We start from the raw sequence: 72,089 nt of genomic DNA, 5'->3' as shown, positions 1-72,089 counted from the left end.
CCCTCTACACTATCCCTACTCTACCTCTACTCTACACCTACTCTATATCCACGCTACCTCTACTCTCCCTTTTCTCCACCCTGTCTTTACACTAACCCTACCATCCCTACTCAACCTCTATTCTATACCTACTCTACCCCTACTCTACCCCATAATCTATCTCCATGCAACCTCTACTCTACCTCTACTCAACTCTACCTCTACTTTCCCTTTACTCCACTCTGTCTTTACACTATCCCTGCCATCCCTACTCAACCTCTATTCTATACCTACTCTACCCCTACTCTACCCCTACTCTACCGCTACTCTACCCCTACACTACCTCTAATCTACCCTTACTCTATCTCCTCACTACTTCTACTTCTACCTCTACTCAACTCTCCCCCTACAATATCGCTACTCTACCTCTACTTTCCCTTTACTCCACTCTGTCTTTACACTATCCCTGCCATCCCTACTCAACCTCTATTCTATACCTACTCTACCCCTACTCTACCCCTACTCTACCGCAACTCTACCCCTACACTACCTCTAATCTACCCCTACTCTATCTCCTCACTACTTCTACTTCTACCTCTACTCAACTCTCCCCCTACAATATCCCTACTCTACCTCTACTTTCCCTTTACTCCACTCTGTCTTTACACTATCCCTGCCATCCCTACTCAACCTCTATCCTATAACTACTCTACCCCTACTCTACCTCTACTCTACCCCTACTCTACCGCTACTCTACCCCTACACTACCTCTAATCTACCCCTACTCTACCTCTACTCTATCTCCTCACTACTTCTACTTCTCCCTCTACACTACCTCTACTCGATGATCCTTTGTCCTTGTTGAGGTCTGAGGCCTGCACACTGTGGATCGTACCAATGTGGAGTTAACTTTCTGGGTTGCGCCAAAGTGGCTTGTACACTGGAACACTTCCCTTTCCAGACCAAACAGACGAAACACAAATGTTTACACAACCCGCTGGACATTTTCCTACAGGCCTTATCCTATCTGTCGTAACATGCCACACATGTTGACATTATCACCATGCACCTTGCACGGCATTGCAGTACTGTCTGTGAGATCACAATGCAAACGGCACATTGTACGTGTGTGCTGAATATGAAGTTTGTACATCCTATGAAATGAAGGAAAAGTTATTGAATTATTATATTTGCTACATAAAATGAAGGTCAAGGATAATGTCATAGATGTTTTGGACAAACAATTAAAATTCGAATTGAGTTTATAACAGTAAGTATTGTATAACAGAATGATCGGAATGAAGTTTGAGTTTCTTACTGAAATCCTTTCCACAGTAGCTTATCAGCCAGTGGTACTGATAAAAATATGATATTTGATTTGAATAAAAACAGAACATTCCTTTCAAAGATATTTGAGAGATTAAACTAAAAAGTTACAATTACGACGCTGTGAGTGACAATATGTGAGAACGTGGAGGTATTCGCCAGATTTCCTGTTTCCTGCTTCCTTCTTAACAAGTACTGTGTGTGATTGGGTGTGTGTGTGTGTGTGTGTGTGTGTGTGTGTGTGTGTGTGTGTGTGTGTGTGTGTGCGTGTGTGTGCGCGTGTGTGCGCACGTGTGTGCGAGATGATTTTAGCCGAGGCAATTAAAATCATAGACTGCTCTGGAATGACCTGCCAGAGGCGATAAGGCAAGCCAACTCACTGTTCGAATCTCTTTAAAATGCAATTATTATTATCATAATTAAAACAAAAAATGTATTGCATATTATTTTTTGTGTCATAATAATAATAATAAAAATGATGATGATGATGATTATTATTGTTATTATTATTGTTGCTGTTATTGTTGTTGTTGTCATTACTCTTCAACGACAACAAAACAGCATGAGGAAAAACATGGGAACAATCGACCCCAGAACTTCATATGTGATCTCAAAGAAATGATATCCCCTCATAACACAGAGTCACATCTGAGGCATGTGGCATCGCAGGTGAAATTCATACTGTGCGGGTCAATTCAGACCAGAGAAAGGAAGAGAGAGAGAGAGAGAGAGAGAGAGAGAGAGAGAGAGAGAGAGAGAGAGAGAGGGTGAAAGAATAGATAACAAGTGAGAAGAAAGATGGGGGGGGGTAGAACAATGACATCTAGGGAATGGGACTGAGAGAGAGAGAGAGAGAGAGAGAGAGAGAGAGAGAGAGAGAGAGAGAGAGTGTGTGTGTGTGTGTGTGTGTGTGTGTGTGTGTGTGTGTGAGAGAGAGAGGGCAGCTTTAATAAAAGAGGCCTCCTTGCAGGAGCCTGATTAGAAATGCAATTTCCTGACGCCTGTTCCTCTCCCTCCCAACCCACATTAAATTGGCCAGCGCCGAGGAGGGATAGACTGGACATAATAACCTTCTGGGGGAGACGGGGCTAAAGTAACTGGGGTGATAGACAGGTAACACACACACACACACACACACACACACACAAACAGAGGCACGCACACCTGTATCCTGCGTGGTGGATTTAATCAAATTCTGCGTGCGTTTAATCTCCTGCCTCTTCAGTTTGTCCCACAAATAAATAAAAACATTGGCATTAATACACCAGCAGCTTTCAGTTAGAAGGCACGCAAGCACACACACACACATACACACACACACACACACACACACACACACACACGCAGAAACACACACACAAAGCTTTAAAAAAAAAAACCTTTAAAACCAAGATTAGTCAGGATGTCGCTATTATTATGATTATGTGCACGATAAAATGTTTGGAAAATATTTAAACTTTTTTAAAACAGCATTAAAAGCCTTTTTATGTGGACGCTAAATTATAGGGATGAAATTATGAGATTATGAGGATATTAAATTTGTCCTGACGATACACACACACACACACACACACACACACACACACGTGCGCCGCCTCCCCAGGTGACCTACTTGACGTCTTCGTCCTTTATGGAGCATTTCTATTCATTTAGAAAATAACAAAATGGAAACATGCTGCCGTTGTTTTTATTTATTCACTTTGCAACAGATATCCAGATAATCGTCGTCCAAATTCGGCTGGAAATTCCCTCTCATTTCATTTCCACCCTGGAAAAAGTCGCCGCTGATTAACATAATTATAATTATGCATGAGCCTATAATTACCATGTCACATTTCACGTCTATATATTCGCGTCCGTGCCGCAACAAATGGGCGCCCGGTGCCGGTGCTGCGTCTGCGGCCACGTGCGCGCCTCTGCTCGACCGCCTCAGCGCCACGCGGAGAAGCGGCCGCTTCCAAACGGAGCAGTCAGCCATTCCGAGCCGGCGAGCAAGATGGCCTGATAAATGGGGAAGTAATAAATAGCCTGATCCTGCCGTGAACAGCATGCAGGCAGGCCCCGGCTCTCTCTCTCTCTCTCTCTCTCTCTCTCTCTCTCTCTCTCTCTCTCTCTCTCTCTCTCTCTCTCTCTCTCTCTCTCAGCCCCTGTGGCCAAAAAGGCATCTGCTGCTCATGCTGATGTCATCTGGAGATAATAACCAGGCCCAGCGTGGCACTACGCCACCGCCGGTGCCCCAGATCCCCCCCCCCACCCCCCCACCCACGCTGCAGCGGGCTTTACTGCGATCTGGCACCCCCGCATCTGTGGAGGGCGGGGGCTGGGTGGGGTTGGGGTTGGGGTTGGGGGGGGGGGACCCGGCAACCCACAGCTGGAGGAGGGTCTGGGATGGACACACAGCCGTAGCACAGCCTTTGGGCTGGGGGGGGGTGCACCAACTGCGAACAGTAAAGTGTTGCCATGGGATACAGCGATGGTGGTGGCGGTGGGGGCGACGGAGGCGGAGGCTGCATATAGCCACTTCCTCCCGCTGTTTAGCCCCAAAGCTAAGCAGATCACAGGGAGCACCATTAACTTCTGATGGGGGGGGGGGGGTGTCTCAAACTGCAGAGAACGGTCTCTCTCTCACACAACCACAACTCCTATTTGCCCGTTACCGTGTGAACATACATGGTGGGCAGATACCAGTGACAACACGGCAGCACAGCCATGAAAATAGAGCCGGCAACCAGGGGATTTAGCGGTAAAAAAATATATATACTTTTTATTTTTTTCCTCCCCTTGGATCTCGCAAACTCGGCGCCGCGGCGTCACGTTGCTTTCCCCGGCACGTGGAGCGCGGATCGTGGTTTTCATCCCCCATCCCTCTCACTGAACACCTGTTGGAGCGTTTCGGTTAGGGCAAAAGTACCGAACCGCCGAATGACACCGAGCTGGTGAAACCGAGCTGGTGAAAGCTACTCACCACGTGCATGGAACAGGGACGAATGAAAAACAAAAAACAGGATCGACCCTTCATTGATTGACAAACGTTGATTTTTACACCCTTCCACGTACAGACACATGGATACCGAGGCCGACTTGCACATAACCCACAGCTCCACACATACACACACACACACACACACACACGCACGCACACACACACACACACACACACACACGCACGCACACGCTCACGCACACACAAACACACTCGCACACGGGTCTCGAAGGACGCGGTACGCCCCCCACTCAAAGCACAGCCCCGCCCCCTTTTGGCCATAATTCGATTCTGAATTTCAATTTCAAATCCCCCAAGTCGTCGGAGGGATTTGAAATTCACCAGCTTGGTGTCGGCCGCACTGGATGTCCATCCGAAAGGCTCCGGGAACGCTGGGATTCAGTTACAGCGGCCAGGGCGACCCCGCCCGCACCCACGAACCCGAGCTGTCCATTATGGGATGTATTATGGGATGTATTAAAGTATAGCTATCGTCAATCTGCCCAATTTGGACCGGCAGTGAGTGGGCGGCCTATTAAGAGGCTGCTATTGTCTTCCACTTCCGTTCGCCGACAGGCTTTTAGCCTCCCTCCCTCCCTCCCTCCCTCTCGCCCCCCTCTCTCCCTCTCTCCCTCTCCTCTGCGTGGTCTTTTCTTCATAGTTCCATCATCTACCACTACTACTTTGTCTCTTCCCTGCCCGTCACATTTCGTCCAATTCCCACGTCTACTCCCTGTTCTCTAACGACACCTCCACGCCTCTGTGTCTCTCTCGCTGTCTCTCTCTCTCTCTCTCTCTCTCTCTCTCTCTCTCTCTCTCTCGCTCACATCCGTCTGCCTCCCTTTACTGTAACTATTAGACTACGCTCTCTCTCTCTCTCTCTCTCTCTCTCTCTCTCTCTCTTTCCCAGTTCTCTCTCTCCTTTCATCTGTCGCTCTCTCTTTGTGCCGTTGACTGACAGACCGTCGCTCCCTCTACGGCGGAGTGAAAATAGGGAGCTCACTAGACAGAGAAATCAAATTGTGAGCTGCTCCTCTAATTCCCCCTGACGTGCACGCTCCATCCTGGAGGTGAGAGGGAGGGAGGGAGGGAGGGAGGGAGGTGGAGGGGATGTAAGGAGACATGGTGGAGGTAGTAACCTGAGGAGCAGAGGTGTTTGCGAGAGTGTGTGCGTGTGTGTGTGTGGGTGTGTGTGTGTGTGTGTGTGTGTGTGTGTGTGTGTGTGTGTGTGTGTGTGTGTGTGTGTGTGTCCGCATGTGTGTGTGTGTGTGTGTGTCTGTGCATGTGTGTTTGTGCGTGGGTGGTTGTGTGTGTTTGTGCGCGTGTGTGTGTGTGTCTATGCATGTGTTTTTGTGTGTGCGTGTGTGTGTGTGTGTGTGTGCTTGTGCGCGTCTTTGTGTGTGCCTGTGAGTGTGTGTGTGCGGGTGTGTGTGTGTGTGTGTGTGTGTGTGTGTGTGTGAGTGAGTGTTGGCTCCTGGGCAGATCCTCCCTGTGCTTCCTGTCAGATCGACCGTGGATCAACATAAGGCTCGGGCCTCAGCCTCAGGATTCTCCCTATGGATATCGGCGGTTTCTCGTCTCGTCTTTTAAAAAAAAGTTCTAATTTGCATTGAGTGAATCCAAATGAATTCTACGGGCGTGGAGGTTGTAGGTGGAGACACGCACCACCTGGACCTACACCAGGCCTATTCATTGTAGTTACATTCATTACACCAACACCTGGAACGCTTAAAATACAGAAAAACAGCAACCACACGACTCTGCAGAGGCGGTTTTAGAATAAATTTTAGAATCTCGTTGGGATTATTGTCTAGTCTAATAATATCTCATATTATCTATTGTTCAATTGAAGCTTGTTTTGGTGAAATGATGGAAGACATTTTGCAGAATATAAACAGGTGTTTTAGCATTTCCCTTTTTCCTTCATTTCACAAGTCTCGCGACGCTCAACGACAGAAGCAGCTTGTTGAGTTCGTTGAGCACACGCGGCGTGATGGCCAGTTATCGCTCCATAATATCCACGGCAACATAGAGCGCCGTTACAGCGGCTCGGCAACAAAACAATGAGCCTGAAATGAGGTAATAACAGGAAAGCTGCGCTCATGACATCATCATCAGAGGGTATTGATCCCCCGCCGCCGGCTGACAGCAGGTCAGCTAATAGATGGCGACTATTCCAGCCAGGGCTCCGTTTATAGACCAAACAGGGTCGGAGAGCACATTAGCAGCGTCGCTGGGAAACACAGGGCCGTGTCGATATTAACGCGCAAATCCATGAGATCGTCTGCGACGGGTGGGTTCGCATCGCGAGTCCCAGAATTCCACGCGAGATCGCAACGTTACGTTTGTTTTCCTTAAAATAAGCGTTCACCCTCGTCAGATTCCTTTGCGCCCTGGCCGGGACAGGCGGTGGCGGCGGACCCCGCCGCCAACAGTGGACGCAGCGGATAGAGGAGCACAAGCACAACTCACACTGAGCGCCTGTTCCTTATGAAGTGCCAGATAAATAAATATCAGATAAATATGAAATATTGGATTTTCTTTGACAAAATAATCTCACGGATTACCACTTTAAATGAAAACTCATATAAGGACCGTGATGACTCACACACTCAAACACTGAGGCGACAATCATGGTTCAACCAGACGACTGGTCACAAAGTCCCACATGGAAAAATAAAGATTTCCTGCGTTGGATGGAGAAATAAATGAAAAAGGAAGAAACAAACAAACAAACAAACAAACAAACAAACAAACAAACAAACAAACACGCTTCATGTCTGTTTCATTATGTACTTTCATTAGATTTCAAGTGGAATATTTCCCAATTTTCCCACTATGGTCGCAATCCGTCAGTCTGTCTTTGTCTCTCTGATTGTCTGTCTGTCTGTCTGTCTGTCTGTCTCTCAGTCTCTCTCTGTCTGTCCGCCTCTCCCTCTGTCTGTCTGTATGCCTCTCCCTCTCTCTGTCTGTCTGTTTGCCTGTCTGTTTATCTGTTTGTCTGTCTGTCTGTCTGTCTGTCTGTCTGTCTGTCTGTCTGTCTGTCTCTCTGTCTGTCTGCCTCTCTCTCTATGTCTGTCTGTCTGCCTCTCCCTCCCTCTGTCTGTCTGTCTCTGTCTGTCTGCTTGTCTGTCTGTCTGTCTGCCTCTCTCTCTCTCTGTGGGTCTGTCCCTCTCTCTATGTCCGTCTGTCTGTCTGCTTCCCTCTCCATGTCTGTCATGTGTCTGCCTCTCCCTCTGTCTGTCTCTCTGTCTCTCTCTGTCTGTCTGCCACTCCCTGTCTGTCTGTCTGTGTGTCTGTCTCTCTCTCTCTCTCTCTCTCTGTCTGTCTCTCTGTCTCTCTGTCTCTCTCTGTCCGTCTGTCTGTCTGTCTCTCTCTCTGACCCCGTCTCTGTCGCTCTCTGACTCCTGCCGACCTCAGTCACAATGACTCATCTGAAAGTCGTCGTAGCTTCACTGTCGACCCTGAACGTTGATCTGCGTGTCCCATGAGTGATGTTTCCACCAGATGAAAGAACAGTTTTCACAATGTCGCCCTTTGATTTCTCTTTTATGCGCTTGACAAATCAAATGTTTTAATCACGACGTCACATAATATTTGAATGCATTTGACTGTGAACGGGAACGAGCCACAATTCGATTCTTCGGGAAAATAAATACCTAACAAGTTATATCACGTTGATACAAAAAAGTTACTGTCAAACACCTCGAGGGCATTCAAGTTATCATTTTCACAATTTAAAAAATATATATAAATATTATTTTCCTTTGTCACCATAGGAACCAAAGGTAATAATGGTGGCATGGCAATCGAGTGCAATTATTCTGTATTTATTATTTTTCTGCATGTTTTATTTCACTAAAATACATGTTGACTGTCCAGTTGGACTACATCGGCGTTACCATGGAGACACTGGGAGCTGAAATGCATAAAATACCACCGTAACATCGTTATCAGTTTATCCAATAAGGAGTGGTTATTTAATTTGACAAAAATTCCTTCTGATAGTTATAACAATTGCTGTCGTCACATGATGCAAAAAAATGTTCTTCCTTCTGCTGGAGCTTCTCAAAACAACAGCACAGAACTTGCTCAAAGGCACTTCACGAAAACAAAACAAGTAGGAAATACACATTTATCCACTGTTTGAGCTAAATTGACAAAATGAAAAGTTGAATTTATGATTTAAAAAAAAAAAAAAAAAAAGGATTTTGCATTCCCTGGAAGAGACCATTTCACGGTTTTGTGTTTATGTGCATTTCTGCAGAGAGAGGGTGGAAATAAATCTATACAGTGTTCAAATAAAATTTAAAAAGAAGAGATGCACGCTGTGGTTCTCTTCTATAAATGACTGCGTAAAAAAAAACAACCTATTCTGTCAGGAAGGGACTGAAAAAAAATAAAGTTGATTTCTCATTCACTTAAAACGGGACGGCATATTAACGGGATTCTTTGGGGACACGTGCATTGTTCTGCGGCGCTCAACTGATAACAACTCCTGGATTAGTGTCTGATGATGTGTCTGAGGCTCAATACACACTGTGCACATTTTTCCATGTAGACTCAGGTAACTCCATGCAGGGTCTGCAGGTGAGCTCTGTGTGTGGGAGTGTGTGTGTGTGTGTGTGTGTGCGCGTGTGCGTGTGTGTGTGCGTGTGTGTGTGTGTGTGTGTGTGTGTGTGAGACAGACAACCGGCTGGCTTGTGTGGTCGCAGCCACTTCTGTCTCACGTGCTTCACAACATGCTGGGTCACCAGAAGGTCAGAGAGAGAGAGAGAGAGAGAGAGAGAGATTCTGTGTGTGTGTGTGTGTGTGTGTGTGTGTGGGTGGAGTGGGAGAGAGAGAGAGAGAGAGAGAGAGAGAGAGATTGTCTGTGTATGTGTGTGTGCGTGTGTGTGTTTGTGTGTGTGCGTGTGAGTGTGAGTGTGAGTGGGGGAGAGAGAGAGAGAGAGACAGAGAGAGGGAGAGAGAGAGAGAGAGAGAGTATGTACAGTAAATACAATGCGGCCTCTGTGTGTGTGTGTGTGCAGAGGTCAGGACGAGCACAGGGAAGGTCGTATGAAACGAGCGTTTCATTCCCGAGGGAAGGGGAGAATTCAATTCCTGCAACAATAATCTCTACGTCGCTGTTAAATCTTCTACTACCTCGTTCATATAATGACATCATAAACAACGCATCATGCCATAATGCAATAAGTTGTTTAACAAACCCCGATAAAGAAAAGCTTCTAAACACCTACATGTGGCTCAACGTCAGCACAATATGGTGTTATTTGCAATTAGAGACACCGTATCATCAGTTTTAACTGTTTTATCCGTTTTATCAGTTTTAACTGTTTTAACTGTTTTATCTGCTTCAACTGTTTTATCCGTTTTATCCGTTTTATCAGTTTTAACTGTTTTAACTGTTTTATCTGCTTCAACTGTTTTATCCGTTTTATCAGTTTTATCCATTTTATCTGTTTTAACTGTTTTATCTGCTTCAACCGTTTTATCCGTTTTAACTGTTTTAACTGTATTATCTGCTTCAACTGTTTTATCCGTTTTATCCGCTTTAACTGTTTTAACTGTTTTATCTGCTTCAACTGTTTTATCCGTTTTATCCGTTTTAACTGTTTTAAGCCTTTTATATGTTTTTACTGTTTTATCAGTTTTAACTGTTTTATCCATTTTAACCATTTTATCCGTTTGCACTGTTCTATCCGTTTTAACTATTTCATCGGTTTTAACCATTTTATCCATTCAATCCGTTTTATCCATTTTAACTGTTTGACCCGTTTTATCCATTTTATCCGTTTTATCCGTTTAAACCGTTTGTTCCAATCAAGCGGCTTGGTCATAATGTCCACATTAATGACGATCGTTTCTCAGGTATTTCTTGTGTGTGAAAGTGTTATGAAAGGACCGAACAGAGCGGCCCCCACGACAGACAAGACCAGTCCAGAGCGTCCAAAGAGATAAGCTCCTGGAAGCTGAGGACTTCAGCTCCTGGAAGCTGAGGACTTCAGCTCCCGGAAGCTGAGGACTTCAGCTCCCGGAAGCTGAGGACTTCAGCTTCGGGGTCCTCGGGATTCAATGCCGAGTGAGCTCTTGAAAGGCGGCACCGCAGGCACGTTTGAAAGCGCCCCCCCCCCCCCCCCAGAGATCAGGGATGAGTGTGAGGAGGACCCGGTGGCACGGCGGTGCAGACGCAGCCTCCGAGCGCTGCCGTCACTCTAAATGGAGGTTTCTTTAAAGCCTGCCCGAGCTCACTGACACTCACTGGCTCACAAGGATAAGCCGCGGGAAGCTGAGTGCCGAAGGGTTCGATGCCGAGTGAGCGCCCGGAGATCAGGGCCGGGAGGGAAGGCGACCCCGTGGCCTCAGACGCTGCCGCAGGTTCAAGTCCAGATTTTTTTTTTCCCCCCCGCCGTCGTTCCTAAAATCAAATGAACAGGATCGGGATCGCGAACGAGGACTTGGTGGCTCGGGGAGAAAAGCAGCTGCGTGAGGACTTCGAGGAGCGATCGAGGGTTTGATGCCGAGCGAGGCTTTCAAAGGCGGCGGCGCCATCAACGAGGGCGCGTCTCAAAGCGCCCGGAGATCAGGGACGATCGCGTGGCACGGCGTGTGGGTGGCCGGTTCGACTCCTCCCTCCGCCCTGGTGGCTGGACCGCAACAGCAGCAAATCCCTCTCGGGCGGGACTCCGGACCCGGACGCCGCTGCCCGTCCAGAAGGACATCCCCCTCGAGCGCTCGCGGCGCTCAAGGTCGTCGTCTCCCCTCCGGGGGGCTCCAGACTGCAGGACATGGTGTTTCAGGTGTAAATAACAACAATTTCTCCAGCTGGCGGCGAAAAGCCCTTTTTCAGATTTTTCGCCGGTGCCAGCTCTCCCAGTCGGAATGCGTTTCTCCCAGAGTGGCGTAATTAGGGATTCTGACATCATCCACGTTTTCTCAGTTAAGCTGCGCTGCCGCTGTGCCATGTGCCAGATTCTACAGGTCTATTAGTCACACAAACCCTCATTTTAATATTAGATACATTACGGTACAACACTGCGTGTGAATCCACCCTGATTTAGATGATGACTTATAAATACGTGCAGGCTGCACACAATGATGATGATGATGATGATGATGATGATGATCATCATCATCATCATCATCATCATCATCATCATCATGTGCAGACTGCGTGTATTTATAAATACTGGAAGAGTGCAACAAAGGGATTTGCGTGTCGTCCCCTTTGCTTCCCCTGCCAGTGTTTGGACGAGCTTATAACCCTATCCCTCACTCTCTCACACACTCTGTTCCCTCTCTCTCCCTCCCTCCCTCTGTTTTCTCTCTCCCTCTCTCTATCTCTCTCCCCCTCTCCCCCCTTTTCTCAAAGCCAACTCCCTCTGTCTTTCCCTCCCTCCCAATTTTCTCTCTCCCTCCCTCCCTCCCTCTCATACACACACACACATACACTCCATCCCTCCCTCCCGCCCCCCCCCCCCTCTAATGCACACTGACAGGACACAAATCACTGAGTGGTTTCCCAGCAACAGAGGAGGTTGGACTGAGCCGGAGCCAAAAACATCTTCCAGTCAGGAAAGTGGGAGAAAAAATAAAAAATAAAATAAAAAAAATAAATAAAAATAAAAATCCTCCTCCCATCAGTAATAATCACCACCAGGGGGGAGAGGGGGGGACATTTATTTGCTGATACCCTCCACTTGACAGGGGCAGGGGAATAACGAATTGGGTATAACAGCCATTACAGGAAACCGGCCTACTGATGGAAGACAGTTGCATCATGTTGTGCTGCTTCCTCGGTCCGTGCATCTCGTCTGGGTTCCCTCTCTTCTCCTTCCTCCCCCCACGGCTCCATGTTTTCTCCTGCAAACCACTCCCTCACTCTGCCATGCGCTTCTCTCTGCCGCTCCCGTGCGGCCACCCGCGTCATTGCAACGCTTTTTAATAGTCTCGACCGGGGATAAATAACACTGTGAACGTTTATGTTTTGAGACGTACGAATAGTTGAAACGTTGCTTGAAAGAAGCCCATTTGACTTTTTTTTTTGCGGGTGAGATTTTATTGTTTCGTGTTTTTCGAGTTTCCGCGTGCCCATTCAAAGAAAGGAATCATGCCGGGTATATATTCAAAATACAAATTCCAGACATTCGACATCCTACTCCCTCAAATGTTCTCATCACGTCGTGCAAAGTTCTTCGGTCAGCAATGGACTTGGAGTTTTTGAGTCCTCGTGTCAATTACTCTCGCAGACATTAAATCCCAGCTACATGTTGTGTTCAAGCGTCAACAACCACCAGATAGTATGTGTTAAAACTTCATCGCTATTTTACCATCTCCATGTGAAAACAGCTCTCACCCCTCTCTCACTGTGAGAAAATAATTCTCCAAAGTACCGAAGACCTACAACAACGTATGCAAACCTCACATCGCATGCCCTACTTCAAATAGACTTGAAGAACAGCGTTAAAACAGTAAAAACATACATTTCAGCCTGGCATGGAATAACAGCTTAATTATAATTAATTAATAATAACTGCTTTTCAAGGACCTGTCTTTTGTTCAACACGTGTGTGTGTGTGTGTGTGTGTGTGTGTGTGTGTGTGTGTGTGTGTGTGTGTGTGTGTGTGTGTGTGTGTGTGTGTGTGTGCGTGCGTGCGTGCGTGCGTGCGTGTGTGTGTGTGTGTGTGTGTCTCCGCTGGGACTATCGTCCAGTTCCCTCATAGCGTGAAGTTCCTTCATTTTTCCAGTTTTCGGCATCAAGTATCACAGATAAATACACTTGAAAAACTCACCTCTTCTAAAGCTTGCACTTATTTATTCACATCATAGAACTCAAATAGACAAAAAGGTCTATTTTCTGAATCTAACCTTATGCAGTTTCATCTTATCTATTTATGTATCTATTTAAATGCAATAATACACAGGATTAGATTTATAATATCTCACGCTGTTAATAAGGGATAATCCTTAACGACTTAAATCTATTGCACGTAAGGGGTTGGCATTGGGAAGGGACAGTGTTTTGAGGTCATATCAAACTGCAGTATTTTTAATATGATACTACACCAAAAATACTATACTATACTATTGTTGTATGGATTGGGTCAATAACGGATGCGGCATTTCTGTAAACTTTGCTGTGTTGCAGAGCCTGATTTTTCATATCTCTTTATATAAAGTTTGTGAATATAAAAGTCCAATATATTCTTTCTTGGACCGTCCTCTTTCATGGAAGTCAATACATTTGGGCAATAATGTGCATATGCCGTTTCTGCAATTTCCCTGGACAATTCCAGGTTCAGAAAGCATGGAGTCCTTCCTGCCATGTTCTTCCTCCAGCTTCGCACTGATCCATCAGTTGGGGCTCTGGGTTGTTGCTGACCAGCAAATCCACATGGTTGACTCCAAATCCCAGGGTGAAATTTCATTTTACGAACCTGGATTTTCCCCATCTCTGTCCTCCAGGGATGAATAAAGCATCTAATCTAACTGAAGAAAATGCAATGTGCATGAACAGTATAGCTTGATTTGGTTCTACTAACCACCTAAAGTGACCACAGATGCATACTTTTTTTGCTAGATTCCGACTCCACCTCCAGTCCTTCACCAGAGGTCGGGCTCCACCCAGACGATCTTGCACTGCTCCTCCCAGATGATGGAGCGCAGGAGGGAGAGGAGGCCGGCGCTGTCGCACCAGGCGTCGGGCGCCACACTGCGGTACAGGCAAGGGAGCTTGTCCAGCAGCGGCTCCTCGCTGTGGCAGCAGCCCAGCAGCAGTTCCTCCGTCTGGCCGTGGCGGTGCAGCTTTGACCTGCAGCCGAAAGAACAGGTGAGTAATAATAATGAAATTAATTATAATAATGATAATACTAATAATAATAATCATCATCATCATCAACATCATCCCACAACTGGGGTTCAATGTAAGCAGCACCCCACAGCTTAATAATGGTCATAAAAACAACTCAATGTGTGTGTGTGTGTGTGTTTGTGTGTGTGTGTGTGTGTGTGTGTATGTGTGTGTGCGTGCTTGCGTGGTGCGTGTGTGCGCACGTGTGTGTGTGTGTGTGTTGTGCGTGTGTGTGTGTGTGTGTGTTTGTGTGTTTATGTGTGCGTGCGCATGTGTGTGTGTGTGTGTGTGTGTGTGTGTGTGTGTGTGTATGTGTGTGTGTGTGTGTGTGTATGTGTGTGTGTGTGTGTGTGTGTATGTGTGTATGTGTGTGTAGAAGTAATTATAAAGTGCAACTTGAGTAGGTTATTTTGAAACCAAACGGAGGAGGATCAAAAGTGGTTGGATCATGGCAGAAATAAAGCAGATTTATTTGGGGACGCTGCGTCACTTTGCTCCCTCTGGCTATATTTTATTATATAGGGAGGACTTATTTACTGCGTCATTAATCATTATGACCACAACTGAACCACAGAGTGATCAATATGTTTTTACACAACTTTTTTGTGACTTAAGTGCCTGAATGGGAACCAGGCTGAAATTCTATCTCATCTCAGTTCGTCATGGCTTTTTGGGTTATTTTTGGTATTACTGAATTAGATTTCCGCGCTGTAGTTAGGATAACATCCTACAGTATCTTATGTTCAGATAAGGGCGTCAGTTATATAAGCGTCCTTATTTAAGGGTGTCCTAAATGACTCATCTGACTTTGGTATCGAGCACAGAACCAGTCCTAAATAACTGTCAACAATGGGTTGACATGAAGAAAGGGAACACCGAATTTAAATTGAAATTATGAGTGTGCCAACTCCTGATCTCGCTAAGGTGAAGCGTCTCTCGCACAGGCGTTGCCATGGAAAGGGGCCTAAACAATCCAATGCAGATTTGCCATTTCAGAAGGTACAGTCCAAGAGTAGTCAGGATTTCCTAAATGAAGATAAGATAAAAGGTCAAAGATCAGATAGGAACGCAGCATCACGCGTGCGGGGATTTGCTTCTGTAATCGCAAAAATAAGATTTTTCCCCGTCCTTGAAACCTCGGGTAAGTCAGGACACGCTTTCCACGATTTCATTTCGGTGTAGAAGGCGTGAGAAAGCCCCCCCCCCCCCCCCCCGCCTCACCTGAGTTTGCGGGCGCTGCGGGCGGACTGGCCGACGAAGACAATGATGGGGAAGATCTGGGCCCTGTGGAGACGCCGCACGCAGTCCGGGCCGAGCGGCAGCACGCAGTGCGTCCCCTGCGGAGGAGAAGGACGGTGACGCACGACTCGCAAACCATCTGTCCCGGAGCGAACGGGCGAAAGGGGCCGACCTCGCTCGCCGGTCTTTACACCGACTGGGTCAAACGGAACAAATTGTTTCGCTGAGCGGAAGAGGTCAAGAGCCCGACGTCTGCACGAGCCTCAAAATACACAAAAATACTTCAAGACTCCAGACTCCAGACTCCCAAACGAGAAAATAATTTGGATCATGAAAAAGGACAGAACGGAAGAATCCATCATCCCTGCAGCCTTCTTACTGTTGCACCTGCATCCGGAAAACCTCTGAAAGGGGGAAAGACGGACTCCAACTGGTGCTGGAGATGAATCGTGTTATTTATGGACGAACAACACGGTCTCCATCAACCGGCCGGTTTTAAATTACACGAAGCGGAACGGAATCCAGGGGATTTCGGGAACACAATTTCCCTGAAAATGCGCTCATCGCGTGATTTGGAGAGCGGTACCGTAACTTATTGGAGACATTTATGACTACAAGATGAAAAAAGATCATTTGGGATGACGGGAATAGAGCATTCGAGGCTGGTCACGTGTGCTCTGGAGCAGTGGTTCCCAACCTGTGGTTCCCGACTCCCCCACCCCCACCCCCACCCCAGGGGTCCACTAGAAATCATGAGGGGTGTTCGTGAGGCCTTGGATGCCTTGATTTGTGGCGTATTTAAATACTCAAATTGTGGTTCAAAAACCCACGAGTGCAAGTAAAAATATAAACTGCAACAAAATCCACGGCTATAAATCATAATGTGTTGTATCCCGATTCTGAGAAGAACGACTGCAAACCAGAAATAAATACATCAATGTATCTCTCCTCTGTTACACAGGGAGTTCTCAGGCGGAGGAAGGGCCTGATTTAGGGGCCTCTGAGGGGGTGGGAACAAAAAATGGTCGGGACGGCACGGGCGATTATTTTTCTGGGGACGTTTCAACGTTGGGAAGAAGCGCAAAAAACACGTGGGCGGCGGCCGCGGGAGCGCGGGCGGGGCGGGCGGCGCGCACCTTCTTCATGACCTTCTCCACGCTCTGCAGGGTGTAGCACAGGTCCCCTCCCTGCTCGCACTCCTCCAGGACCTCGGACCTCTGCAGCCGGACGGCGCGCTCGCTGGGGCTGAGCTCCTCTGCAGGGAGAACACACAGACGGGGGAATGAGTACGAGCACCAGCCCCCGGAAGTACATGCAGGTTCTGAGACTTTCCACGTTTGGCTCCGATACATTTCCAACCGTCATGTGTCTTTATTTATTATTAGAAGTTTTTTTTACAAAAATCTGCGTCCTCATTTATATTAAATTGTTATATTAAATAATAGTAAATTACCGTGATAGTAAATTACTGTAGAATTTTATTGCAAGACCATGAGCATCATCTGCAGAAAACAGCTACAGCAGATACTTGGCGTATTATGGGCTCTCCTACATCACTGGATCCGAAAATAACTTTTGCTTCTAGTACTTTAAGTACACTTAAGAGCACGTAGCTCATTGACGTTCACTGAAGTGGAAATGTCAGCGTGTGGCGCGGGGCCCTCACCGGGCTCACAGAGCTGGAAGCCCTGCCAGCTCGCCAGCTTCTCCTCCAGCACGCGTCCCAGGACGGAGGGCAGCAGCAGGACGGGCCTGCACACCGGGGGGTGGTGGGGGGTCATCAGGGTGTAGGGCACCAGGGTCACGCACCCCCGGGGGGGCGACACGTCGCCTGGAGGGGGGGGCACAAACACCCAGGTCACATGGGGCGTCGTCAGGTCGTCAAGTCGTTATCGGGTGTCTCTGTGGAATACTCGATTCTGATTGGGCGATCGGCCGGGAGTTATTTCGGAATAATGATCCACTACGCAGTCTCACGTCCCTCGTCTCAGTCCGCCCACGTACGCGCTCTCGCTAACACTGGCTAGTGGCGCCACCTTCTGACACTACATAGAAACTACAATGTAATATTAATAACAGTAAATAGGTTATTATTATTATAGGAAATTATAGTTATTATAATAATAGGTCATATTTAGGGAAATATCCATATTTTCTCTGTATATTTTTGGGTAATTAGCTGTGTAATAAGCTGCATAATAACTTATTTTGCCAAACGCCGCATGTATGACGGAATGAAACAAAAATAAACTTTAATCATCAATAATTCCATGACATTACAGGAAGTGATTCATCATTTTTGAGCCGCGCCCTCCATAAAGCTTAAAACGATTCATTCATTCCAGAAATCAGTTTTGCGAGGAGACGTGTGTATTTGAAAGAGTTTCTATATGCGATGGTGTTTCTCTCTTTTGAGAAGTAAAGCAGAAATGGGAGTGCGTGTCTGTGTGTGTGTGCTTGCAACACAGGGCTGAGTTTCAAAATCAGGTTCCACTTTGGAACCAAGCTCCGAATGTCTGAATCGAGTGGAGTTATTAGGGCTCAGTCCAGCAGTGTTTGCCAGCTGGACTAAGACAGAGATTCTTTGATTTTCCACTTTGCGATGATCCGTCGATCACACGGATTTCATTTGCCGTCCGGGCTCTCGTGTGTTGTGTCCGCTTAAGAAGAATCAGCTTAAATTATTTTCATTCCAATATTGGAACAAACTATAAAAGTGGCACGTCAGCTTGAAAAAATGTAAGTTCCAATAAGTTTGACATGAAAAAGGGAATTAGAAACCATGTTTATTGTATGGAGCTAAAATGTCTTTACTTTCTGTTTGTTCTGATATGTTGGAACACTGTAAATCACCCTGAATAAAGTATCCTTCCATCTGTCTGTCTATCTATCTGTCTGTCCGTCTGTCTGTCCGTCTGTCCGTCTATCTATCTATTTACCTGTCTGTCTGTCTGTCTGTCGATCTATCTGTCTGTCCGCCTGCCTGTCCATCTGTCCGTCTATCTATCTATTTACCTGTCTGTCTGTCTGTCTGTCTGTCTGTCTGTCTATCTGTCTATCAATCTATCTATGTATCTATCTATCTATCAGTCTATCTATCTATCTATCTATCTATCTATCTATCTGTCTGTCTGTCTGTCTGCCTGCCACCCGACTCTGGGTGCTTGCCTGGCTCCGTGCTTCTGGGCTTGCTGTCCTCCACGCTGACCCACAGCGGGTTGCGGCCCTGCAGCCCGGTGCTGACGATCCTGACGGCCTTCTGCTTCTCCTGCTTCGCCTGCTCCGTGCTGCGCTCCACCTGCGGGAGGAGGAAGGAACAAGGCCGGTAAGATAAGACGGTCGATCTTGACCCGATTCAAGGTCAGATATGCATCCAGGAGCCAAAGCCTTGAAAGCCTTGAAAGCCTTGAAGCACAGGTGGAAAATCCAGGTTCCTGAAAGTAAAATTCCACTCCAGGATTTTGAGTCAACCGTGTGGATTTCGCCAATCATCGTCCACCCAGAGGTCAAATAAAGAGCGGTATCATCGTGGCCGGAGCAAAAACACGGCAGGACTAGAACTTCCGGAACCTGGAATTTTCCACGCCTGCCTTGAAGACAATCAGTTTTATGTTGAAGTTATTTCTGAAATGCGACGGTCAGGGCTGAGGGAACGGGGAATATTTTTCCTCAAACACTCCAAACTTTTCGTTCTTACTTTACGGTATTTCTGTGTTTGGAAGCTCATGTCTTCGATGGCGCTGATCAACAGCCGCTGGGCCCTGCAGGGTCGGAAAGAAAAAACAAAGAGAGAAGATGAGGTAATGCTCTGAGCGGCTGATCAATGAAGGATCCATTCAATTTACTCGACTTCAATTTGAATTAAATTTGCAACAAGGGATGCCCACACGGGGAACAGATGCGGCGCGTTTTAATCTAGTGCAACAGGCATTTCAATTTACTCTACAAGCAAACACCACTGCAAACAAACAGGCCGGCTCTCTGGTTTAGAATTGTGGGGCCAATTAGAATTGACAGTTCCAACAGTTTTTGTTTTTGTTTTGTTTTGTTTTGTTTGTCAAATTCATTCACCCACAGAGAAAAAAAAACAACAAAAAAAAAAAACTAGCCTCTACAAACAGTAATGTATGAGGGAAGGTTAATGGAGTTTGCACGCTGCCTGCTCTCTGATAAGGACACTTTTTTTTTAATCTCTCCAATTTGCCCCCCCTCCCCCCCCCGGTCACAAAGGAAACAACAAACAAAGCAAATGACATCAGGGTGAAAGAGCGAAACGTTGCGATGAAAACCCTGCGCCTGGTGAAGTTGAAGTGGGAATGAGATTGAGCAGCAAACGTCACATTAATAATGCTGGTAACAACTGCATTCCACATGGAGCAGCATTTTACTGCAATTCATTAAGCTCATTGTATGCATTCGTTGTGCGTCCGTGTAACATTTTCGTTTTCACTACATTGTTGTCGTCATTAACCTGATAAAAACAGCTGTCCTTAGACCTTTCACTTGCGTAAAAGTACAAATAACCACATGACACAAAATGGCACGAGTAAATGGGAAAGCGCCATATTGACATTTCTGCAAAAATAAAAGTATTAGCACCTGCTCTCACATGTACTAACGATTAAGAGTTAAAGTACTTGTCATCTCCAGTTCCCTGATATGACAGAGCCTATAATTCGCCTTCAATTCCTACTGTCCCTTTTTCTGCATATGAGTGCTCATGCTGATTACAATTTACAAAAAACAGTATAGTAATTTAAAAATATGAATAAATATAAAACTAGATCTTTGTAAAAAAAAAACTAAAAAAAAAACTACTAAAGTAATGTGACGTGTTAAAATTGTAGTAGAGTAAAAGTATTGTTCTGAAATGTAGTGAAGGAAAAGCTGAAAGCTGAAAGAAAATCTGAATATATAAAATTAAGCCGAAAGAAACTGAATATACCTACCTACAGATACTTGAAATATGCCCTTGAGTACAGCATCTGTACAGTATTTGTACTTAGTTACTTTCCACCTGTGGTATCACACTAAAATGACCTGCACTGACCTGTAGTAGTTTGGGACGGTGCCACTCTGGAGGTCCAGCATCTGGCTGGCGTGCACGTGGCTGGCACGCCAGGTGCCCGTGGTGCCCGAGGGCCGCGTGTCCGTCACGTGCAGGATGTCGTTGCAGGACACGGCCAGCGCCCCCCCCGGACCCCCAGGGCCCCCACCGGGACCCCCAGGGAGGGAGATGTTGACCCGGATGTAGAAGGAGTCGCCGGACGAGGCCTCGCCGCTGTGCAGCTGCTGCAGGAGGCTGTCATAGGCTGCACGGGGGAGGACGAGATTTTTATTTTATTTTATTTTATTTTATTTATTTGTTTATTTATTTAATAACTTTTTGATTTGACTGATGAGTTTGATTTGATTTTATGACAATTATGGGTTTTTCCCCCCCGAGCTCTGGAACTGTGCGGTTCAACACCTTCAACAGGAAATTCCCCTGAATCCTCACACGATGCAAAAACACAAAGTAACAAAAAAAAAAAAAACACAAGGGCTCTTTGTTGTTGTTTTTCTGGCTTTAGCGGTAAATCATCATGGATGGAGGCGTCTCGCTTCATTTAGGTCACGTTCACAACAGGTTCAGCAGTATAAATTTCCTTTCACAGGAATTGTGACCTCCAAGACGCAGATGGGTGCAGATGGGTTACATTGATTTGCTGGCTCACTTGAGTGTCAGCATAGTCTCCATTCATATGAAAAAGATATAAACGATAAAAAAAAAATGTAAAAAAAAAGTAGCACCAGAGACACCTCAGAAAGCCGTCGTACCGTCTTGGCTGGGTCTCAGGTAGAGGGTGCAGAGGCCCTGGACCTGTCCCAGAGCCCACAGCGCCTCCTCCAGGGTGGAGTCGTGCAGCACCATCCTCAGGGCCTGCTGCTTCTGCTCGTACTTCACCTGCGGAGGCAGTGAAATAAAACCGACTAAACAAGCGGACCAAACCCAAAAAATGCACGGAAGCGTCGACTCAAACACGCGTGGCGCGCCCTCACCTCCACTATCTGGGCCCCCGCGCTGATGCCGATGGCGTGCGCGGCGCTGCCCTCCGTCACCTCGTGCACGAACACGCCGGTCTTGTTGCCCCCGACGACGGACAGCTGGTCGAGCAGAGCTCCCCCCTGGAAGGAGATGGTGAGGGCGCGGCCGATGGCGCGGACGGCCTGGGGTCGGCTTCGCACCAGGAAGGGAGGGGCCCAGGCTCTGGACAGGCTGGCGGGGCCAGACAAACGAGGGGCGGGAAGGGTTAATGGTGACCGAAATGATGGGAAGTTACTGCACATGGAGTAAGGATGAACTCAATCTAAGATATTGGGGCTAGAATGGGTGTCGGGATTCTTTTCTCTTTTCTTGGAGAGCATTTTTAATGGGGCAAACGCTGGGTTCCATTGAAGCGGGGAACTCGGAAAAACCTGACTTCCCACCTGGAAAAGTACAAAGGAACGGTCATGTAAGTTGGAATTCCAACTGTGGATAACAGCGTGCGTGAGTTATTGTTTGAAAACACGTCTAAATTGTGTCTAAATCACATCTAATTTACTGCAGGCGTCCATGTTTTCCCAAACAGAGGCAATGGAACATCTGTAGCTCGGAGGTGGGAACTGCCAACTCGGAATGACCGACTCCCGGCTTCCAACGGAACGCAGCGTGATAATCACTGGAAGTGCCCATTTCACATTGGGACGTTGGAAACACTTCCACCGTTTCCAGCAGGCGAAAAAAAAACAACAATAACAACAACGACATATTCTCCTCCCTGAGCGCCTCGAGGGAAACTTGGCTGGCAGCAGCTCCAATGATAAGAGGACGTTGTGAATAATTTCATTTTGAGGAGGGTCGGACTGACTGGCGGCCTCACCCTACGCTGCTGGTGCCGCTGGAGGAGTGTCGCCCTTCAGGCTGCTTGGCTTTACATTCTGGAGGAAAATACACAAATGCGCACACACACCCATACACACACACACACACACGCACGCAGACGCAAACACACAGACTGAAAGAGCCACACATGTTTCGCAAAGACACAAATAGACAATTATTAAAATACTACATTCATGCATACCCTTTGGGAGAAAGACAAAGTCGTCCAAGCGGTCTGTTTCAGCCGTTTCCACGCTTCAGGGAAAGAAAGAAAAAAACAACAACACGTCTTTACAAACTCAATCTCACACGCACACACATGTACACACACACACGCACACACACACACACACACACACACACACACACATACACATGCACACGCAGAAAATATATACTACAAATGAGAAGAATCCTGGAAAAAAGGCCATCAAATCGATGAATATAACGTTTGTGCTGCTCACCAATGTTTTTTATCCAAAGGATCCTTAAAAATACATTGATTTATATATTAATTGATTTAGCCTTTTCCCTTTGTTAGTGTCCCTTCTTTAGTGGGAAGCTATGATTATTACAATTCTTTTGTTCATAATAATAATAATAATAATAATTATTATTATTATTATCATTATTATTGTTGTTGTTGTTGTTGTTGTTGTTGTTATTATTATTATTATTATTATTATTTTTATTTGTATTATTATTAGCATTATTATTATTATTATCATATGTGTTACTTATAATTACTATATATTTATAATACCTGTTTTATAGTTACATTCTAGTTGTGCTCCGTGTTCTAAGTGAGTCATATCTTTTTTTAAATGAGAAAGTTTAAACCTCAAGCTCATGTAGTACTTCCAAGGAATTTTCCTGTTGTTGTGACCAGAGCTGTTGACTGACACACATTCTTAACCATGGTGATATAATGGTGATAGTCAGTGGAAGTACAAACACAGACATTTATACACCAACGCACAACACGCACACACCCGCATGCACGCACGCATGCACACGCACACGCACACGTTCCATTAATACATGTGAATGCAACAGTAAGTGCTGATCAAATTAATTTCCTCATGTTTACTAAGCAATCATGTAATGCAGTAAAATGAGCTCTTTACACCTTAATAACACCAACTCCATACAGCATCTTTACCCGCACAACACACACACACACACACACACACACACACACACACACACACACACACACACACACACACACACACACACACACACACACACACACACACACACACACACACACACACACGCACGCACACAAATAACAGACCAACCTGCTTTCTGAACAAAACGCATACTCCCTACGGCGAATGGACTCTGGACAGGGAGGCTCTGCGTTCCGTGACCGGATACTGTTTGATATTTTATCTTCACACTAAACATAAAAACACACCAAGACGCAAATTCAATACAGGGTTAAAAAAATCAGAACTGCATAAAGAATAAATCATACATGAACACACACACACACACACACACACACACACACGCGCGTGCACGCACACACACACACCCACAAGCACACACACACATACACACACACACCTCTAAGTCGCATTGAGTCAGAGAAGCGGGGTTAATTGCCTCCATGCGGCGCAGTCGTGTCCGAGATGGAGGGCTGCTGGAGTCCTCGCTGCCGGAATCGTGGCTCCCCCACCCGGAGTCAACCTGCTGAGATACAAAAGACGTCATGACTGCGGTAGACCGGCAGTGGTGTGTGTGTGTGTTCACACGTGCACAAGTACACACGGATCCGTCCGTACTTCTTGGGATGCGTTCCGGTCCGTTGAACCCACCCTGCCTCGCAGGGTGAAGACCATCTCCTGGAGCTCCACCAGCTGGCCCCTCAGCTGGTCCTTGTCCACCAGGATCCTCCTGATCTGGGCTTGGGTCTCATCCCTGGACAGGTACGCCTGCGGGGGCACCATACAGGTTTATGAGCCTCTACATCGTCCAAGGAAGAGTTGGAAAATTGACTCCAGAACTGAACATTAATGGAAAATCAGATCTGGCATTGCCGAAGACGGGGCATTGCCGAAACATTCCCAGCCATCACCATGAAGCATCACAGATAACTTTTACGCAGAATCATGACAATTCGGGCCTTGCAGTGAGGTTTAAAGTTAATGAAATTGATGGTTGACCAGTTTCACCAGTTCTCGGCCCCTTACTTGGTCTCTCTCGGTCTGCAGCTCTCTCATCTGGTGCTGCATCATGGTGTTTTTCTGCTTGTGCATGTCACAGTCCAGGTTGAGCTTCTGCAGCTGCAGAGCCAGACACTCCTTCTGATCCAGGAGCTGAAAGAAAAATACGGCAAAAGATTTTAGGAGCGTGCCAATAAATGGAGAGCACACAAATCAACACGGTAACTATGCTACGGCATCACTGACTCACTCAATGGACCTGTTGCCATGAGGCTGTGGTTGCTCAGCCACAAAGATGAAGACCCAATATGAGGGAATGCTGCTTTTTTTCCATTGTCAATGGCCTCGGATAATAATGTGACATTTTTACCTCTTTTATATTGGGGTTACTGTGGAAAAAGCTCAAAGTAAATGTCGTGAATCTTGAAGGCGAGCTTTAAAATGCTCCTCGGGTATCTAGAGAGAAAAAAGGTATTTTGCTGATTTGGCTGTTCAGGCCCCTCGTGCCGACCAGGTTTGTACACAGGGAATAAAAAACATAAAAGCCCAAACCTCCTCCTTCTCTCTGAGAAGCTGCCCATTCTCCTCTCCGTAACGTCTGATCTGCTCGGCCAGCTCCAACCGTCCGTCCATGGCCTCAGCCAGGTCCTGCGCCAGTATGTCCTCGCGGGCCTGACGGTTCAGATTACAGTAGATTTGATCAGATTAAATTAGATCGGATTAGATCAGGAGAGGGTTTTATTGGATTAGGATTAGATTAGATTAAACTCCTGATGATCATAGCTGACATAGAAACAGTCCAGCCTGCGGGCTGGACCCGTAATTATAGTGAAAGAATGTGTGAAATAGTGAAAAACTGTAACTGTAACTGTCGTAATTTCATTAGTTTCAGGAGCGGGCCACTTTGTGACAACATCATCCAAAGTTATACAAGTCCAAGCTTCATCACTTGGAAGTTATTCCCCTCTAGCCACAGAGAGCAACATCTAGACAGACAGCTGGAGCCGGGGCTGCGTTTAAGGGAAACTTAGAAAACCGTAACTGGTGCTGCGTATTACAAAACACGTGACACAAACAGCCAATGGTAGAGAGCAGAGAAACAACCACGTGACACGAACAGCCAATGGTACAGAGCAGAGAAACAACCATGTGACACGAACAGCCAATGGTACAGAGCAGAGAAACAACCATGTGACACGAACAGCCAATGGTACAGCGGGAGCACCGGCGCTTCCTTCGCTCCCTCCCCGGCTGTCCGGGCCTCCAGAGCGCACGCGGCGGGTCTTCCTCAAACACCAACATGAACTCAAGCCCGCCCTCCTCCCACCCCGAGCCGGGCGCGGCCCCCGTCCCCGCAAAGGGAACGCGATTAAAGAAAGAATTTGCGATTCTCAGTGATGTCTGGTCACCGAGAATCCCAGAGGGTCCCTCGGTTCGCTCCAAACGTTCCCGCATATAATCATAGAGCGCAGATTCGGGAACCTCGTAAACCTGTCATTTGTAACTGTAACATGACTAAACTGAATCCTGTGTATTGCTGCCTGCAGTTATATTTATTATTATTATTATTATTATTATTATTATTATTATTATTGTTGTTATTATTATTATTGCTTTTATTATTATTATTGCTTTTATTATTATTATTATTATTATTATTATTGTTGTTGTTGTTGTTGTTGTTGTTGTTTTTATTATTATTATTATTGCTTTTATTATTGTTATTATTATTATTATTATTATTATTAATAATAATAATAATAATAATAATAATAATAATAATAATAGTAATAAACCAAATGTTATCTTGGATCTACTATATGTTTGAAGAAAATTTTGAAAAAAGGGAGAAAATGAGAGACATCGGAGTTGGCGTGTGATCAGAGTGAATCATCTCTATCAGACTGCAGTTGTCCAGGGACAATACATCCAAACTAGCAGCTGACTCATTGTAATGGAACATGGGTAGTCATCATGAGATACTGAAACAAACCCTCAATACATCATGACATCATCAACACATCATCATTCATTCATTTGTGCTGTGCGTTCTCACCGGGGTGAACTTTTCGGCCTCCAGCAGCTGCCGGCGCAGACCACTGACCTCGTCCCTCAGCTGCTGCATCTCTGCCGGAGAGGCACAGCGGAGCGAGCGGCGCTTCTGGAAGTTGGTCTCCGTCTGGGCCTTTTTCAGGTCCGTCTGTAGCTGATACAACTGGAAAACACAAAATGAAGTCCTTGTAGGTATTAAAGTCTGTCTTACAGTGTGTGAGGGATGGAGACAGAGAGGGAGAGGGAGAGGGAGAGACTAGTCTATCATAATATGGTGGAAAACAAGTCCAGCATTCAGGATGGAACCTAACGTGAGCGCTTGACTTGAGAGGCTCCTGACTCGTTAAAGCGCCGTCTGATGTTGATCGCAGTCTAAGACGTGACATTTTTTAGGCGTTTATCTGACGTTGTTTTACGTGAAGAACAAGGCGTCTTTGTTCTTGGGAGTCACCGTTCTTTGACAGGGGATCAGCGGGAATCCGGAGAGATAGGCAACGAAGAAAAGAGGCGGCAATTACCACAGAGCCATCGAGAGCTTCACTGCATCCGCGCTGGCAAACGTGGCCATACATTATTTTATGACGGGGTTTTATTGTTTGGAGAGATGTAAGCCGTGACGCAAACATCCCTTGGTGCACATTTAAAAAAAAGGAGAACTGGTTTTTAAGACTCTGTGTGGACATTTTACACAAACACTAAACCCATGCTGGTAGGGGAATGCGGGGGTTTCCTCTAGATCAGTTTTTGGCAACCGCACAAAATAATCCCACAGGACACCACAATCCGCGAAGAAGAGGGAGAAGAGGACGACGACAACAATCCTGTTAACCATTAAAATGTCACAAACATATAAGTGTGCATATTATTATGGCCTACTTATAGTAACTGATTCAAGATGACAAAATGGCTGTAGGGAGTCGCGAGCGAGTTAATCTTCACCTCACAAACTCAACTGAGGACTAGTTTAAAGTCCAAGGCAAAAAAGGCACAAGGCAATTGCCCTAATTCACATCCACTGATTTGATCTTTGCATTAAACCAAAATAAAAAAATGTTGACAGTTTGTGAAATTTGGAAATTTGAAACAATTTACCGCCACCCCCGGCAAGCTGCTCTAGATCCCAAAATGTTTTCCTCAGAGGAAAATGTATATTTCAACTGAAACTCATGTGGATCGCTGACCCAATATTTGACTATTTAGGAAACAAATAACTCAAATCGTCCAAGGCCTTAATTGCAACCCCTCCTGCAGTCTACATGCGACCCCTGTGGAGGTCTGGCCCCCCAGGTTGGGAGCCACTGCTCTTGGATGGCCTACAAGTCCAAGTGTGACTCCCTCGGGCGTCGCCGCTAACCCCTCGGGGTGAGACTCTGACCTGGAGGTTGAGGTCGCGGCAGTGGATGTTCACGGCCGACTTGTCCTCGATGGCGGCTGTGTAGCGCACGTACAGGTTGCACTTCTCATCCTTCAGCTTGGTGACCTCGCGGTGCGCCGCCACCAGCTGCCTCTGCAGCTGCTCATAGTCGGACTGGAGCGATCTGGACTTCTCCTCCTGCTCCATCATCTGGCCGATCTCCGATTCCAGCGAGGTGCAGCGGGCGCCCAGGCGGCCCGCCTCGTTGCGGGCCTCCTGCAGCTCTTTCTGCATCCCCGTCACAGCCCGAACCAGGTACTCCGTCAGCTCGGAGTATTTGATGAGGCCTGGGGGGTAGAGAAGGTGGAACAGCAGACTTAACGTGGGGTGAACATTAACGTGGGACTTCCATCCGACAGGGACCCACTTCCCAGTAAATTGGATTGAGTGCTCTAAAGCCACGGACCGCTGAATCTGGAGGGTTCGGTGCTGGCCCTTTGTCCCGTGACCTGGGTGTAGAGGCTCGGGTAGTGGATCATCAGGCTCTCCAGCAAGGCCACCGCACCGTTCCTGCCCTGGGTCCTCAGCAGGTCCAGCATGTAGCCTGAGTGGGTGAGACACATGAAAGAAACCATGAAGCAAACAAAACTGGTTTCACCTCAAGCCTCTAAGGTTTGTTAGTTGGCAAGAACAAAATGGTCACGAAAACAAAGGGCTGCCGATCCGAGAATTATGACGAGATGGAAAATGTGGCTTGCGACATCATCCCTGCAGCGAGAAGGCATGTTGACAGTGTTCTTTGCTGGCACTCCAGAAAAGTGCCTCGAGCTAAAAAAGGGAAATGGGTGGGGCACTATATACAGTCATGATGAAATAAATAAAAAATACAGTGATTTTATGGAAGAAGCACAGTACTTATACAACATAATCAAATCTGCTGACACAGCATAAGTCCTCCTTTTATAAGAAAAACTGAAACAAAGATCCGCCAAAATATTCCAACTGAGAATTTCATTTCAACAACAACATGATACATGCAAAGAATTAAAAAGAAAAAGCCAAAACAGAGACTCACTTGTCCTCATGGAGCGGTTGGTGAGGTTGTGGCAGGACAGGATCTCGTCCTCGTCGAGCTCGTTCAGCACCCTGGCCTGCCGCAGGTAGGGGATCAGCATGCAGGGCCGGACGCCCAGGGCGATGCGGTGGCGGTTGTCGTTGATGAGCGCCCACAGCTCCTCCTCGTCTCGCTCCTTGAGGTCCGGACCCTCGGCCAGGCACTCCCCCGCCATTACCACCGACCCGTTTGTGAGCGGGTGTGCGTCTGTGTGTGTGTGTGTGTGATGGACGGGGATAGGTGGAATGGCCGCTGTAGATAGAGGAAACTCTCGCATGCAACGCCGAGTAACACACTGACAGCATGAGAGGAAAGGAAAGCTCCAGTCCAGAGAAGAGTCCACACCTCCAGAGTGTTAACGTCACGGTCTTGTGTTTGTGTGTGTGTGTGTGTGTGTACGTATGTGTGTATACGGGTGTGTGGGAGTGTTTGTGTGTGTTGCAAAACCTGAAAGGCGACGTCTCTGCCCATGAAGTGGTGTCGCAGAATCCAAAAGAAAGAACAAACGCGTGTGGACGCCAACTGGTGAAAACAAGTGAAAGAGGAGCTGGATTCAGTGTTTACACTTTTAAGATGTTGTTCCAAAACTCTCCAGGTTGGTTATCAGCCTTCATCTGCAGCTTTTTGCCTTGTGTTTGCTCTCTGGAGCTCATTCAATTTCCGCCCCTCTCCTCCACCTGGTTTTTTTCTTATTCTTTGTGAATGGGGGCAATATTTGAATGTTTGCAGAATGAGGTGGAAGGGTAAAGGTACAAAGGAGGTGGTGCAGTGTTACCGCCGGTGACGCCGGATCATTTCAGAGATAAGCAGACATGAGAACAGCAGCAAACACTGGGCTCAGAAGCTCAGCGTTCTCTGAGGAACTAATGCAGCATAATTACTTACTATGGGCTTTGCCCTTCACACTACCGGCTCAGCGCGGGGTGTGTCACAGTGTGTGGGACCATGTAGGGTATTGCTTCAGGAATATGTCAAGAAAACTATCTCAGTCTATTTCAGAAGTAATTGTTGTTTACTTATCTTTTCAAATACAAACCACAAATTGATTTTGACACATCCTCTACAACATTTACTACAATTTATTCATGCATTATATTATGTCATAAACATATTGGAACACACACCAATAAGCCACAACATGAAAACCACCTGCCTAATATCGTGTAGCTCCCCCTCATGCTGCCAAAACAGCTCTGACCCGTGGAGGCATGGACTCCACGAGACCTCTGAAGGTGTCCTGTGATATCTGGCACCAAGACGTTAGCAGCAGATCCTTTAAGTGCTGGAAGTTCTGAGGTGGGGCCCCCATGGATCGGGTTTGTTTTTCCAGCACATCCCACAGATGCTCCATCAGATTGAGATCTGGGAAATTTTTAGTCCAAGTCAACATCTTGAACTCTTTGTCATGTTCCTCAAACCATTCCTGAACAGTGTTTTCAGTGTGGCAGGGCGCATTATCCTGCTGAAAGAGGCCGCTGCCATCAGGGAATACCGTCACCAGGAAGGGGTGTACTTGGTCTGCAACAATGTTAAGGAAGGTGGTACGTGTCAAATAACATCCACATGAATGCCAGGACCCAAGGTTTCCCAGCAGAACATTCTCCAGATCATCACACTGCCTCTGCCGGCTTGCCTCCTTCCCATAGTGCATCCTGGTGCCATCTCTTCCCCAGGGAAATGATGCACATGCACCTGGCAATCCACATGATGCAGAAGAAAACAAGATTCATCAGACCAGGCCACCTTCTTCCATTGCTGCATGGTCCAGTTCTGATGCTCACATGCCCATTGTAGGTGCTTTTAGCGGTCGACCGGGGTCAGCGTGGACATTCTGACTGACTAGTTCAGCGGTTGTCCTTCCTTGGACCACTTTTGGTAGGTACTACCCACTGCATACCAGGAACACCCCACAAGACCTGTGGTTTTGGAGATGCTCTGACCCAGTCGTCTAGCATCACAATGTGCTCCTTGTCAAAGTGACTCAGATCCTTACGCTGCTTCCAACACATCGACTTCAAGAACTGACTGTTCACTTGTTGCCTAATACATCCCACCACCTGACAGGAGCCATTGGAATGAGATGAGCAATGTAATTCACTTCACCTGTCAGTGGTTTTAATGTTGTGGCTGATCTGTGTATAAATTACGTGAGAAGGTAAGACTTTATTCATACCTAAAACGACTTTAGTAGTAAATATTTACCATTGGAATGGAATCTAATTTCCATTACCCAATTTTAATTAACATTTGAATACAGTTCCAAACATGCCTCCGTAGTTCATCCCCAACCCACATAGCACGATCAAATTAGTGATTAACATAGTGGAATTTTCTTGAAATGTTCAAAAACAATGTTGCTTCATGCATCGCAGTTTAATAGAAAGAAATTAATTCGATAAATAAAAAAATAAAAAAATATAACAGCCCGTAATATCCACCGGTTTCTCCAGTTCTACTCCACACCTTGGAAAGTGACGCAGGTCCCATGTTAGAAATAATAACCTAATAACAAGCTGAGGGGGTGGAAACGGCCAGCAAAAGTGAAAGAGGAAAACAGGCAAATTGGATCATTTGCATTAATCCCAAAAACAACATTCAAAATAATTTTGGTGCAAGTATGGTGCAGTGGAATATTAAAGAGAAGAGGAAAATATAATGGCATTTTCAATAAAAGATATGACCTAATTCAAAAAAAGCAAAAAGAAAAGCAAGAAATATCCATAAACAAAATATATGTAATATGTATGTTCATAAGTCTGTACAGTATCTAATGAAGAAGTGAAAGATACACTTTATTAATCCCCTTAATTATAAATACTTTATTCATTTAAGAGGTCGCGTGTCGCGCCGCCGTTTCAAGGGTTTCGATGTGCCTGTCCGCAGGCGTCAGATCATGCTCTGGGAGATGAAGATCCAGCTGGTGAGGGAGACCCGCCTGGCTGTGGACTCGGACATCGTCCAGGGGGAGATGGACGCCATAGAGGCCGAGATCCACCGCATGGAGGTGAGTACGGCGGCAGCTCCCGCGGCGCTCAATCGTAATCTCAGTCTCAATGTGGCTTAACAATTGAAATGAAGGTTAAATTAAAAATATATAATAAATAATAGGGAATAAGTGTGTAGTGTGCAATGGGGGAATGAATAGTTTGAAGGGGGAAGTTTGCTCAAATGTCACATTGCGTGGCGTTTTGTATTTTATCAGCGTTAAAAGCAGGTTTTACACTTAACAGTCAGACTGGATTCCTGCAGAGCGTCAAGCCATCTTCACATATAAAACCACAAGATCGAACCAGAAGTCCATTCATTCCTACGGAGTCGGATTCCACGCGTGAAAGGCTGTGACGTCCGTTCGAGGCTCCGGGACGCGTTCCCGTTTTACAACAGGTTCTGGCAAAACTACTCGCCGCTGTTCTGGAGAAAATAAAAATAAAGAAGCGGGTTCTCCTCTGTTTTCAGTGACACTATTTTGCGACGCCAAACTCGGGACGTAATTCGACCGACGGCCACCCGAGGATCCCGCGGTCGGGCACGATCACGGACAAAAACCCCCGAGGCCAAAGTGATTCCTATCTAAGAGCTTCGGATGCAGTGAAACGCGAACCTCTCGCCCTGGCTCCGCTTCATGGGGCGCCGGGAGACTTTGGTGCTTTTGAAAGCGTCCTCGGTAATAGTCAGTCAGTCCAGTTCCCTCCTTACTGGAATGATAGTTCCCAAGGAGTCAACAGAATTAAAAAAAAAAAAAACAACCTTTGTCTATCAGGGTTCCATGCGTACTCTTTATTTAGTTTCCCTTATTAATTTTACCCCAAGGCAGGATTAACAAGACGAAGCATAAACGTAAAACAGACGCAGACTTCACGTCCCTCTGTTTCTGTTTGTTCCCCTCAGCTGAGAACTCATTTCACTTTGTATTTACCCTTAATTCTCTCTCGCTCTCTCTCTCTCTCTCTCCTCTCACCCTCAACAAGACAAAACAACATTCAAACAAACTTGCAGGACTCCATGGCTCCAGGACTCCAGGACCCCAGGACTCCAGGACCCCAGGACTCCAGGACCCCAGGGGACCCCAGGAGCCCAGGATTCAGGGCTCCAGCACCAGGGGGCAGGAGGCCATCAGCAGCCTGAGCCTGCGCAGCGCCCCCTGGTGCTGGGGGAGCTCCTCGGAGACGCGGTACACGATGGTGCTGATGGCCTGCGCCCGCTCCGTCTGCCGCTGCAGCGCCACCTCCGCCACCTCCCGGGTCCACGCCGGCGAACAGCGGCCCTCGGAGGCCGCCTGCAGACGCTTGCCGCGGTTCTGCAGCGCGACCAGGCGAAGCTGGTTCTGGAGAAGAGAGGAATGGATATATTTTAGTTTTATTTTGGCAATCTCTCACATTTATAGAAAAAAAAGATAAGATAAGACTAATAAGCCACTGAATTGGAAAAAAAAAACAAAAAAACAAATTGTTATAAGAATTTTATATGTCTATGTTTTGCTGTACTTTTCACATGAACTTTTGTACAAGGTCTGTGTACTTTGCTTTTCTTCTAAAGGCTAAATAGAGTTCATGTCTTAAAAAAGACATGAACTAGTCACTTTCTGTCCCTTAATGTGAAGAGGAGAGAGGCAACATGTCCCAACCATCAGATAAGGGAACTTCAACCAATGATCTGTCTCAACGAAACTGCCCCATCAGCGAAACTGTCTCATCAGCAGGACCCATGCAGAGACGTCGCAACATCTGCTGTGCGACAACCCAACGACTCGTCAACTCCGCCATTCCAAGAAAACTGTATTCAAAAAGTCTGCTCTCCAGGAAGAACTGAGCACTTCCTCTGTGGCACTCTGTTGTGTTGTTACACCGAAACTGCTCCTTTTAATAAATTTTTTAATAATCTTATTAATTTTAAAAAAATTAATAAAGATTAAATACTTTATTAACCTAAAGTATTTGTCTTCCTCTGTTAGTCCGTCCATGAACAAGTTTATAACAATTTAACTTTAACACTAATATTCTTCACTTCTGTAAAGAAAGGTTACCAGGAAGTGCCAGGTCTACAGCTGACTATGCTTATAATAATAATAATAATAATAATAATAATAATAATAATAATAATAATAATAATAGTAACAAATAAAGTAGAGAAAAAAATGTGGCATTATATTGTAGTAATAATATTAGTAACACAAGTAGTGATATAGTAGTATCACTAATAACAATAATAATATGTAAATATAATGTAGTTATAACTGTAATGAAAAATACTTCAACTAAAGGAGGGTGCTAAAAGATGACATTTTCCCAAGCAAATAAAAAATTGAAAACTCTTAATCATATATTGATAAAAAATTATATACAGTATATATAAATAAAATTAAAAAATAAAAGAATAAACACACACACACACACACACACACACACACACACACACACACACACAAATATATAAATATATAAATAAATAAATATATACAATTAGAATTACACAAATAAAAGTTTGACTTTTGCAAACTAAACTGTGGACAAGTTGAACTCCATGTGTAAATGTACCAGCTCCTTGGTGTCCTGGAGGCCAAGCAGCTCGGGCATCATGCCGGCACGGCTCCGTCGCATCTCCGTCACATTGTGCTGCTTCTGCTTCAGAGACTCGCTCAGACTCGACTTGGTGTCCTGTAGCGTCTTGATCATCTGGTCACAATCAGTCCCTTGCTGGAAACACACACACGCACACACGCACACACACGCAAACACACACACACGCAAACGCACACACACGCAAACACACACACAAACACACACACACACACACACACACACACACACACACACACACACACACACACACACACACACACACACACACACACACACACACACACACACACAACTCTGTCACCTGGTACCTGGAAATACAGTTGTGCTGGAAAGTTTGTGAAGCCTTTAGAAGTTTCCGAAGTTCTGCGTAAATTTGACCAAAAATATAAATCACAACTTGATCTAGGTACTGAAAACTCCCAAAAAAGCTTGTACTTTTCTCTTTATTTATTGAGCAAAATTATACAAACTTTCTAGCAGCACTGTACATGTATTCACAGTCACAGACCCAAGTACTGTGGGTGTGCTGTAGTCGGCGATTTGGGATGCAGCAATACACACACGCACGCACGCACGCACGCACGCACGCACGCACGCACACACACACACTACCTTGCGCAGGTCCTGGATGCTGCGTCTCAGGCCCAGCACGGCACGGTTCACGTCGCTGGCCGTGTTCTGGTTCTTCCCGGCCCGGGTCTGGTTCTGGCTCTGCATCACGATGCTCTCCCTGCGAGCCACCGTGGCCTCGCTCTCCCTCAGCAGCCGCTCCTGCTGCTTCAGCAGGTGGCTGTACCGCACCTGCAGGGATACAGGGACACGTAACTTGTCATATACTGTACGTAGAGCGTGAATTACACTTCCAACGGTAAGATAAACACCCAATTCAAATTCAAATGACTGCAATTGATAATTAAAGAGAAATTACAGTGTCACAGCACACATATAAAACGAATAAAAACTGTCATCAACCTACAAATATACAATAAACAATAAGAATTTACTTTAACATGTACAATACACAATAAAAATAATCTTTAAATAAACAAACAAGATCCATTTGGAAATTTACAATATCAGTAGAGGAAAATTAACTGTTCACCCAAATCATTAATAAATGAATAAATAACCGCAATTGCTCGTGCGACAATTAATAGTCAACTAAAATGTCACAGCTGTGACAGTCGTAATATGCACACACAGGAGAAGCAGATTGATGATCTATTCAACAGGTGACCCCCTTTCGTTCAATCATTTCTATTGCTTGAGATGAAAAAGAGACGAGAAGAGATATTTCTTTGGACATTCGGTGCTGGACCTGGTCTTGCCAGAACCAGAACCAGATCCAGAACCCATCAGTGTGTCTACCTCCGCGCCGTGGGAGCTGCCGCCGTACTCACCTCCATGCGGTGGATCTCGGCTTTCATGGCGTGCATCTCCCCCTGGACGATGTCCGAGTCCACAGCCAGGCGGGTCTCCCTCACCAGCTGGATCTTCTTCTCCCAGAGCATGATCTGACGCCTGCGGACGAGCACATCGAGGACCTTGAAACGGCAGCGCGACACGCGACCAAAACACGATCGGCCTTTTCTAAAAACGGTCCGGGGGACGGATTAGGACTGACTCGGCTTCCACCAGGATGTTGACCAGTCTCTCCTTCTCCTCCAGGGCTTTCTCCAGCCTCATCTGCATCGCCACAGAGTCCCGCTCTGCCTCCTGAACACATCACAACATAAACCACAATGCGGACGGATGGTGGCTCTGGGCGACCGCCAGCCGCCGCCCCGATGCGCCGTTACAAAGATGGGCAAGGCGATCCGACCTTGAGCCGGTGCAGGAAGTCCGACTCCATCAGGGTGTTGTCCTGTTCCAGCGCCTGCTGCAGGTGTCCGTTCTTGTTCAGCTGGCATTTCAGCTTCACCAGGTCCCCTCGCAGCGTCTTCATGTGGCTGTCCAGATCCCCCTGCTCACGGTGCTCCGTCTCGATCTCACCTGCAGGGGGCGGCGGTTAACGATGGATAGATAGATAGAGTGACAGACAGACAGACAGACAGACAGACAGACAGATAGAGAGATAGAGATAGATAGATAGACAGACAGACAGACAGACAGACAGACAGACAGACAGACAGACAGACAACCAGACAGATAGATAGATAGATAGGTAGATAGATAGATTATATAAAACATAATAAGAATAAAAAATTTAATATATTATTAAAATATATTCGTAAAGATTTAAAATACATTTCTGAAAAATTGGCAATCTACATTTAACCTAATCAACTAGCAGATAGAACCGTAAATATTCAGTAAAGCAAAAAATAAATACAAATAAAAATAAACCTAACAATAAACCTGAAAATGACCAATGAATAATAAAAAAAAAATGTGGATGTGCAATAATCTTAAAGTAAAAAAACAATAGAAATAATAAATGTATGAGACAATATACATTTAACCAAATAAATTAACAACAAAGAATGAATCTCTGTGAAAACAATTCACATTGGTCGATAAAAAGGTGAAAAGTGCGTGTGGAATGTGCGTGCGTGCAGGTGTGTGTTTTGTAGCCCACCCTCCGTGCGGATCTTGGTCTGCTGCAGCAGCGAGTACTTGGTCTGCAGTTTGAATTTGAACTCCACGTTGGCCTGCCTCTCGTGGCTCTGCGACACCAGGATCTGCTGCTGCTTCATCCAGGCCAGGCGGTCCTTCTTCATGATCTCGTCCAGCTCCTCCAGCTTCTCGCTCAGAGACTCCACCTGGATCTGCAGCGGGCTCTTGTCTTCGCTCTGGAAGGCCAAGGAGACCACGAGCACACACACACACACACACGCACACGCACACACACACACACACACACACACACACACACACACACACAGCTTTTACGCGTTTGACATGAGCGCAATTTTGTTTTTAGTTTTGCCCAGCTCACAAAAGGAAATACGTATGTACATAGGAGAGATCTGTGATACAGATTGGTAGACCCCAGACAAACCAGGCCCCAGGCTCATATTTATCAAGAATCCCTTCTAGGAATCGCTCTAAAAGTTTGACGAGTAAAAAAAAAAAAAAAAAAGTCCTATACAGTAAGTCCGCCTAAAATCCAAACCTAAAGCCACTCTTCGCATTTGCGAGCTTTAAGGACCAATTCCCTCGTCTCAATTTCCTACTCCGAGACGGCCCATGTTTCCAGCAGGCCCATGCTTTCTAATCTCTGCCGAAAATAAGAAGACATATTTTTTGAGAGTATCAATAATCCTTTCCATTCTCAAGCAGTTTGTCAACAATCCAAAATGCCTTTAACTTTTAAAACGACCTGGTCTCCTATAAGAATGGCAGCTCTCCCTGTGAACATCCCCGTTGGGACCCTCGGCTTACCCCGAGGCGGGTGGCCATCTGCTGGATCTTCATGTTGTAGCTGTTGATGGTGGTCTGCTTGCGCTCCATGATGGCGAGCTGGCCGGCGATCTTGGCCTGGTTGGCGCTGATGACCTTGTTGCGCTCCGCGATCTCCCGCTCCAGGACCTCCATGGCCGAGGCCAGGCCGCCCAGATGCTGGGTGGCCTCGCTGTTCTCCACCACCACCGCTGCCAGCTCCGTCTCCAGCTGCCACAGCTGGGCGATCTGAGGGGGGGAGGGGCAAACTGATTCGCAAGGGTCCAGGTTACTGTGACGTACAGATTCGCCCAAGAGGAAATCCCAAAAAAACGGCCAAAAATGACCCAAACTGTATCGGATGCCCAATTTTAAACGTGGCCTTTTTTTCCCCATTTATTGGAAAGTAATGCCAGATTATAGAACCCAGCATCGCAAAACAGTGCCTCCATGGACATGGAGGCACCTTGATAACTCAAGTCCACTGTCCTAAGGTATCAAATACAGGATTTTCTTTAAACAAAATAATAACGACCAAGGGCACATTTGGGACTGTACTTCCCCAGGATGTCCGGTGGCTCTCCCAGGTGTTCCTACCCTCTCCTTCTTGCGGTTGACCACCTTGCTGGTCAGGCGCTGGGAGTACTTGGCGGCCTTGTCGTGTGTCAGCTCGTCCTGTATCTGCATCATGATCCTCTCCTCCAGCTCCAGGCGCATGCTGCTCTCCGCCTCCAGATGCTTCCTCAGGGAGGTCACCCTCGACTGCTGTGAGTTGGACTCCTAGGAAGGGGATGAGGAAGTGTGAGAGGTTACGAGGGAGGGCGGGGGAAAAAAAAGTGAAGAAACGAGGGGGGAACCAGCGACCAGGCCGCCGTGTTTTTGGCTTCCAAACCGGCCCCCAGCGAGTGAATGGAGACGCGCCGTCAATTTAATAGACGGTCGAGACAATCGCCGTTGGTTTACGAGAAAGTTCTCCACCAGCGACAGCTTAGGCCGCTACCTTGTTGAGCCTGATGAGGGCGTTGTCCGTCTCGTGCAGCGTGTGGCCGTAGGTGCTGTAGGTCCCCTGCAGCACCTCCAGCATGGCCTGGCTCTCGGTGATCAGCTTCTTGGAGTTGGCGGCGTCCAGCTGGTTGCGGTTGAGTTGCATGGTCAGCTCCTCGTTGTGTTCCTCCTCGGTGGTGATGCACTTCCGCAGGCCCTCCACCTCGCTGTCCAGCAAGCGCGCCTGCTGCTTCACCGTGCTGGAAGGGAAGGCGGGAAAAAAAGCCAGAACGTGATGAACGCGTCCGGTTCACCGCTTACCCTGCACCGCCGACTGTGGAAAGAAACGGGCTGTGACGTCACCCGTCTCCCCCGCGGGGTTCCTTGCACTTTAAATATTTACTATCAAACATTCCAACTTCACACGTGTTCACACACAGCCACCCTGCTGCTCACTGGATGGCCTCCTGCATCGCGGTGAAAGCTTCGTCTCGCTTCCTCATGGCGATGAGGCTGCTGTCCCAGTGCTGGAGGAGCTGCTTCCGCTCCACGGCCAGGGCCTCCATCTCCATTTGAGCCTGCGCGCGCACACACACACACACTTCATTACTAGAAAGCACAGGATGCCTCTACCAAGTCAGTGCAAATGACGTTTCAGGGGGAGAGGGGGCAACTTGGGGTGCCAAGAACAAGATGCCCCTGGATGTCATATTTGGTTGTATCTTGCAAATTTGGATGTGGATGAAGATCACCATTAAAATATAATCATTTCTTCTTCAAGTTTTTTTTCTGTTATGGGGAGGTTGTTCAGGGAGATTTTTTTCCACAGACAAACAATATAGTTCCTTGACTCCCCAAGACCATTCCCCAAATCTGCAAGAGGAACCCACACACTGAAACTCACACACAGGCAGTAGGTGGTTGTCCACCTCCAGCACAAGGGGGCGTCCTTCCACCTGCGGCAACCGGCCCGGGACGCAGGGCGGCCCCGCCAGGCGCCCCCGGTTAAGTGATGTCATCATTATAAGGGTGTCATAATATTGACCCTTAAATAATTGTGCCCTTTATCAGAAACTTCCAGTTAATCTTTCCAAATGTTTCCAAGGGGAAAACGGTCACAACATGTGAAGCAGTCAGTCGTGTCTTCGCACCATCACCCCCTTTTGTTGCCCTTGGCAGACTGAGGGACAATGATTAAGGTCTCGCGCAGCAATGTGCTTTGGCTCACCTCAGAAAACGCCTCTTTGGCCGCTTGTGTTTCTTTCCCTTGGGACAGAGTCTGGGCCTCGTACAGGGCGATCTGCTCCGTCAGTCTGTCCATGACCTTCGTCAGACGCTCCACATACAACTCCTGGAGGCATCGGGGGGGGGGAGTTTTTATTTCCACATGGATCACTTCATGAAATCATATTTAGAAGAATGTATTGTGACTGCATCTTTTTTTTCAAGTCAGTTATCCCTTAATGAAGTGCACCCAAAAGGGCCTGCGCGGCTTGAGGTGTCCGACGTGAGGATCCTGACCTGCTTGTGTTTGGCTATCTGGGCCTCCGTCTGCTCGGCCTGTGCTTTGCGCGTGGCGCTCGTCATGGCCTTGATGTCGGAGCGCAGGTCCTTGTTGACCTCCTGCATGTAGAAGAGGCGCTGCGTCAAGTTGTCCACCTCCACCTGCAGCTGGGTCACTGCGAAGGAAGGGCACACACGGGTCTGCGTTATTCAAAACGGCACCTTTTTGGCCGTTGGGGGGTAGACCTTCGGACTCTCTTGGGACCGCCCTTGGTTTAGCCTCGGGTTATGGCCCCGGGTGGCGCCTCAGCGACCCGGCCTCACCGTGCGTCCTCTCGCTGCTGGCCTGGTTGGCCACGTTGTGGTGGTGGCTCTTCATGGCCTCCAGCTGATCCTGGGCTTTGCGGTGTTCGGACGCCTCGCGCATGGTGGTCTGGTGCTGCTCCTCCAGGCTGACCTGCAGCCTGGCCAGCTTCTCCTGCACGTGGTACAGCTCTTCGGTCAGATCCTGCAGCTGGGTGGCCTCCATCTTCTCTGCTGAACTCTAGAGGCGGCGGGAGAGAAAACACAAAACAGGATATCAGAGAGAGATTCGTTGCCGTGTGTTGGTGCTTGGCAACCACAGGTCAGTGAGGACAACAGGTCATCTTCTTGCAGATCCCGCCGGGGATGCCGGACCGACGAGTTCGTCTGAGAATCACGTGGCGCTCCGTCAAAATCTTAAATCCGAGGAGGGAAGAACCAACCTTTTCCCTCAGCTCGGTGTTGACTCTCTCCAGCTCCTTGTTGAGGTGGTTCTTCAGGGCGTTCTGGAACCTTCTGACCAGGGGCTGGAAGCAGACGAAAAACTTAATATCAAAGGACGAAGCCATTTGAGCGGCAGACACCGAGGGACGACTAGCCGAGCACGACGAGGACATACATTAAGGAAGGAAGAGTCAGTTTGATATGATATGACAGAAGCTGCGTACGTGTTCGGGGTCGAGAACGACCAGCTCCTCTTCGCTCGCCTCGCTCTCATCGGTCTCCTCCGGCGGCCACTGATCTGGCGGCCACTGATCCATCACGTTCTCAGCTGTGTTAGGGAGCGGGGAGGGGGGTTGGATCATTAGATCTTCAGAAACATGACTTTGCGCTGACGTCAGGACAAGTCCCTCCATCTCTTTCACGCGCCTCGTGTGAGTATTAATTCTCCCAGTACACCCACACCCCACAGTAGATGACTTATCCTTTACCGATCTGTAGGGCGTCCCCGGCAGTGCCATCTTCTGGCTGGCCGTCGGTAGCGGGTCCTACAGCAGGCTCCTGGGGACCAGTGGGTGACTGGGATGCTGTGGGGTCCGACTGATCCTGTGAACCGCCGCGGGCGGAGATAAGAAACGTTTTCTACTCCTTTTCCATTTGAACTTCCATAATCCATGTGTGAAGACAAATTCTTACGGTCCAACAGTTTATATGATCTTTCAATGGACACGGGTTAGGTGTCGCACCTTTTCACTAAATAACAAAATGTTCATCGACGCTAATGATGAATAATATGTTCACATAGACAGGAGAGACACTCTACCTCCTCTGCCGGGGGTTGAGGCCCTCCGGGCTCCTCCGCTGCCCCCTCCCCCTCCTCTCCTCCGGTATTCTCCATCACACCTGGGATAGGGACCGGAGCTTGAGAGGGTCAAGTGTCTCGAGAGCAGGAGGTCTCTGTGGCTACGCGGGGACCCCGAAAGGTGCCGCCGGTGTTCAACGAAAAACGTTTTTACGGTCCACGGTGTCAGAATTTTCTTAGTTTAAAAGCAGTGAAGCCGGGTATGAGTTTAGAATCGGAATACCTTGCCTCTGGGTAGAAAATAGATAGAGGAGGTCCTCAGTCTATTGCAATGTAAACATGTCTCCCATATCCACAAAAACAGTCATCTTATTACAGATCTAAGGAGCAGGCAAGTGTGCATCATAACTAAAAGCCATGTCTTCAAATATCCCTAATGACATCATCTCTTTATATACCTGAAGCATTGCAGACTGAGCATAACCGATTTGAAAATGGCATGATTATGGGGGAAGTAAATTCAAGTTCAGTTTGGTATAGTTCAGTCATTGATTATAAAGTCCCAGGAGGGTTTACAGGCACACGTTCTACGTTCACGTTTGACAGCATGGCCTAAGAGTAAGCCCTCAGATGCCCAGGCAAAATCTCCCAAAAACCCAATATGGAGATGATGAATCCTTGAGGAGGGACATGCAAGAGATCCACGTTCCAGTATGGCCAGGTGAGCGACGCCTGCAGAATGGGCATTGGCCAGTACCATGTGTGGTTTCGTGCTTGTTGTGCGTGTTTGGTGTAAGTGTTTGAAGTGTCCGCAGCAGGTTGTGGCTTGTGACTGACCTGAGGTAACGGGTGCCTCAGCAGGTTCCTGGGAGCCAGTGGCCGACTGGGATGCAGAGGGGTCTGCTGCAGGGTCAGACTGATCCTGTGAAACGCCCTGGACAACAGGACGGACACATAAAACATTTCCTGCTCCTTTTCCATTTTAAATGTCATAATCCAGTGGGAAATAAGTTGAACGTGTTGAGAGAAATTCGTACAGTTCAACAGTTGATATTTTCTTTCAATGGACAAGAGTTAGAAGTGGAGGCGTTGCATCTGCCCATCAACGCCTTATATTGAAGCACATGGACGGGATAGATATTTTACCTCTTGTGCCGGGGGGTCAGGTCCTCTAAGCTCCCCTGCTGCCCCCTCCCCCTCCTCTCCACCAGTATTCTCCATCACACCTGAGATAAGGACCAGGGCCTGTGAGTATAATGCATCCCTATAGAGTATAAAGAGTAACTAGACCCCTTCCAACTGGACTATATTCACACACATGTTCATGTACATGTGTACACACACACACACACATATATATATATATATATATATATATAAAATATTTTTGTTTCTTGTATACATATTTTATTTGTTTTATTTATGTTTTTTTTTAACTTTTTTCTCTCTTCCCACTTTGCTTGGCACGGGCTTTAGAGTTTATCTCTTTGTCATTTCACTGCACTATTTGCATGATTGCGTGTGACAACTAAATATCAGGAAAGCTATGGGGAACTCCCCAAACTGTTAACAGTACATGTGTTGCCACGACGACTTCCAAGTGACGTCACGCAGAGATGTTCTGGTCCTCTACGTGTGTGTTGACGTGGGTGCGTGTGTATGGACGTGCCTTCTTCTTTTTCAAGGGGGTAAACTGACCGCATGCCCGAAAACGCTGAGTTTTATTAGGTAAGAGTCTTGACGTCACAAAGACATCACAATACCAATAACAACAACAATAATAACAAAAACAATAATAATAATAATACTGATAATGTTGTATTATTATTAGCGCTTTGTCTGTAATCAACGTACTTATCAGATTTATTTATGACATATCAGTACATCGTTTGGGTAGAATACTGTCGTTAGAATAGAGATAATAATAAAAATCGAATCGTTTTTGTGATCGATCTTGAACGGAAAGACGTTTTTATTTTATTTTATTTATTTATTTTTTTACTTGCAACAGCGATGCTTCAGCCGCGTCGCGTCAGTCTAAATGTAGAATAATAATCTATTTTCAAAGCTACTGGTAACTGATGACATAACTTACCGCTACCAAACAGAAACGCGACCCTCGCAGGCGTCCCTGTGTTGCTATGGCTACCTATCAACTTCCGGTGCTAGGGTGACACACTAACGTCCGGGTTGGTGAAGTTATTGTCAGTTACACTGATCCATGCGTACTTTATAACATGTGTACATCGGTCAGTTGTTGAAGTCATCTAGATCATATTTCTAATAATAATAATAATAATATTAAAAATATTTATATAAAATATTCACGACTCAAAAGCTGAAACCTGGTGGCCTAATGAAGGCCTGTGCTGACGTCATCGACAGGAGCGTCCTGTGCTGCTGGGTGACGTCACAAGCGTTCAGGTAAAGCAGAAAGGCGTCTATGCTATTTGTCCATGATAGATTACATAATAACAGGGAATCTTGTCTGCACAATATATTCAATACTGCAAGCAAATGTTTTTTTTTTTCTATCTATCAGATCAACAAGTTCCAGGACCTGCTGCAACTAATAAAAATATATAAAAAGATTATGATGCAAGCGGTGTCTTTCCATTTGTATCAGGTGTTTGGGTAAACTCAATACAAATGTCTTCAACACGATGGTATTGCTATAGATTAGAAAACAGGGTCTGGAAAAACAAAACAAAAAAAAAAAGCTTCGACTTCGGGAGTTTTATTTTTCTCTATAAATAAAGAGGCAGATTATGCACAATCAGCAAGTTTTGGCCTTAGCAATAACATTGCAACATTAAAAAAAAACAAAAAAAACAAAACATGAATCATCACAGAAGTCTTTCAACACCCTCATTTTTCCAGAGAAGCCCAAAAGAGCACCCCAATGTTCCACCACAATGTAGTTCATCACAAAGAGGAAAAAAATAAAAATGTAATTGTGTATCACTTTGCTTTAGCGAAAAAAAGAAAAATAATAATAATAAATGAAAACACTTTTGTAAACAAAGCCAACGCTGATATCATTGTAGACCTCCTAAAATTGATCTCACAACAACACATCAGGTGGTTCCATGCGTTCCAGATCAGCAAAGGCCAGAGTGAACAGAGGCTGGCAATTAGGAATGTTAAGTTTTTAAACAGCTTTTCATAAAAAATAAACCAATTTTTTTTGGCAATTACCATTCTATCACACAGTACAGGTTGTACCATTACATTTATGGGTAAAGCCCAGTTGGCTCATTCCAAAGCATCGGAGTGTGCCGTGTTAAATATACTTTCCACATTATTACTCAGCATAAATCATATTATTGCATTAATAAGTTGGTACTCTAGTACTACTGCAAACAAAACTGCAAAATAATGCTCAGATCAACAGGACATCTGCAAAAAGGGATCAGTTTGATTTAAGTGTTTGTCACAAATAACCCCCCCAAAACCCCCCAAGTATTTGTGCAACAGTTTGCATATTCCAATCAAAAGATGCGATCGGTTCGGGATCGTTTTCATACCTTCATGTAGTGAAACAAGACAAAAAAAAAAAAAAAAAAAGGAACAACAGAACAGAAAACAAAGAAAATACATTCAACACGAGTGTCAGAAGCCTCGGGGAAACTCCTTTTCCCACATCACGCTTCTGTAAACCTTTCCATGTCACACTGGGTTTTGTATTCCTGTCATTGCACGTTTCGTGTTCATGCATTTCTTATTAGAGTAGAATTTACAAAGGCATCGGTGAATTGAAGACACTTTACCGCCCCCCAAAAAAAAACAAAAAGGAAAACTCCTCAAATTGGGCTTTTCAGCAGAGATCCGTCCTCCTTTCTGGAAAATCCTAAATCCTAATGGACATGACCGAGGGTAGAAGACACACGGGTTGTGGGTGTGTAGGTCAGAGCAGAACTCAATACTGTCCGTTTGACACCTGATATTAAAGACTGCCGACGCAGGGACCCCAAAAAAAAAAACAAAGCACAGGTTCGATGTTTCACACAAATATGAAACATCCCATCATGTCACATCAGGTTTCCACTGTGTGCATTCCTTATCTCGGTGTCGGATCGTCACGCACCGTCACACACTTCTCATTTTTAAGCTTGTGGGGGGTCGCTGTGAGCACAAGCAAAGATTCATATTTGGTCCAGGTTCACTTCCATTTCAAAGTCTCAAAAACACTAACTTATAAATAAAAGGACTACTGTTGTTGCTTATTTTGACAATAAAGTTGCTTCCAGCAAGACAGTTTGCTTTGTTTAGTCTCAACAACAAGCTGAACCAAGTCCTATTGAGAACTTTTTAGAAATATAATTAGAGCTGCTTCGTATTTCCAACAGAACCACGTTGGTAAAATCCATGGAGGTCAATGGGGCGGGAAAATGAGTGGAAAAATGAAAAGAAAATAAACCCCATTATTTATATATATATATATATATATATATATATATATATATATATATATATATATTCCATGTACTCCAATAGTGTTCTACAAAATTTACATCATTTTTATCATAATTTTCCTGTTATAATAATAATAACTTTCTGACACAGTAACCCTTTTCACTGTGGCATTTCTCCAAACTTTCCAGTCATACTTCCATCAGCGAAGGGACCTCCAACCACTAACGCCACCACCGTGAGCGCCACCCACGCTCTCTCAGATGAGTGTCTCCATCCTCCTCCATCTTCTGCCTGTGTGTGCAGGCTGTAAGGTATCTGGTGAATGCTGAACGTCATGTGCTTCATGTAGATAATAACCCCCCCCCCCTCGTTGAAATAAATCCTTCATGAGATCGTTTGCCTTTTTATTTGACCATGACAAAAAGGTAGTGAGCAGCAAGGAAACAACGGTTTCTCTCTTTAGCGTTTTCTCCCGATCCCGTTCCTCCGTGTTCCGTTCCGTCTCCTTCACACTTGCTCGGGGAACGCGTTTGTGTTCAACGTCCGTCCACTTTTGGTTCCACTTTTCAGATTTTAATTTCTTTTTTTTTTTTTTTAAAGACGTCACAGTCCCTCGGAAAAAATACTGTAAACAATTTTTAATTTTGTTTTTCACTGCTGGTCGGCGGCTCCCTTCGCCTGCGGTGAGGCGTCCAGGCCGGAGGCGGAGCAGGCCAGGGGCCCGCCGTGGCTGCGGGGGTCCATGGCAGAATGCATGACGCTCAGCCACAGGTCGTCCATGTTTGGCATGACAAAGATTTTCTAATGGGGAGGGAGGGAAAATGAGGGGAGAGGGTGAGGGGAGGTTTGGATAATTTTGTATCGGGAGGAGTACAAGAGCCAGCGCGAGAAAAAGACAACGGAAGAGTTGCAAGTTGAGTGACTTTGGATAAAGGTTTTAACTCAAAACGCTTCAAATGTGCGTCGTGATTCATTCTCTATTTGTACCTGGAATTCCTGGTTAAGTTTCTTCTCAATCCAGTCCGTCACGTGAGCCAGAGTGACTTCTCTCTCTCCCAGTTTGGGTCGTGCCTTCAGCTCCAAGTGTGGGGGAGTCCTGAAGCCATACCTGCAACACGGAGGTTTAAACAAAAACAAAAATAATGAAAGCTCCTGCTTGAATTAACCAAACTGAATATTAGAAAATAAAAATATAGAAGTCATGCTGGTTCATGGGTTATTATTGGATGTAATTGCGTCCCGTCGCCAGCAGAGGGCAGTGGTGCATTGGAGAAGCACACACTATGCACACTACAGTACTTGCAGTTGGTCATTTTTGATTTATTTGTACATCTGTTGCGTTTATTGTCACGTATCCTCGGCCACTTAGCACCTACTTGACGCCTGGTCAACCTGGAAGGAGGGAAAACTCTTTCGTTCCCCTACTCAAAAGAATCCTACCCATCATGACCGTGTTGTGGCACGGTGGCGCAGTGCATTGCACTGCTGCCTCACAGCAAGAAGGTCCTGGGTTTGATTCCCGCCTGGGGCGCTGTTGGCACCGTGCTCCAGCGGGTTATCTTCCAAAAACAGGAGCCTTTCTGTGTGGAGTTTGCATGTTCTCCCCGTGTTCACATGGGGTTTCCTCCACCTCACGTCAGTAAGGACCCCCACCAAAAACATGCACCCATCATCGTCTGACCAGCGATGCACACTTATCACCAGGTCCCCGGGCGCGTCCACGTATGCTGCCCACTGCTCCTGGCTGTGGCCCCGGAGGAAGGACAAGCCAGGATGGGTCAAAAGCAGAGGAGCCATTTCACCGGCCACCATCAAGCATGTGCATGTGTGTGTGTGTGTGTGCAAGCATGTGTTGTGGAGTGTCGTGTGACAATTAAAGACTTTCTTCTTTCTTCCCATTTGAGTTGAGTTGAGCCTCTGAAGGCTTCAGTTTGAGTGCCATCAAACTGTCCTTTCAACATCGGCCGATACATCACTTTGACACAAACTGTGACAGAGGACTAGAGAAATTAATTTGACTGGACTGAACTGCACAATAATTCCATCTCCGAAAGCTAAAATAGCTAAAGCCGCTTTACTTTTAGGTCAGTTGTTTCACTTCATATTAATTTTGTGAGACATCTTGGGATGGTTCTTTGAAAAAAAAAATAATAAATACATTAATAAATAAAAAAGACGCGTTTCAAAATAATTACTGGATTATAAAAGACAGGAATTGTTAATAACAGCCAGAGATCAGCGGGTGAGGGATCAGAGTGGAGTAGCTGATATGTTGTTGTTGTTGTTCCCACGGACTAACCCTGGTCCAGTGCTCCCTGGCCCCGAAAGCACCCAAACGCTCACGCTGCGGTGAGAAAATATTTCCTAAATGGGGGGGTGGTAGGGTGGTGTCAAGTACCATATCCTGTCGGTGGGTGGAGGCGGGATGTTGACGGCCAGAGTTCCCTGGAGTTCCTGCACCTCCACGGTGAGCAGGAGGGGCGTGTTGGACACCTCCTCCATCTTCTTCTTGATGAACTCGGTCTCCGTGGCCTTCTGGAAGTACTTGGACTTGGTGATCTTGTCCACAAAGCGCATCATCTTGCTGGGCTTGTGGCCGCCCACGTGGCTGTTTCATAGGAAGGAGGAGAGAATTGAAATGTTGGTCAAAATAAACCAAAACATAAATGGACAGGTTCTGGAAAGAGTTGCCAACCCAAATATTATCTCACCCCTCGGCGCCGGCGGAATCGGCGGTCGTTTCTGAGGTGTCTTCTTCGTCGGAGGACCCAGCACTGGAGGACTCCTCATCGCTGTCGGCCAGGCAGTAGGTCCGCGGCCTGTACCTGGACACACACACACACACACACACACACACTTTGAAACTTGAGGTGCTTGTGAGAACATGAAGACAAACTACACAAACACACAAAATGGCTCCTTAATGGAATTAGAATTAAACAAACTACAAGGTAAACCGCTTTTTTTTTCCTGTCTAGAAGAGGAAAGAAAATGTTATTCTGACCATTGCCAATGACAACGTCCCAGACACTGAGCACACGAAAAACGGTGGAAAAAAAATAAATAAAAAGATGGGAGTTCTATTTGACCACATGAAGATGAAAAGACCAAATTTTCTAAATGAATGATGATGATGATGATGATGATGATGATGATGATGATGATTGAAAGCCAAGCAGCACTCACCGAAGGCAGAGACACATCCACGCAAAGGATTGAATCCCGGGGTAGAGGAGTAACAGGAGAGAGGAGGAGGAGGAGATTGTGAAACAGGAAAACAACGGTAAGAGGGAAAGAGATGGCCGGCGAGGCGACACGCCCTTCAGAAACCTCCCCGGAGGAAGGTTTGGAGGAAGGCGGTTTGGGCTGCCTTACCCGTCTCGACCAGGCTCCCCGGTGCGCGGCGCCTCGCCCTCTTTGCGGAGGCGGATCAGGTTCATCTTGGTCTCCAGGGTCATGAGGAAGGAGCTGCTGTAGGAGATGTCCAGGTCGAACCACAGGCCTGAGGAGACAGCGGCGCAGCGGTAAAATAATATTGTTTAAAAACAACTCAGTGGGCAATAGAGTGGGCATCTACGTTAATATTTACATGAATTTGTTCACAATTCTCTGTGAATATCTGTATCGATACATTCAAGACAGTGGCGGGGTGGGAGGCGGAGACGACACATCAACACGTGCCTGCTGTCGCTATTGTTCGAATAGGGGATTTGATATTAAATTGTGCCTTAAAATATATAGTTTTTCAAATTTTCAACTACCGATAGTCTATGAACCTTGAGAAGAGTGGGGGAGGTGGCACTCCATCAAAACAAACAAAAAAAAAAAAATCCGGCATAGTGGTTTTTAGTGAATTCCATGATGACCGTTTCGGATGTCAGCTGGAAGCCTCCATCCGAGCGTAAGCGAAGGAAGACTATGGAAGTTGTTAGAATAAAATGAATTAAGAATTAGTACAGATCTCATAAGAATAGACGAGACATGGAGAGCTTTAAAACAAAAAGAGGTTCAGTACAAACTAATTTCCCTCAGAGAGACGCATAGAGGGGGGGAGGGTGAAACAGACATCACAGACCACTGTAAACGGAGGGGAGACAGTTGACATTGCACAACCCTCCCCTCGGCTCATGTTTAATATCAGCAGGCAGTGGGTGGTGGTGGGTGGCCGGCTGCATAATACGGGTGGGAAAATATCAACCAAACGTACGCACTCTTCTAAGGGCATTGGGGAAAAGTCATGTGTTGCTTGGACACTGGTCTTCTCTCCAAACACTCTTATAACACACACAGGATCACATGTTTCGCATTACACAAACAAAGAACAAGTGCCAAGCAGAACTTGGAAATTATTCCCTTTGTCAGCCACTAGAGGGCAGCAACGTTTGACTGACAATCGAGCAAAGCAACACACACACACACACACACACACACACACACACACACACACACACACACACACACACACACACACACACACACACACACACACACACACACACACACACACACACACACACACACGCACGCACATACGCACGCACGCACGCACACTTTATTTAATTATTTAAAAGAGAAATTCCCAAAAGCAAATTTTTACTTTAATAGCAGCCACTTTCCTTGAAATAACGCAATGTTCAAATAATTAGAAAACGGAAATAATGTAATAATGTCATAATATTAGTCCGTATGAGCCGGAAATGCATTGAGTGCTACTGTGCCTTGTTTCCTGCAGATAAATGTGCATAACTTGAATACAGTTTAGATAAAAAAATGTATATGTGGTTCCATTGTAGTTCATACATTTATAAAAAAATATAAAACACAAATCCTGAGTAGAAATGCTGCTGTGTTAAACATGTAGAAGGAAAAAAAATAAAGAGAATAGCTATGCTTTGAAATGTAGTGGATGTAGTCGAAAGTCTCCTAAAATGAATATATTTCGTTAAGTAGAGATTACTTAAATACGCACTGAAATGAATGGAAATGGCAATATTTTACAATGGTTGTCTTTTCTCCTCATCCTAAATCCCAAATGTTCCACCTCATTCAGCTACGATATGAGACCTTTCTATGGGACCAGGACATTGACTGATTTAAAATAAACATATTTTTTATATAGGTGATGTCAAGAAGACAATAAAATATAACATAGGTATACCAAACACACAAGATCCCCCAGTTAAAAGAAGGATTGGATATCTTCTCCGCACTTGCTTCATGGCCAAACAAGGCACGAGAGGGAAAAAAAGGGGGAAATAAGTAGAAAATAAACGAGAGAATATCACAGGACAAGAGGAAGTAGAATAGCAGGAAGTGGAAAATAAAAAGGGCAGTACAGAATGAAAGCACTGTGGGGTGAGAAAGTAATGGTTCGAGAAAGCCACGTGGGAGCGGTTGGACAGCGTGCGTTGCCATGAGCGAAACCTCAGAGTCTCCGAGGTCCAGGGTCCAGACGTGGTTTCCTGCCCCGCTACCACACGCACACGCACACGCACACGCACACGCACACCTCCCTCTACCCTGGAGGGCGTGGTGGGTAATGAGCCAGTTCTTGGTTTAGGCCGGACAGGAGGGAGAGAAATAGAAATTGAAAAGGAAAGAGACGGAGGAGCCCCCGCTGTGAAGCTGCTGGATGGGGCTGTTGCAGACTTAATTGGGGTGAAGGTGCATGGTGATGGGGCCGAGGAGTAGATGCTCAAATCGAGAGTGTGTGTCTGCACCAGGATGTGCAGAGAGCTCAGTATATGTATTTGCATCTGTATTTTCGGCAAAATGATTTGTATTTGTATTCCAATAAAAGTTGAAATAGGCGTAGCCATGCTGTTCTTGTTTTTACTACACTTCTAATTTTAGGATATTAAACTGTTAATATAAGTGTTCTTCAAATTATGGACACTTGAATGTATCTTGGTTTATGGTTTTCATAAAGCCAGCAATAATGTCCAACCTAGACAGCCACAGCGGTAGTGAGCGCCTGAGACGCCACCCGGGGTAGCAAAGGGAGAGGGAGGACGCCAAGCGGGGGGCGTTTCCCAAAAACTCCCCGTAATTTCCCTCTGCCCTCACCTCCCCATACAGGCGACGTGCCTGTGTTGCCCGAAAGGGAGGGGGTGGCCTCACCCGGTGACTGAGGAGGCGAGTGAGAACAGCCTTAGTATTCCAACACACGGCTCTCGTCTCGCTCGAGAGTGCGGGCGTGGCTATCCGGGGTGGTTCTATCTGCGGGACCTGCGTAGAGTTCTGTGTGGTTGTCATCTGTGGGGGGCGCGTGGTTATCAGCGTAGACTCTGGCCCTGTTTACACCTGGCAATTAACGCACGTCTCGGGCGATCCGGGACAGTGGATTGTGTTACGGGAGAGGGGGAGAGGGGGAGAGAGGGAGAGGGGGAGAGAGGGAGAGAGAGAGAGAGAGAGAGAGAGAGAGAGAGAGAGAGAGAGAGAGAGAGAGAGAGAGAGAGAGAGAGAGAGAGATCTTGCCATGGAGACACCCTCCCACAAGGTGCTGAGGCTCCGTCATAGAGCGCAAACACCCACCTCGCGTAGTTACGAGGAATACCAGCCATTTCACATGTTTTTTGTTCCTTCCCGAAAACAAATAATTAAAAAAGAATATTTGTACCAAATAAATATTCGTAAAAACCCACTATTTGTGTTTTGCCGAATACGGTATTCGGCTCCAAACCTCGTCTGCATGCGTCCAAATAATGCCTTTGCAGAGACACAGAAGTAGGTCTGCAGGCGTGGAAGAGCCAGAGTCCGACGGCTGTGCACACGGAGGTATTTATGGACACACACACACACACACACACACACACACACACACACACACACACACACACACACACACACACACACACACACACACACACACACACACACACACACACACACACACACACACACACACAGCTTAATAGCTTATCGATTGGAGGGAAGTGAGGATGGAGCTTCCAGGAAAGAGAAGGGCGGGGCGCAGAACTCGAGCTGCCCCGAGGACAAAGGGGGAACGTCTGGGTCCAACACGCCGACCCTGCGCATGGAACTCTCCTGGAAAACTAAACTGACCGCTTCCACCTCAAACGTCAGAGAAAAAATATATATAATACACTCCATGAAAGTACAATATCGCCTCAGACGTAAGAGTGACAAAAGTAGACAAGTTGTTGAAAAGTCAAGTCAGTCTGCTTCCATTACACTGACAGGCCTTCTGTGGCTGGAGTCCCTGTTGCTGCTTAAAGCAATCACCGTTGGGGAATCTTCACAATTACATAATTACAATTCAAATAAATATTTATCCAATTGAGGGCTTTGCAGGGAGTGGTTAGAATTAATTCACAGACAAGTTCCATAAGAGTCCAAACATTGGGAAAATAACTAATGAAACAGATAAATAGAAGCCCCAATTGTTACTGCTATGAAAGCAGGCAACCAATCAAAACAATAACATAGCAGTTTATCTGGACAATTATCTGTCATTATTTTATTTTATTTTTTTGCCTATAAATGTTCCAACTGCCACGCCCACTCGGGGCCTGCGGGCGTAGCAGGGTGATCTCTATTCTTTCCAAAACTCCTCTCTATTGTGTCTAAAACCTCAGTGACTCAGGGCGGCAGCGCGGAGGGAGGGAGAGTGAGGAACAACGGCTCGAAGGAGGAGAAAAGGGAACGAGAGAGAAAGCAGGGGATAGAAGGAAGACTCGGAGGAGAACGGGGGCGATGTGGTGATGAGGCGAGGCGGCGGAGGAAGAGCAACGAGCCACAGAGCGACGGACGGAAAGGTCAAGGCTAACACTCTCCTACATCATCATGGCTGCTCTGTGACGATGTCATACAAGGCGCCTTTGGATGAAAAACCACAAAGGCAGCTATCTGGATGGCCTTGTATGCTTTTGGGTGAACATGGGTAAGAAGTGGGGCGAGGTCTCAAGCACTGCTCCAGTTCCACCTCGAACCGGCTAAGGTGCTTAATTCCTGATTGTGCCGCAGCACTCAGCCAGATAAACAACCCCCCTCCAATTAAATAAATAGGCTTTTCAGGTAATACTAGTGATAACTTTATAATGGGCTGGTAATGCAAAACAAGTCGAAATAATGCACAATAATGTGCATTATAATAAGGTCTTTAAATCCTTTGTAAACAACTGCACCAACACTAGCTCACTTGTTACAGCGAACGGAGCTTTGGAGCATAATAATGTTTTTGCAGCATGTTGTTTGGGATACCAGGGTCAAGTGGTGTGAGTGGCTGACTTCGGGCACATTTAAACTCACAACTTAACAGGATTTTTCTAATGCAAATGATGCAAATTCAGAAGAAGAAATTAACGAATTGAGGACAGGACAGGTTTTGTCAAGGACGGGTTTTGATGTTTAGCTTTCATAAAGTTCTTAAGTCTTTTATAGTATCGATATAAGGTATTGAGAACTGACTAGTATTTTGTGGACAAAAGCCAAGGGAATTCTGGGAATGTAAATATTTCTTTCAAGAGCACACAAGTGCAAGATTGTGGGCTCAAATTATTTTATTCTGAGATTCTTTTAACACTCTGGATGAATGGTATGGACGAATCACTTTGACTTTCTAGACTATTTTCGTTTGTCATTGATTGTGAATGTCTCCACCTCCGGTCTGTGCACATGGTGAGTCTCTCACCTTTGTGATCCACAGAAGGTCTGGAGGCACCGAGGATTCTGGGGGTGGCCACGCCCATGTCTAGCTCCGTCAGGGTCAGCTCATTCATAAAGTAAGGCAACTGGGACATGAAGAGAGAAATGAATATCAAGTTAACGACACAGGAGAAGCTCATGTCTGGAATGCTGAACAACTTTTCTATTTTTTAAATTTTTTTATTTATTGATTTTTTTAAACCCCACCCTCAACCTTTTCCTGTCCTGTTGGACAGGAACTCACGGTTCGATGCAATTTTAAAACAAGGTGTCGTCATTTGATTAATAATAATAATAATAATAATAATAATAATAATAATAATAATATTTGTATTAATCTGATATTGATGGTTCAAAATTCAAGAGTCAAGAGGTTTATTCACACATTTCATACATATATGCAGTGAAATGTCATCAGATACAATTCTATATTGATATATATTGACATATTATACATAATGAGAAATGTTCCACTAATTGAAATGCCTTACAAAAATATTTTATGGAACAAATTTGTGACTCCAGTGGTATTTAACTAAGCGGAAAACGGTTGCATAACTTCCTAACAAGGTATCAATACCACTTTTTTTTTTTATCAATTCAGAAATTTAAATAATAGAATTGAATGTCAATTTATTTAATCCAGCCCTAATAAATACACACACCCACACAAAGATCTACTGCTCCCCTCCCTCTACTACTTATGGATTCGAGCGGCCGTCCTGAACCGCAGGACGCTAGACGGTGCAGAACTTAAGAGACGGCACCATGGAGATGGCCAAGGGGCAGGATCAGGGAAGAAATGGAAGGACAGAGGGATAGACAAAGATAAAAGTGAAGATTAGGAGTTTCTTTACCTCCCTCCGTCACAAAGCCCAGTGTGTGTGTATGGGTTTCATTCTGCAGGGCAATAAACACGACTCCCCCCAATTTGCCCGTCTCTCCAACCACCTTTTCATCTTACTCTCATTCTCTCCTCCTTCACAGCGGCTTCCAAAACCCACTAAGCTTTGAGGTTTTCACAAACATGGAGCCGAGCTCCTATAGGCGGCCAGACGCTGCAGCATCTCTTTCGCTGTCGGGCGGTCCCGACTTCAAAGAATTACAAAGAGAAAGGTGTCTATTTGTGTGTGTGTGTGTGTGTGTGTGTGTGTGTGTGTGTGTGTGTGATTGCCTGTGTGTGTGATTGCCTGTGTGTGTATATCACGTTCGGCTCACCCGGATTTTGCTGAGTTTCATCTGGATCTTGTTGGAGACCAGCTCGGCCCAGTGGGGCTCTCCCAGGAAGTCCCAGAGGACGCGGCCCAGCAAGGCGTTGAGCCAGGCGACCGGCTCCTCCTCCCCGGTGGGCAACGAGGGGTGGGTGCTGGGAAGCTGCAACGAGACACAAAGAGGGAGTGGATTGATCAAACTGCAGATTTGGAATGGTTCGTCAGTGATTCGTCATGTCCACATCCTTGTAAATTACAATGAAAAACAAGGTAAAAATTTTAAAAAGGTAAAGTACCAAATTTTACATGCACCTCGGCTCTGTTATATCGGGTATTGGCTATCACAAGTACTTTTATTCCTAATAATTACTACTTATTCTACTCATTGGACAAGTTTTGTGTCAGGGTATTCGTATTTTTACTGAAGTAAAAGGTCAAAGTACTCCTTCCACCGCCGGACAGTGGGATTAAGGGAACAGAATGACACTCCTCTTTTGTCGTTTTGCAAGTGAGCACCGAAAGAAAGAAGGAAGCGATGTGGAAGCAGGAGGTTCTTCTACCTTCTTAGCAGCTTCCGGGCTGCTGTGGGGGCTCTGCAGAGCTGAGCAGACAGGGTCGGCGCCGGCCGGCTGCGCTGGCACCAGGGCGGCCATGTAGACGCTGTAGTCCAACAGAGGTTTGGCTTTGGCAATGCCCGGCACTGCTGTGGAGGAGGCTTGAGAGTCCTTCAACCTTTGCGGAGAAGCCAGGGCCTCATCCAAGCTGCCACGGCTGCTGCTGCGGCTGTGGGAACTCAGGGCTACAGAGGGGTGAGATGCCACAGTTAATATTCCAAGGCCAAGACTTCATTGAACATTTCAAATACTTTTGACCTTTCAACTCATTAAAGCATGCCCGTAGCCAGCCTTATGGAAGGGGCGGTTCTTTTCATTGTGAGCATATGACAGATTGGTTTAAGGCATTTGGCAAACTATCAAAACACTGTTTACACACTTTAGATAAGATTGCAGGAATGCATTTCTCACTACAGTTTGATACTGAAAATATGCATGCGCACTATACCTGCTTTTAGGACACCTTCTTTGGCTAAATATAAAGTATGATCTTGGTGGGAAAGCAATTCAAAAACCGCACAAAATTTCATTGTGAGCACATCAGATTATTTGAGGCCTTTGGCAAACTATCAAAACACTGTTTACACACTTTAGATTAGATTGAAGGAATGCATTTCTCACCAAATATTTACAGTTTAGACACTGAAAATATGCATGCGCACTATACCTGCTTTTAGAACACCTTCTTTGGCTAAATATAAAATATGATCTCGGTGGGAAAACGATCCAAAAACCAGACAAAAAGATCTGAACAGACAGAACAGATCTGAAAGTAACAAGATTTCACTAGTTACAAGACTTTAATATCAAAACATTCCGTCGACTTAAACTACTTATATTTCAGTATGCATAAAAACATCATACCCATCACACCCATCCATCCACACCCAGGCAGGTTTAGTAGTGGCTGTTTACAATCCCAGCAGGTTTGACATTCTGTCACTAATCTGATCCCATATTAACGCGCAAAAATGTCAGGAATTCCATTGGCTCACCGTTTTTACTCCCCACCAGGCTGGTGGCCCTTTTCATTTCACTCTTCCGCTTGGAAGCCAGGAGGATCCTCTGGAACCACTCCTCTTTCTCTCTCCCGGTCCGTCCAAACAGATAGAGGGTAACGTCTCGGTAGGAGGACGACGACCTGCCTTTGCCCTGCGTCGCCCCCGTCCCGGTCCCCTTGTCCCCGGAGACGGCGGTACGCTCTTCGTCGACACGGTCGCCCTCCGCCTTGGACATGAAGTCGTCCTGCTTGCCGAGCTCGACGCATATTGGGTATTTCTTGTTCCACACACGCTTCTTTGCCAGATTTGGAGGCACGAGGTATACCTGGGGTACAATTCCACCGAATCAATCTCTGTGGCAGCTCTTAAGTCAAATTCCATGATTTATTTATTAAATGTAACTATAAAATTCTATTTCCATAAGCCCTGTTTTCATGCAACCAGGCTGAATTTTCTCTATTTCAAACTTGTTTTAGATAGAGACACTTTAATTATCCCCGGAGAGAAACTGCGGTGTTACAGCAGCTCTCGTCAAAAACAATTGGTAATGTAACTGTAATAAATTTTATCTTTTTAGTTTCACTGGTTACTGATGTTAAATAGATAGAGACTGAGATAGACCCAGATAAACTGATAGAGACCTATAGACCGATAGATATATCGAGAATATTCTAATTTCAGTATTCCCACACTGCTTCTAACAAAGCGGGTCTGATTTGACCGGCATTAATATCTCCACACCAAGCAGTAGCCTGGATTCCACTCCATGACTTAACTCCGCGAAAGCTGACAAAATCTAAAAAGCTGACAAAATCCTTATAAAGTGGACTGAATAGAGATGATATAACGGGTAAAGAAATAACTGTTAGACCTAAAGTTAAGGCCTTATATTTCCACAACTTTTTACAACACAAAAAAAATAATAAAACACACACACACACACACACACACACACACACACACACACACACACACACACACACACACACACACACACACACACACACACACACACACACACACACACACACACACACACACACACACACACACCTTGCTGTCCGTCAGGTCGTAGATCTTCTGACTAATGAAAATGTTATCAGGTTTGGGCTCATTGTGCGTAGCGCGGCGGGCGATGTTGCGGTTGGGTTTGGACAGGCGGAGGATGGAGCCTTCCAGGCGAACGTAGACAGAGTGGGTCAGAGTGGCGTAGTAGTTTTCTGGGTCATAGTTCACAATCTCGTTCATCCAACCCTGTTGGAAAACATGATCAGTGCATTAATTCTATGTTGAAATATCAATCTAAAGTGAATACATCGCAAAAGTCTTCCCCATAGGCAATCAATTATAATAATACCTCCACAGCATTTACTATTTTTTTAGTGATAAAGACCACAAGATGGCCAGCAAAAAAAACAAAAATAAACAAACAATTCATTCCATTCCATTAAAAGTTGAGGTGCAATCCGAGGGGCAATGAGGTGCACAATTTTCCCACTTTACACACCACAATATCATCCACTTACAGCTACAGCCACAACTGATTTGGTTGAAAAACATAAAACTTTATTCTATTTTAAAATTTACAGCCTTTAGTAACAAAATGTGCTGTACAAGGGACGTAGTCGTGAAGAAGAAATTATTAAGTGGCAAGGTTTTGGCTCAGTAAATTAGCCAAATTAGCCAAACAGAAGGTTGCAAGTCTGTGGCAATACATTTTGCATTTAAGGATTCGTTACAGGAGTTGCATGAGCAGGAGTGGGTCATTTTACACTGAAATAAAGCTGTACATTATGTGTACTGCTATATATTTTTTTACCGCCACAAGCGATACATGGAACACTTGCAGTCGCTGCTAATGTGTTATTGACTACACAGACATTTTGTGTGTCACAGAATAATTCATAGAAATATGCATTTGAATAAAATTGCAAATTTGGTGACATTAAAGAAGTAATCATCAGTTGAGTAATCAGTTGTAGCTGACATTTGGCACTTAAGATCCTCTATTTCAGCTGCGGCAACTTATCCCCCTCCCTGGTTAAGGCAGCACAGACGCCCTTGCTTGCCCCATAGTAAGGCCAAAATTGAGACAACCTGTTGTGCATTTGTGCGTAAAAGCGGCAGAGAACAAAGGAGATTTTAATTGTGAGTTTTGTTATTGTGTTATTTTAAATTTTAATAGTTACACCCCTAATGTATGAATAGTATTTTTATTTGTCAGAATATATATATTGCAATGGGCCACACTACAACCTGGACACACTCCATTATGACTGCTGGCCTCTGCTGTGAATAGAGATGACATAATTTGGAAAGTGGCCAGGAGCTCTTGGGTGACCAGACTATACTGTATAGTTTTCTGACTGCCTTGGGATGCCTGATGGGATGGCTAATCCATGCGATGTGCATTAGCAACTGAGAAATAATAGGCTAACAGGCTTTTGACCCTAAAATCGAACACAGAGTCTAGACCTCATTTGAGCTTTTATATGGCTGAATGAGCTGCCTAGCTGGTTTCCTCAGGTCATTTATTGGCAATTTGCAATGACAGAGCAATCGAACACAGAACCGGGGACTATATTCTCATATTCCTATATATAGATTCCTATATATTCCCTCAGGTTTCTTTTTTGTTTTTTTTTAGACAGTAAGAGTTCTCACTCTCACAGATTTTCAGTACCAATAGACATGTTCCAGTAAAATTACGAGATCACTGATTTTGAAAATAGTTTTTTTCCCCCCCAAATGTCGTTCCCCTGCTACACCAAACAATGAATGTCAATAACAAAATGGTCTAAAGGTAAAATAAGGCTTTACTGACCTTGAAGAGAACCGGCTCCGTAATGGACAAATGAGCCAAGTTCAGTGGTTTGCCATGGTGTTGAGAATGTCTAAAACTACATTCTGATGGCTTTGGTCCTGCCAACCACACCACGCCAAGGGTCAGAAAGAACCCCAGTACAGCCCCAAGGCACATTCCACCAATATAAGTTGGCAAAGGCAGCAAAAAGTATCCATACACTAGCACAGTTAAGCATATCAGGGTATATATTGGGACGCTGGATGCTGGATCTTCACAGTCCGCTTCATCTTCACTGAATGGCTCAGTGCTACTGCTCGGTGGCGGTTTAGTGAGAGTACCACTTCCGTTATGAGATGTATCCGCACCATTAGCTTCCGTTTCAGAACATGTCTCAAAATCTTCACTGCTTAAAATGCAGAAGTCTTCATTCTCCTGCTTGGCCAGCGCAGACATAGAGCACTTATCCAATGACACTGAGCCCAAAAGTGATTTGCTGGGGCTCTTTGCATCAGCCCAAGAAGGTCCAGGGGATTCAGCCTGGCTGGATGCCCTGCTTTTGGGACTCTCAAACTCCCATTCACCAGCTTCCTCCTCCCTGATGGAGTAAGTGTTGTTGTTGCTCTCCATGTCGCTGCTGCTGAAAGACGCTAAACTAGAGAGCTCAGAGGCACTGGAGGAGAGCGCCTTAGGCCGGCAGATGCTTCCGCCGCCAACTACGCCGCCACTCTTTTCATCCATAATCTTACTCAGCATCTGGAGGGGTTCGCATATGACCTCGGAGAGACGTCGCTTAGTGTCCTCGATGCGGGCTTCCACCTCTGAGACCTTAAAGAAGTAGCGACTGTCTGGGGAGGTAAGAGGAGAGGGAGGGGCGGTTTTAAAATCGCCCACAGATGCTACTGTAACAGTAGGCATGCGGGACTGTGTGAATTGCTTGAAGAGTTGCAAATTCAGACGGGAGTCTGAAAGCCGATAGGGTAAAGAGGTGGAGGACGAGGAGTCCTGGGAGGTATCGGATGACAGGGATTTGACCAGAGTCTTCATCAGTCTGTGCCTCACCAACGGAGGGGCGGGAGGTGAGACGGACTCACGAGGCTCTGTGTCGGTAGAGAGTGATTTTGTTATGCTCACTGAAGGTTTGTCCATTGAGGGAAGACTCAAAGATTTTGTAGGTGACGAGTTGGAGTTTGAGACTTTCTTTTCAGCGAGCAATAATGGCGGGCTTGATGTGCGAGAACTGGTACTCTGGTGATTCGGAACCGGTGAAAGAGCGGTGGATGACTCAGGAATGACTGCAGCCTCAGTTCCAGCTTCTGCTACCATCCCTTCAACCATTTCCTCACTTGCCTCCAAGGCAGTCATGACATTTGAGTCATCCTGAGCTGCAGTAGCGGAGGTTTCCCCATAGAGCTCCTTCTCATCATCATCATCATCATCATCATAGTCATCATCATCATCATCATCTTCTTTCCCGAGCGGAGAGAAGTGGATAGTGATTGTCTCCCTGGACAGCGAGCGCTGAACATGGAGCTTGGGGACCACCGGTGGTGCTGGAGGGACTGTGGGAGGAACCATTTCTGCATGGTTCAAATGCTGAGAGGTCATCGCAGTGCTCCCACTGAATTCCAAGCTCTGGAGAAGAAAAAGAGGAAATGAAAGACATTAAAGGGGACCTATTATGAAAAAACACATTTTCAGTGTTTGGCTACAAACACACAAACTACGAAATAAGAAACCCAAGCCAATTTTTTGTGATCTATTTCAGAAAACGTGGTGAAAATAAGCCGTTCAGATTGGCAGCCCCTTCCTACTTCGGGTGGGGCCCCAGTAGAATTAGAACCACCCTCCATCGGAGAGTAACTCCACCCACGGCTGGAGCGCCACCAGACCCGATAACATCGATGCTAAGAGCTAAGCATGGGAAGTGCTCTGCTGGCTGCAGAGACCAGGACAAATCTTTGAAAAGAGGAATTAATGGCAACTGTCTGTGACAAAACTGCAGACAAGGGAAATTTAGGTATTTAAAAAATTGTTCTGCGATGTTTCTTTCTGAAATTGATTTTCTTATTTTAAGTATGCGGTAGATAGGCGCGATCTGCTGTGTGTCTCTCCAAGCAAGTGCAGTGTCGGCGACGAAAGCGGGACCAAACTTTTAAATGAGGCCTTGTAGATCTAATATGAGTGAAGATTCAGCAACTGGATTGCTTATTTCTCGCGTCACATTTGTTCCAAAACAGATATTGGTGGACTGATGAGGTGAAATCCGTGAAGGTTTACTTAATACAATGGTACTCGGAATAACGCTCCAACCCCATTGGCTCACAGAACTAGGGGCCTGGCAGCCTATTCACATTTAAAACTACACACACAGAAAATCACAAGCCCAACTTTTGAGTCTACAAACCCCAAACACAGCATTTTAAAACACTGAGTCACTTTTTTGTATTTGTAGATGACTAATATGTTTTATATGGATTTATACAGTAGGGCGGCACACACACACACACACACACACACACACACACACACACACACACACACACACACACACACACACACACACACACACACACACACACACACACACACACACACACACACACACACACACACACACACACACAGCACAATAGGTCCCCTATTGAGCCTAAACACACATGGACAAGAATTTGATTGTTTTTCAAGAAATGAAAGAAAACGTTGTCAAACATTGCAAGAAACAACTGAATGGTTTTGCACATTGAAGGCAGATTTAAGTTTTATGGTCTTGTGAGTGTAGAGTGCATGAAACATTAATATCCTTAGAGACAACAGTTACCCTTAAAGAAGACTGAATCAATAAGCTACCGCAAAAGCATGTGGTGAATGTGATTCATGAGGCACCAACACACAGGAGGGAAAGAGCAGGATGTGTCTGCGTGTGGGAGCTGGCAAAACGCTCGGCCGCATCTCTACCCGGACTCGCTTTGCGTCAGCCTTCCCCAGCGGGCTTCTGCCATAATCAGCCTTCCTAAACCCCCGCGTACGCCTAGCGACAACAACTCCCCCACCCCCACCTCATCCCACTCACCACCTACTGCCACACTCCAAAAACACCCAGCAAGACAAATGAGCTGAGGTCAGTGTAATGTACTGTATCTTTGCGAATCTCAGCTGACTTTTGGACCGATATTTCTCCCTCACACCACCGAAGGTTCGATTGCTCCATTTGTTTTTAGATTAAGATCTGCCTCAGCATCCAGCCGCCGCCCCTGCTTTGCTCTGAGCAATAAATAGAAACAAATGTGTTTAAAAAAGAAAAAGCAAACGGCCTAAAAATAGACCTCACATCTAGACCTAGTCATAGATGTGCTTATAGCTGCAACCTGAAAGAGGTGTTTTGATTTGACAGGACTGCACTTTCAGTAGCAAATAAGGTCGCTCTGTCAACGTCACCTTGTTATTTGTTATCGTTCAAACCTCATTAAAACATGCAAAAAGCTGGCCAGCTTCTCCATTGTTAGCCGTAAATACAGTGCCTTCACTTCATTGTTACAGAGGCTTTCACACCTGTCCACAAAGTCCGGTAAGGAACAGAGAATTGGACGACACGACACACAACAGTTAAGTTTAGGATGATAGCAAAAACATAAATAAAAACACAAAAGGAAAATACAATATACAACAGAATATGTTAAACTATACCAATATGAGTCGTTTGTATTGACCAATATTGGTATATGTGTCGATAAAAAGGATCCTATTTTAAATAAATACACTGGATATGAAGGAACAGTGATAAAAATAAATAAATAAGTAGAATAGTTCATGAGGTCACAGGTTCACGGGTCTGGTTGGGATATTGCCAGTTGAGTAACCGGTGTCCTCCCTCCTCACCGTGTCGAGGGGGGGCCCCTCGCTTTCGGCCTCTGAAGTGGATCTTCGTCCTCTTGGGTTTTTAGGGCAGCTCGTATCCTGTTCCGCTGCACTACCACCCTCCTCCTCTTGCTGTTCATCTGTTGTTGCCACTTCTGAATCGGAGAGCCTGCTTTGCACTTGTGTGTGTGGGCGCGCGCGCCTGCGTGGGCGCGCGCGCCCAACCACTGGCTCCTGCTTTTCTTCTTCGGCCCTCATGGCGGCTCGCCTCCTGTGCTGTTGCACCGCCGCGCTCTACGACCCACACTACGACAAGATCCCCGCCCTTTTCCCCAAAACCTACTCAGGATTCCTGAGCCGCTCAGCTTTATAGGGGGACGTTGTGATGTCACAAAGACATCACATGATGCTAATACCCCCCGGTTGCCACAGCAACCCAACTGTAAACGTGCGGCATTAGCGGTCGTCGAGTCACAGATCTTATTAGGTCTCTTACTTAAGGATAAACTATCAGTTGCATTTTTATGATTTATAATTTTGGAAAAGATAGTTTGGGGGTTTCACCCCCCCCCCCACTTAGGATCCTCGTGGAGACCCTGTCTTTCAGAAAAAGAGGGGATTTTTATTTTAGATTTATTTCAGTTAGTTTCCTACTAGTATAAAAGGAAAAATGTACAGTAAACCACCCGGGACCGAGCACTGCGCTCCATACAGCAGAGTAAGATGTAAAATGAACAAACAAACAAACAAATAAATCAATCAAAATAAAAGGTGAAGCGCTCATGGTACACAATAATTCACTAGGCATGCCGACCTGCAAGTTTCCCTTTAATAAAGTCCAGCGTCAACAAGATCTGGGAAACAGCCAGTACTGGCCAATGCTCGTCCAATGAACGAAGTAACTACACTCCAGGTTTAGTCTATGAGCCTCTGGCGGGTGTCGCTAGTGCCACGGACCGACCTCCTTAAAGGTGCAGTGTGTAGAATTCAGTGGCATGTAGAGGTGAGGTTGCAGATCGCAACCAACTGAATACCCCTCCCCATGGTGGTGCAACATGGCGGCCTCCGTGGAAGAAATGGTGGCCGCGCAACTCGCGAAAGGCCCTCTCCAGAGCCGGTGTATGGTTTGTCCATTCTGGGCTACTGAAGAAGAAAATAGCTACATGGCAGCCTCCCTGAAGCATACCCGCTCCACATGTAGATAAAAACGGCTCATTCTAAGGTAACGCCAACACAACGATTCTTATATTCAAGGGTTATACACTGAATAAAACATTCTTATGAATACTAAATTCCATTTCTGCCAAGTCCGTTCCGTAAAATTCTACACCCTGCACCTTTAAACTGCTAGGCTGGTTGGCAACATATTATCCTGATCCTATCCTAGCTTTGACCAACTATTCCTGTTTTTGTTGAGGTTAACTGGCTTTAAGTTGTTGTGTTGAGATAATGCACTAATATTCGGGTTGATGATGTTGACTAGTTTTAAGTGGTTGACATCATTGACATAATGCACTAACAACACGAGTTGTTGACGTTGACTAGTTGATGTGATTTTGATATATATATATATATATATATATATATATATATATTATAGCAGTCTCTCAAAGGCAAATAAGTAAATTATGATTTTCTAGATGGACTGTTTAAAAAAACGAAAAACAAATCTGTTAAACACAATGATTATAATTATATTTTTTATATTATATGATTATTATTTTATGGGTGGTTAGCGAACTAAACTGTGTGTGCATGACTGTTACATGTAAAACCCAGTCAGAATGAATTCAGGAGCGTTTTACAACAGCACAGAAAACCTATTACCATTTCCAGGTTAACTGCTGTCAATGATTGTCCCCTGTGGTCGTTTACATGACTTGAAAGACCCTCAGCTGCTTGTTCTCGCTAAATAATGAGTCTAGTTGACTTCAAGGAGCCCTGTACTTGAGGCTGCGTTTAATAATCTGCTGGTGTACAATGCTTAATGAACACCCGATTAGCCCAGGCACGACGCATGGCTGAGAGCATTTGAGTACTGCAATTACTCATTGTTGGAAAATGGAAGGGTATAAATATATATATTATAATATATTATACAACCAGTCTCTATTGACACAGTGAATTACTTTGACCTAAAAAGAACCAGAGAAAAGTACAGTGGAGGCGGTGCTGTTGCTGGTGGAGGACAGCGAGTTCAGAGAACTGAAAATAAAAATACTCCGGCCAATATTCTGTTTTTTTTTTAAATGTTACAAATACAAAAAACAGACAATTTCAAATGCAAAAAAAATCCTAATGATGCATACAAACTCAAGAACATTTAATCGAAGTCAATAACCCCTTAGAAAAATAAAAATGGGATCTACTGTTGCCTGTTGGAGCACAAGCAATGACTTGCTAGATAGTGGATCAGCCTACATCACTCCCATTTATAATGCATGACACTTGCAGACGCCACACAGTTATGGATTTGGTTGACCACAGAGCTGCACAGCGTACAGTTCAGAAAGTACAGTACAGAAAAAGGCTCTCGTGATAAAATGGAATTAATGTCTAAGCTCTACTTCCCCTCTGGCCTAATTTTAACCCTTAGCAGAGGACTTGACATTTAAAGGTCCAATATTTGATAAAAAATAAATGAAATAAAAAAGGACTGAGTTTAAAATATGGTCCGGTTTAGTCATGTTAGGTACACATTACAGTTTTCTGGGTTCTCTGAAATACAGCATGCTTTTCAGAGTTTACATTGAACGCAGCATTGGCTCCACCATTATACGGTCTAAACATGGAACAGAATTAGTTTATTTACAAAATAGGCAAAATAGATAAAATATAAAACAAAAAACCCCGCCGACGTCAAGCAGTAAGACGCGCACACACACACACACGTGTGCCCAGAGTCACAACCTGCACATTATTTTATACCTAATTGAAGGATGCCACAAAGCGTCCTGCTCCACAAACTCGTCTCACTCCATCTCATTTGGCCTGGCGGGCTGATACATACATACAAAAATCCCACCACTGTTAGTCCCGAGCCCTGCGCAGGGTTGTCGGTCTACATGGGCTGTCTGTAAACGCTATGCAGTCCTAGGGGCTGCCGCAAGTTGCTGGACGGGAACTGCATCTACGAGACAAAGCCTAGATTAATATAACTTTGGATGATGATGTCACAAAGCGGCCCGCTCCTGACACTAATGAAATGAAGACAATTTTTCACTAATTTTTGCTCATGATGGAGATTGATATTGATCAAACTCAAACCACAAGAAATCTGAAACGTGTGAACGAGACCTGAACTATGTCAATAAATCGATAATAAATTGTAATGTGGGTCATCTCATCAATATCTGATTGAATCTATATTAAATCAATCAAAATCAAATCAAATCTTGACATGCTGCCCGATACCCAGCCCTTGCACTGTGTTTTTTTCCCCCTGAATTTACCTCTGGGAATCAATAAAATGTCACCTTGTTTGATCTTAAATGATATGATTTCATCATTGATTTGAAGAAGCCAAATGGGAATTTATTGTTCAACCTTGCATATAAAAGCTTCTCTTTTCTTTGCTTTAGCAAGGGACCAAACACAGGTGAGAAAGGGAAATCCTGGAGTCCAGCCAACCAACCGCTGCCTAATGAGACATAAGGTCATGGCTGGCTCACCAAAACACTGGCTGGACTTGACCATTCAGTGTCACATGGTGGATGAGTGACCTGCCTCCACGTTTGGGCAGTCTGCCAGAGACACCCACTGGCCAGACTTAGGGGTCAGCAGCAGCAGAACAAAGAGACCATTATAACAGACCATAAGTTGGGAGTGATTTCAACTATAAAACAATGTTCCATAATACAGACGATATCTTCAAATCACCTTTTATTTACTCTCACTTATATACACAATGAATTACAATTTCCCCTTTTTTTATTTTCATACAAGGTGATTCCTTCAGCCTATTTGCTTGCTTGATTGGCCTTGGAGTTGTCCGTACTCCCTTCGAGTCCCCAGTATTTTAATTTGCTAAGAACAGCCAGGTGCACGAGTTTTATCTACTTCAGACAGCATTTCTCTGTTCCTCCATAACAAAGAGACAGCCACAGTAGTAGAAAACTGCTGGCCATGCATGTATCCTCTGCTGTAGCTGTTTTGCACCTGCACAGTAAGATTGTGCACTGTGAACTCGCCAGCTTTCTTAGTGTATGCCTTTATGCTTAGTCTAATATAAATGCCATAAACTCTTTGTACTTCTCCTGTCCAACATGGTGTGACCACTTAGAAAAACCTGTTATCTCCAAGCTGTAATTAAATTTACTCAAAGTTTTAAGGAGTAATACTTTGACTTCACTCCACACCCATCCACGATCTCACCCGTGGGCTCTGGAGGAGGCCTGACCCAGGGAAAATCTTCCACAATAGAACTGGCAAATTTTGCGCGCAGTACAGTCAATTTAACATTGTTATCATGTTGATGTGTTTGCTTGTGTGTGCATCCATCCAATCGCGTGCATAGTTAGTACGTCAGTAAACTTATTTTTTGTGCCTTTTCACACCTCACAATCCCAAAAAACTAAAAAACAAAAGCCAAGGTTCAAAGTATAAAAATTACAAATAAAAAAATAAAATAAAATAATTTGCTCTTTGTCTCAGTGGCATTCTTGTTGCAACTGTGCATTCAGGGCTGAGGCCGGTTTGGAATCAAGTCGCGGCTCCGACGACAATAATTACCAGAGCAACGCGCCTTCATTAGACGCCCGTAATGAGCTTGTTAGGGACATGTTCACAGCTCACTCCCTCTGCATCCAACACTGAAAATTGGGTTACGTTGTACAGCTACTACACACTGCAGAGTATGAAGGGGATGTTTGGGGGGTTCTGTGCTTGGAACTGGATGTGTGATGTAATGTGTGACACAATAGATGGAGTTACATCAGTGGTGGTGTTTCTAGTCTGAGTCATTAAAGCAGCCATTGCCAAACTGAAGAATGCGCGGCCCAATTTGAAATCTGAAAACCTTCTGCAGCCCACTCAAACCTTAAATCACAACTCTGATCAACACACGGGAAACTAAGATGAAGTATTTCCCTATATATATTTTTTATTTCATGAACAGTAAAGCAATAAATGTAAGAAAATCAAAATCAAGGATCAAAAACAGGTCAGATAAATGAAGACAATGAACAAGTAATTTAAATCCCATGGCTTTTTTTTATTAGTTTTGATTTTTTTTTTTTTTTTTAACTAAATTACAAATTGAATTTGTTTTTTTAATTATAAAACTTTTTATTTATTTATTGTAAATTACCTCTCGTGGCCCACCTGCAATTCCGTCACGGCCCACCAGAGGGCCCACACATTGGAAACACTGCAATAGAGTTCAATTTGTTAAGCGGGATTGAAAAGCAAAATTAATTATTGATTATTTTCAGGAGAATACTAAAGAATGTCATGGTCACAAAATTGTGCAATGCTGTTGACATTTTTGCCCTTTTCCATCAAGGCAAAATGTGAAATATTTCCAGATGGTCAAAGTTGTAACATGTTTTGCTACCAAGCTGTTGTCTGAGTTTACGTCAACGAAACAGTGGCAGTGTTTTCTGTGTAGTGGAGGGCATAGGGGACCTTTGTAATCACTTATCAGGCTATTTCACAACAGTAATAGTGCAATACAGTAGTGTTTCAGATGTCACTCAGCTCTATTGCAAGGGTTTTCAACCATGAAGCTGTGGCTGTAATGGGTAGCAGGCTGCCACAATCGACTGAACTTATGTCCAATTATTGGTGAAAGCTTTACAATCGCTTGCAGGTAACTCTTCTGCTTTCAGCTTAACATTGAGACACGGAGCGCAGTACTTATAATTTGTGACACACGCCAAGATTCTAAAAGGTATAAAAGACCATTTGTATTCCAGATGATGATACGTCTGGAAAAATGGATACATGCCTCGCCCAGCTGCCTGCCATACGCATGGTTTCTTCTTAATAATAAAGACTTTACTTGGAATTGAATGACTCCATTGTTAAGGGGAGGTTATGCTTTGCCCTAGTCGGCGCGTTTATATTATATTATTTAGTATTCTCAGAAACCATGGGTGGCAGTAGAGAGAAAGTACCGTGTGAAGCAGGAAGTAGGTAGTTAACAGAAAACGTTAACTACGCTACGCGTTAAGAACGCTAAACAGCAAACATGGCCGCACAAGTGGCATCAGAGCATATTTATGCCGAGGAACTGCTGTTCATGGTGGTTAAACCGACTAAAGCGCCGAAAAGGATCTGGTCTGTCAGCCTATTCCATGCAGAGACAGGATACAAATAATCTCTTGAATTTAAGAGGTTGAAGTTGTGTCCTGCTCAGCATTTTAATATAGAGGAACTTACTGAACTATGGAACCGAGTGATCATTTGTAATTACTTTCCTCATTGCAAGATTCTCAAAAAAAAAAAAACTGCACATAAATACTTATTTACTAAATACCAATAAAAACGTTAACTTTTTTTGTAAAGTGAACTTTACAACGACCCTGTTAGCTTACAATAAAATGTCGACGCTGAGACAATCTTTGTCTCTGTGTCAAAAAGTGATTGGGAGACTTTGAATTTCACATCTGACTTGTGCTGTGGATCAGTTTTGACAATCATATGAGCCAAGATCTCCGTGAACGATCTTTTCTCATTCCACTTGGGAATCTATCTGAATCATAGTGAACACAGTTGCTGTGGAAAATGGCTCTCATGTGTCACAGGGAAAGCAGAATCTACTCTGGGGACAAAGCTACGGCAGCCAAGTCTTAAACATTGTTCTCGCCTGATGTCCCCCCCCACTGAGGGAGCCCGAAAATCCTGTTTGTCTGCATTAAGCCTGCTACAGTCCCCGCTGACGTAGTGTCGTCTAGTGCGCGCTATAAGTAACGTTATTGCAGCGCTCGCGACAGCGCCGCACACGGGATTTTAGGGAGAGGACGCCCACCTCTCAATTCTTGGAACCCACGGCACGCGCTTCGAGTAATTCAAAATTGTCGCATTCCGAAGGAAGGTTGTGCAAAGAGGTCTGCGGACCTTTTGTTGCCCATCCATGCGTGACCTCAAAATTAACTGGATGGTGCTGAATTCATGGAAGGATCTAGTGCTTATAATACCTGGGGACTTGCATGTAATGTTTACACCGAGAATTTGCACAAACTCTATGTATCACACACACACACACACACACACACACACACACACACACACACACACACACACACACACACACACACACACACACACACACACACACACACACACACACACACACACACACACACACACACGATTGATCATCTGGTTCCACTGGCACCTGTCAAGGGGTGTGATATGTTAGGCAGCAAGTGAACAGCCAGTTCTTAAAGTTGATGTGTTGGAAGCAGAGAAAATGGGAAAGCGTAAGGATCTGAGCCACTTTGACAAGGACCAAATTATGATGGCTAGACCACCAGTCAAAGCATCTCCTACAATGGGCTCATGAGTGTCAGAAGGGGACCATAGTGATGTCTCTGTCCAAAGATT

At 45.4% G+C, this 72,089-nt stretch overlaps 3 protein-coding genes across 5 annotated transcripts; all 3 read right to left on the bottom strand.

Annotated features, from left to right (window-relative positions):
• Positions 1-12,357: 12,357 nt before the first annotated feature.
• Positions 12,358-29,188, bottom strand: card14 (caspase recruitment domain family, member 14). Of its 3 annotated transcripts, none has more exons than XM_079999867.1 (20): positions 28,940-29,188; positions 28,331-28,468; positions 27,886-28,211; positions 26,515-26,673; positions 25,011-25,130; positions 24,486-24,611; positions 24,078-24,227; positions 23,860-23,985; positions 23,589-23,689; positions 22,487-22,539; positions 22,283-22,340; positions 21,420-21,636; positions 21,198-21,324; positions 20,428-20,689; positions 19,075-19,138; positions 18,546-18,675; positions 17,044-17,208; positions 16,514-16,632; positions 15,360-15,475; positions 12,358-14,099 (listed from the first exon to the last, which is right to left on the bottom strand). In XM_079999867.1, exons 1-20 carry the CDS (start codon positions 29,151-29,153, stop codon positions 13,892-13,894), a joined length of 2,979 nt encoding a protein of 992 aa, XP_079855993.1. In that variant the 5' UTR covers positions 29,154-29,188; the 3' UTR covers positions 12,358-13,891. The 3 variants fall into 3 exon arrangements, with proteins under 3 accessions (XP_079855993.1, XP_079855994.1, XP_079855995.1); XM_079999868.1 differs by having other exon boundaries at positions 23,860-23,982; positions 24,111-24,227; XM_079999869.1 differs by lacking the exon at positions 25,011-25,130.
• A 3,871-nt stretch (positions 29,189-33,059) lies between these two features.
• Positions 33,060-43,192, bottom strand: ccdc40 (coiled-coil domain 40 molecular ruler complex subunit; the record flags this gene model as incomplete). Its single annotated transcript, XM_079998907.1, has 20 exons — positions 33,060-33,302; positions 34,513-34,671; positions 35,170-35,358; positions 35,958-36,078; positions 36,182-36,273; positions 36,380-36,549; positions 37,136-37,349; positions 37,942-38,187; positions 38,536-38,718; positions 38,939-39,182; positions 39,379-39,500; positions 40,151-40,273; positions 40,444-40,601; positions 40,750-40,969; positions 41,172-41,255; positions 41,397-41,500; positions 41,661-41,775; positions 41,993-42,072; positions 42,809-42,905; positions 43,118-43,192. The coding sequence occupies 20 exons, from the start codon at positions 43,190-43,192 to the stop codon at positions 33,060-33,062; spliced, it is 3,039 nt and encodes a 1,012-aa protein (XP_079855033.1).
• Positions 43,193-46,601: 3,409 nt separating this feature from the next.
• LOC307229741 (testis-expressed protein 2-like) lies at positions 46,602-61,881 on the bottom strand. Its single transcript, XM_079999795.1, has 11 exons — positions 60,705-61,881; positions 58,934-59,134; positions 57,875-58,205; positions 56,826-57,064; positions 56,273-56,428; positions 55,041-55,140; positions 49,763-49,889; positions 49,099-49,212; positions 48,786-48,995; positions 47,375-47,495; positions 46,602-47,188 (listed from the first exon to the last, which is right to left on the bottom strand). The coding sequence occupies exons 1-11, from the start codon at positions 61,830-61,832 to the stop codon at positions 47,039-47,041; spliced, it is 2,877 nt and encodes a 958-aa protein (XP_079855921.1). The 5' UTR covers positions 61,833-61,881; the 3' UTR covers positions 46,602-47,038.
• Between the last annotated feature and the right edge of the window lie 10,208 nt (positions 61,882-72,089).

Source organism: Zeus faber, assembly GCF_960531495.2.
Source record: "Zeus faber genome assembly, chromosome: 4".
Lineage (NCBI taxonomy): Eukaryota > Metazoa > Chordata > Actinopteri > Zeiformes > Zeidae > Zeus > Zeus faber.
The sequence above is the reverse complement of the archived record's forward strand: the minus strand, read 5'-3'. Positions and strand labels throughout refer to the sequence as shown.

Bases quoted from the DNA above. Each gene is read 5' to 3' on its own strand.
- card14 (XM_079999867.1), bottom strand. From the start codon at position 29,153: ATGGCGGGGGAGTGCCTGGCCGAGGGTCCGGACCTCAAGGAGCGAGAC. The intron at 28,469-28,939 runs GTGAGTCTCTGT...TCACCCACTCAG, and splicing joins CAACCGCTCCATGAGGACAA to GCTACATGCTGGACCTGCTG. The intron at 25,131-26,514 runs GTGAGAACGCAC...CTGAACCGTCAG, and splicing joins AGGCCGAAAAGTTCACCCCG to GCCCGCGAGGACATACTGGC.
- LOC307229741 (XM_079999795.1), bottom strand. From the start codon at position 61,832: ATGGACAAACCTTCAGTGAGCATAACAAAATCACTCTCTACCGACACA. The intron at 49,890-55,040 runs GTGAGAGACTCA...CTGTCTCCTCAG, and splicing joins ACCTTCTGTGGATCACAAAG to GCCTGTGGTTCGACCTGGAC. The intron at 47,496-48,785 runs GTACTTGACACC...TCCGTGTTGCAG, and splicing joins CCACCCACCGACAGGATATG to GTATGGCTTCAGGACTCCCC.